The 72,089-nt window shown below is 36.9% G+C and overlaps 1 protein-coding gene, 1 long non-coding RNA gene and 2 other non-coding genes across 4 annotated transcripts; 2 read left to right on the top strand and 2 right to left on the bottom strand.

Moving 5' to 3' along the window:
- Positions 1-39,310: 39,310 nt before the first annotated feature.
- Positions 39,311-41,107, top strand: LOC133795398 (protein FAR1-RELATED SEQUENCE 5-like). Its single transcript, XM_062232847.1, has one exon. The coding sequence runs from the start codon at positions 39,311-39,313 to the stop codon at positions 41,105-41,107; it is 1,797 nt and encodes a 598-aa protein (XP_062088831.1).
- Positions 41,108-49,158: 8,051 nt separating this feature from the next.
- LOC133799090 (small nucleolar RNA R71) lies at positions 49,159-49,265 on the bottom strand. The gene has a single exon (XR_009876294.1). It is a non-coding gene; the product is annotated as a small nucleolar RNA R71 (small nucleolar RNA).
- Positions 49,266-53,154: 3,889 nt separating this feature from the next.
- On the bottom strand, positions 53,155-53,261 carry LOC133799001 (small nucleolar RNA R71). The gene has a single exon (XR_009876211.1). It is a non-coding gene; the product is annotated as a small nucleolar RNA R71 (small nucleolar RNA).
- A 2,833-nt stretch (positions 53,262-56,094) lies between these two features.
- Positions 56,095-57,830, top strand: LOC133793791 (uncharacterized). The gene is made up of 3 exons (XR_009874957.1): positions 56,095-56,241; positions 56,869-56,930; positions 57,649-57,830. It is a non-coding gene; the product is annotated as an uncharacterized LOC133793791 (long non-coding RNA).
- Positions 57,831-72,089: the final 14,259 nt, after the last annotated feature.

Here is a 72,089-nt window from a genome sequence, read left to right as displayed (position 1 = left end):
ATTAGAGGGGGAACTGTTTAGTGTTGAAAGGGTACCTTATGAGATAAGGTATGGTAGAACATGTTCATCACCTGTACATTGGAATGTGATGGGTGAGATGTTACATCTGGATCATGAAATGGTTCAGGGGACCATAGAGGTTATTAGAGGTTGGAGCAGGGATGCTCATTTCGTAGATTATATGGAAAGTGATACTAAATTGAAAAGCAGGAACCTGGAGTTTCAGGTAGGAAGTTGTATCTTCCTAAAGAATTACCATGGTAAGGGGTGATGAGTAAAGGCAAGTTAAGCCTAGATTGGTACGACAGTTTAAGTCCTGGATAGGACTGGTCAGATTATCTTTTGTTGGACCATAGTTTTGGTTCTGAGGGTTGTACATTGTTTTGTGCATTTCCATGCAATGGACATGGGTTGAAAGAACTCATGAGTTGAGTTATGAGACTCTAAGGAACAAAGTATACCTTGATTTAAGGTATGTTGCAGAAACAGTGGGGTCAAGGAAATGACCTAAGAAATTTATATCCGGTGAGTGGAACTCCAGTTTCGAGTTGTTGAGTAAATTTCGAGGACGAAATTTCTGTAAGGAGGGGATAGTTGTAATGCCCCAAATTTCCTAATAAGGTTTAGAACTTTGATTAGGAGGCCGGGAGGGCCATAATTGATTTATTATGATATTTAATGATCATATGCGTGTTAATGTGAATTATATTATTATATGATGATAAATGCATGCATATGGGTGTATTTATAATTATAAGGGCATTTTGGTAATTTGGCCTGTTGAGGGCATATTTGTAAATTGGGTGCATATTGTAATTTGTGAATGAGATTTAATTATTATGGAGATATATTCGAGCTATTCGGCATGAGACGATCTTAGATTATGAGCTAGCGATTTTATCATAACGGGGTCAATTCTGGGGTAATAGGAATGTTTATTTGGTGATAGATTGGGAATATTTGAGATCAGGGTGAAATTCTGGAAGTTTTGACTATAGTGTCCCCGGGGGTGTTTTCGGGACCCCAAGCACTAGGTTTTATTTGAGGTTACTTAAGCTTGAAGTAGCTTGACAGATAAGAACATACGTTATAAACTTCTCGTTCTCTCTCAAAACAGTCTGTTTTACCGTTTGAGCCTTTTTGAGGAAATCTTGAGTTCTAGGAGTCGGAATCAAGCGAGGGTCGAGGCGTAGCGATCCTAGGAAATATTAGAAGCTTCTTAACCGAAGGATTTGATGAGAAATAACCCAATCAAAGGTAATCTAAGTTTGAAGTTTGAAGTTTTTAAAGTTTCTAAGCTTAGAATTGGACTTTGTTAATTGTTGAGTTTTTGGTCGGTTTGAGCTTTGGGTTTTGAGGGTTTTGGAGTATTGGGAAGCTTGGGAACTTTGATTTGATGATTGGGGAATGTTTGGGTATGTTTTTGGAGGATTTGGAGTGCTTGAAACGCGTTTGGGAATGGCCCAGGGTTGGGGGCCGCGACCCTGTTCTTGTGCGCCGCGGCCCTGGTTCGAAGAAGCAGGTGTCTAGAAGTGAGCCTTGCTGGGCGCCGTGGCCCTTGATGGAGGGTGCCGCGGCCCTTGCCTCAGAGAACCCTGGGGGCCACGGCCCAAGGTGCTAGGGCCGCAGCTCTTGCCCTGTTTTCACCCCGTTTGCTCGTTTTGACCCCGGGAACTTAGCTATGGGCCTCGGGAGTGTCCCTACTACTTGGATTAGTTTGGATTGATCTCTTGGGGGCTAGATGTTGGTGTGAAACCTTTGATTATCATGTTATTGATGGTGTTTCATACTTGGTTATGATTAGGTGACCGCTAAGGGCTTAAAGGTTGATCGTTCTCAAGGATCGTTCTTATATTGGTACTAGCTCGAATCTGAGGTAAGAAAACTGCACCCTGTGTATATGTGACATGCATGGCTATTATGGATGCATGTTGGTTGGTTATTGAGCATGACATGCATGGCTATTATGATGCATTTTGATTGGCTATTGAGTATGACATGCATGGCTATGATTGATGCATGTTGGATGTTTAAATGTAAACATTGGTAGCATAATGAATGCTTGGCAAATCTTGCCCATATGCATATGACTGTTGTTGAGGCATGCTGGATAAATAAGTGTGATGCATGTAATGCACGAGAAACATGTGATAGGGCATGCCATGAACGATGAATATGAGATTGGTCAGAGCTTGAGTCTATGAGTTTGTGCATGATCATGACTGTGCTAGAAACTGTTTAGTAAGCATGTTGAATGCCCTATTCTTGGATAACTGGCATATGATACATATTGATAGCATTGCTTACTTGTGTATGGTACTGACTAACTAGTCAGATCGACAAAAGTGTTAGTATTAGCTGTGAAGCTGTGACTTACTTGTCAGGTTCGGCAGTAATACTGGACACAGGTCAGGAAGCGCTGACTTACTTGTCAGAACGGCCTTAGCGTGAATCACGCAAGCCAACAGAGATTAGATCTAATCGATTACTAGCATTGAATGACTCAAGGAACATTACTGCCTGACCGACCCTGAGGGTCGATGAATAAACATAGCTTGAAGGCTAGTGGCTTACCTATCAGCCACTCTCTTGCTAGAAAACAGAGCTTGAAGGCTAGTGGCTTACCTATCAGCCACTCTCTTGCTAGAAAACAGAGCTTGAAGGCTAGTGGCTTACCTAGTAGCCACTCTCCCGCTAGAAAAGAGAGCTTGGAGGCTAGTGGCTTATGTAACAGCCACTCTCCCGCTAGAATCATGTGATGTGCACCCATTGGTTTGAAAGCTTTATATTCAGTGTGATTATAATGATAATCATTTGATAATGTTTATGAAAAGTGTTATTTTTTCTTGCTGAGCTTCGGCTCACGGGTGCTATGTGGTGCAGGTAAAGGCAAGAGGAAGCTAAACCATCCTTGAGTTGGAGGGCTTAGGTGATGACGTGTACATATGCAGCTGCTCGTCCGTCACGGCCGAGGTTTAAAGTGGAACTAGGGTTGAACCCTGTTTTGCCGCTTAGAACGGCCTGTTGTAAATATTTTCTGTAATAAACTCTGAATTGTATTTTCGGGATCCCAATGTATATGTTAAACGTTCTAGTGAAACGTTATATCTTAACCAAAATGTTTAATCCCTAAACCGCTAATCATACTTAGATCACGATTTTGGCCAAATGACTCGATTAGCGAGTTTAGCACTATTTACAAGGCACACCGTAACGGTCCCAGGAGTTGGGGCGTTACAAGGAAAAGTGACTAAACAAAAAAAGATATAACCAGATCATTCACATTACATACCATATAAGTACTCTTGAGTTCATGGTTAAAGTAATATCCGACCTTGATAAGTAACGAGGTCGGAAGCGGATAATTCGAATAAACTATGCATGAATGCATTGAATTTCGAGCCTAAATCCAAACTCTGTTTGTATGAATTAAATAAACATAACCAGCTCATCAATATAAAAATATGCAAAATATTTCGAGCCAAGAAATGTAAAGCATATAAAAGAATGGTAAAAGAAATTGTATCAGCCCCGTGGGCATATATTAAAATAATTACAGAAATAAGGGGACGCAGCCCCGATAACTGATCTCCCCGAGGTCAGATTCAAGGAAGAGGAGTCTCCTTGGCCTTCTCAGCGTCAGTGGCACCGGACCCCCCAGGACGAATAGCATGACTATCCTCCTGAGCTCCCTCCGAAACAGTGTCCGGAGCAGCCTTTTCCTTCTCGAGCTGTTCAGCCTCTTCCTTCTCGAGCCGAGCATTCCATCGTTCAAAAAGCGGCACCTCGTGGGGACCTAAGAAGCTGGTGTCCAGATCTTCATTATAAGCCCACATCCGGTACATGGCTGAGTCGACCGCCTTTTCCTTCTTTTCTTTGTACTCGGCAAGAAGGCGAGTTTTAGCATCCTCTATGATGTCGAAGGTGGCGGCCTTGTCCTCTTCGAGCTTCTTATTGGTCTCCCGAAGCTGGGTGTTATCTTTCTTTTGCTCCTCGAGTTCAGCTCTCAGCTTTCCGAGCTCCTTGGCCATGTCCTCACGCTCCTTAACCACTGCCTCGAGCTTAGCATTCGCCGCCTTCAGATCGTCGTTAGCTCTAAGGTGGAGGTCCTTCGCCTCTTGAGCATGAGTCCTGCTCGAATGGATCTCGTTGTTCAGCTCGTAATTGAGCTGGGCAGTGAAGGCAAGAGCCTGAAATAAGGAAGAAACCACCATTAGCCTCAGGTCAGTATGAATGTAAGCAAAAGGAATATAGAAGAATACTTACCGCAGCAGTGTGCTCGATACTCTTCTCATAAAGAATAGTGCGGTCTCGGGTGCCGGTTAAGCACTGCCACTGGGGAGCTTTGAAACTGCCATAGCTCTGGCCGATCCGGGACATGACATCCGAGATCAGCGTAGATCCGTGAGGTCCAGCAGCATTGTCCACCACATATGAGTCCATATGGGTGGAGATTGTTAGCTTCTGAACTCGAGAAGCAGAAGGTCTTCTGGAAAGTTGAGCAGAAGACGTTTCGCCCACCACAGGAGGTTGGGACTCAACAATGGCAGGGGCACCAACCAGCGACGTCGGTGCAACCGCGGAGACGACGGCCTGCGAGGATGGCATTGTCGTGGAGGCGCTGGCCTGGACAGTCGGCGCAGCAACAGAGCTCGAAACCGGCGGGGCAAGGGGAGGTGTCTTCTTGGATCTCTTGGAGCCTTTGCCCGGCTGGCTGGTCTTCAGTGACCCCACCCTAGGGCGTTTGCTCCTCTTGGCGCCTGCATTGTCGATAAGGGTGTCAAGGTCGGAGTCCATCTCGCCTGCACAAGTCACAACACAGTGAGTCAGTAAAAGAGAAGTGTACATCAAGTTATTTCAGTATCACAGACATATAGAGTGATGATAGAAGAAACCTAACTGGAACTCTCCCCCGAGCTCGAGCTTGGGGACCATGAAATTCCCCCGTCTTCAGAGGAGGCGGGGGGAGTGCCTTTCCTATAAGTAGGTGATAACCTCAAGAGGTCCCTATAATCATTGGTGCCGTACTGCACAACTATCCCATTCCACACCTCGTCCCTGGTGTACATGGTGTCGTATTTCCCGAGCCCACTATCAAACCTATGGACACAGTCGTCTACCCAACTCCATATGTAGAAGTGGTATCTATCATGTGGGCACGAGACTAACCTATTGGGCCTGTGTTTTAGTAAAGTGGGGGACCACATTCGCGAAGTAGGAAGGGTTTTACCTTCATCTGAGTCCGAGCTCGAGGCTTCATCGTTGGCTTCATTCCCAGAACGCGGACTTCTCAAGCGAACTGGGAGTGATGTTTTCCTTTCTCTCCTCGGAGGAAGGGCGCCTGTGGGCAGTGGCACCTCCTCCCAGTGTTCATATTTTTTACTGGACCAGTCAGAGGTTGACTGGCCCTCTCCCAACAACCCGCAAGCTCGGAGCTTGTCCTCGTGTAATAGATACGAGAGAGACCTCCTGCCATAAGGAAGTTGGAGCAAGGCCTCTCTGTGCCTCATCATTGCTTCATTGGGGGTGGGACGCTTAAAATTAGCTGAAAAGCGAAACACATTTCGTCTAAATATGGATTTAAGAACTAAAGTCTCGAGCTCAAGAATAAAAGTAATGAGAATACTTACGAATCCGCCTGAACGAATAATGTCGAGACGGGGACAGACCATCTGTCCAGAAGAAGGCCCTCTTGAAATCAGGCGGTTGGTTGGGGAGATCCCCAAAAACCTTCGTCTCCTTGGGGTAGCTCGAGAGGTAATAAAAACCATCCCCTCCCCGAGCTCAGGAGGGGTTACTTTTTAAACGAAAGAGATATAAAATCTCTTGAGGTGAAGGTCCTTCCCACCCCAGCTCGTGGTACAAGGACCTCAGGGCAGACAGCACCCTGTACGAATTGGTGTTGAGTTGGAAGGGTGCCAACCCAACGAAATCAGTAAAGTCTTTGAAAAAAGACTTCAAGGGCAGCAAAGCTCCTGCCCTCATGTGCTCCTGGCTCCATGCCGCGTATCTCACTGTGGCGTCGCGGCCGCCAGGAGCGAAACAGCTCCGTTCATGGCTGGTTGGAACTCGACACTTAAAGGCGTCTGACGAGCTAAGGCCATGGAAGGTCAGGATTTCAGATATTTGGCTAGTTGTGGTAACCGTGCTCCAGTAGAGCTCGGCCTCGAACATCTCCTTCCTCGGCTGCGAGGATGAAGTTTCCCCCATTAATGAAAACTGGAGTTCCCCTGGATGATACACAACAGTGAATTTTAGCGCAGGGTCGAGGGGAATGGGCCTAGGTCCTGAATTGGGCTCCAAATAGAGGACCTCCCGAAGAACTCTTCTCTTATTTTCAATGACCTCGTCTATCTGGCGATGATAGTGAGCTCGAATGTCTTCTTGCTCGCGTGCAAGCTCATATTCTCTTATCCGACGTTGGTTCCGGGCGAAGAGCGATTCTGGGCTCGGAGATTTCGGCTCGTAAGGGATTGCCAGCAATGACCCCCACCGTCTTTCTAGATTCTGTGACATCTAATGAGAAAGAAAAAATGGTGAGGGCCATGCATGCAAAAATCACGAGCTCGATGGGTTGAGCTCATAAATTTAGGAACGAGACTAAATACTAAGACCCTTATTGAAGAGTCAGGGGCGTGCATTCCACGAAAGAGAAAAGGAGCGTGGATAATTTTTTGAAAATCCCGAAATTCAAGGGAAAGAAGAATGGCGGTTAACTAGGAAAGGCGTCTTTGAGTTTCGTGCATTTGTCAAGGCTCATGTTTTTATCCGAAAACTTAGTGTACAAGAAACGTTGCCTAAAAATTTCAAAACCCAGAAAATGGGAACCACACTCAAACGTCAAAACTGGGTATAAACCAGAGACGAAAATCCAGGATGAAAGTCGAAAAATCATGAAAACCTAACGGGTTAAAACTTCCTATCGTGGATGCAAACCAGTATATACAGATACACAGCAAGAACAGTTTAAATAAAAACTGGAAAAATGGAAAACAAAAATGGCATACTTACACAGTAATGGCGATTGCAGAGAGATTGTCGATTGAAGAAGAGGTTGCAGGAAAGAACTCACTGACTCGAACAGACCAGGATTCCTTTGTTTCTTTGGTCGAGAAAACATGCACAGAATAGGAACTTTGCAAAGAGGTCTCTGGGTTTGTTTATCTTCTTTTCTTGCTTATGGCGAATGAAGGTAAAAGTGAAGAAGAAGATGAAGAGTGGGGTCTTATATATATAGGTGGGAAAAAGGAATTAATCAAGAGCGTCGAATGAAATCCTCACTAGATCGAACGGATGGGGATCAATGAAAAGAAGGCACCGAAAAGTTGTCAGACGGACGATCGTGGGCGTGTTTCCAAGGTACTCAAGTACCTAAAGTGAGCAGTACCCAGCTGACGCGTGTCCATTTTCAAAGGTGTGACGGTATAGTTCTCAAGGAAAGTAGTTCAAAAGTTTCCTTCTCTTAGGATTCAAACAAATACTTTTGAGGGGGCAAAATGTTATACCCAGATTTCGAGCCATGTTAATTATGACCTCGAAAGTTGGATTCGCAAATAAGTGGACTCATAAGGTTGGAAGCAAGCTCCAGGATCATATGCCGAGCTTGCAGGATATGGACGATCTCGAGTATGGTGACCTCGAAGAGTTCATGATCTCGAAAGATAGCTCCAGGAACACATTCATCTTCGGAGACAACTTCGGATCAGGGTTCCCGAGCTCGACGCGCATACGATCTCGAACAGGTTGAGTGACCTCGGAAGATGTCTCCAGCTCGAAAGGTGACAGGAAACCTGGGAGACTAAAGCCTTGGAGATACGCAATAATCACTTTGAATATTTACAAGTATTATAAATATGAGATATAATCCTCATTTATTAATGTAAATCCCCTAGAATCGTGGGATATTATTTGATCAGTTATGTGTTTCCTGGTCTTCAGGGACGTTTCCTTTTATATCTGATTAAAGGCATTTAAAGCCATTTATTTAATTTACACAAAAAGAGTAACTACCCAAAATATGTGGGATAGTATTCTGCATCCTTCTCTATAAATAGATAAGCCATGCACCATTGTAAAGGACCGAAATTCTAAACCTTGAGAGAAAACTCTGAAGAATTCACGCTTAAGAATTTTCAGAGATAATCTTGAGATTAGTAACAGAGACTCGTGGACTAGGCAGATTTAACTGCTGAACCACGTAAAAATCGTGTGTTTGATTTGTTTTATTGTATTTGGCCATTGTCAATTGTTGTTTATGTGCTCTTCTTTCACTGTTTGACGAAAAACGGCGTCAACACATTGTACTTTCCACAACCTTCTACAAATATTTAGCTCTTTGTTTTCTCATGTCCTTGCGATATGCACCTAAAGTCTTTTCAAACAATTTATGGCCCCAAGGGTAGCTATAGAAAAAATCAAGATCTTCAACAACTAGCAACAAGTCCTTTTCGATTGCAGCGACAAGCTCATTTCCATATAGGACGCTGTCAACTAGAAAACATAGTCCGAGTTTCCAGGTGTCTTCTACATCTTTGCAAGCCTTATAGACCTCCTCCAACTTGCTTGACAAAATTCTGTTAGCACCTTCGAAGTACAGCTCTACTAATCTTCCACTTTTCAAAGTAAGCTTCTCATATTTCTTAGTGTCTGGTGCTTCGAAAGACAACCCAGTGATCATTGCAAACTCCATTGTCCTAAACCGGAGCCGCTCACAACCGATATGGAATTGTACCTCATGCACCTTGTTTGAGGGTATCTTTCTCATAAACAGCCCATGTATGAGTGTCCCTGAAAATTTGAATTGTGGCGCTGTGAAGAACTGCTTAAATACTGACTTGTTAGCCCTCTTAAGAAGATTATGTTCATTAAACTTGTCTTTCAACTTCTGCAGCGCCGGCGTTCCTCGGCAGGTGATCCGGCCCGGAAACTGGTCCTCCCCGGGAATTATGAGGTCTGACATCTACGAAATAACCAACAACCATATCAATTAGAAAATGTATCTATCGAATAATGTGACAAGGAAAGTTCTAGGGTTGAACATTGCAAAACATATATGGAAGAAACTTGAAGAAATTTATGCCTAGCCTACATTAACTAACAAACTTAATCTGTTAGAGATATTGTATGGTTTTAAGATGGTTCCATATTTATCTTTACATGAAAATTTAGATTCTTTTAACAAACTGAAGCAGTGATTCTACTTCGATCAGTACCAGCTACATGTGAAGATGTGAAATCATTCTTCAAGATGTGCTTGGAGCAATTAAATGAATTAGAAAAATAAGCAGAAACAACCAAGGAGGGAACCATTGGCTTAGGTAGAATTGCTTACTTTTTTCTTTTAGTCATATGTATTCGAAAACAGCTGCTGCCGTGTTCTCAGTCAAGGAGCCTGGTTTGCTACTCAGATTGCCCTAAATGGTTGAAGAATGTTTATTTTGTACATACTAAGAAGTAGAACTACTCTATCTGTGGACACTGAGTTAGAGAAAAGTTACTAATACTATGTTTGTAAGCTCTTTATGTACTGCCTATCAGAACAATCAAGAAAGCATTCTTTTCATAGATGTTTATCTCATACATTTTCATTGATATACAATAATCAGTTGTAAGTAGTTAATCTCCTGTGTACATGTGCAACTTTTGTGTAGCATGGAGTTGAGATTGTGCACCAAAGAATATTAAAATTGAGAACCAAAGAAAAAGAAATGAGTATAGTATATTAAAAGTAGGGCAAGCCAAGTCTTGGTGCAATAAATCTCATTGTATCACATGATCATATTAAGTAGAAGCTTGGTTGAAGAATTCTAGTAACTTTCTCAGACAGAATCCCTTTCAACATAGGCTGATACATTTGATGTGAATATGTGACTAGTTTATGACCATTAGTAAAAAGGAAAACAAAAGCTGATATTCATTTGAACCGCAAGAGGGATTTGATTTTGGAATAGGTAAAAGGTGCAGATTTTCTAATGTAAAATGATATCCAATACAAATAATGGAATAACAAAACATCCAAAATGAAGTCTCTATCTTGTCGTGGAGATTAGCCACCAAATCATGAGCATGATCACTAACAACTAAACAATCAATTTGAGTACAGTATTAATATTTGTTCTAATAACTTAATATATGCCTCTCCCTTTTCATTTTCTTCTTCTTATTCTGTTGGTTTCATTCAAGTATGGATCCATCTATTAGACAGTATTGAGGGAAGGGTTTTTAGGGGTTTTATTTTATTTTTCATGAGATTGAGAGAGTTTTTTTTTTACACTGGCAAAGCAAGAAGCAGCAGGAGATTGGGTGTGTGGCTAGGTCTAGATTCCATTCCATAGAGTTTGAGCCACTCTAATGCTCATTTGTAAATCTTTCATTGTTATTAATAAAGTTGTTCTTGAGAAATTTCATTATTGGATTTGGAAACTAAGATATAATTATTCTTACCTAAGAAAGATGTATCACATAACAAAACATCTTATGCAAAGAATAACATCTATTTACTTTTGGCAGATCATAAAGATGACAATACTAGTTGCAAATTGGAAAACATACAAACTGCTGATGGTGGACAATTGCACCACAATAGAGATGCTGCAAGTTAACAGGTGTTTCTAATACAAATAAATTTGTGGTAAAAGGAGTGGCAACTACCAATTCTAAAAGATCTAATGACGCTTTGAAAATGCATGACATGGAATCATCTGTGACTTCTCAATCAGAAACTCCTTCGACTGAAACACCTAAAGGAAAGAATGGTGTCATATTTAAGTACCTCCGAGGTCCTATAGTTGGAGATGTTTAATACCATTAGTCAGTTGCTTTAAGCTGTTACAAAGAAGCCAAAAATGCAGTGACTGAATTTTCATCTAGTTTGGGAGAAACTGCAACTGGTTGTTAAAAATATAGGGTGGGTATGCAATGAACTTGGGAGAGACAGACTTGAAATGAAAGATATCAACATACTGGCTCAACAACAAAATTAATAATAAAAAATTAAAAATAAAAAGCCTTGTCCTGACGTTATATGCTTTGACTTCTTTCATATTTTACTTATTTATGTTTTGTGCTTATACGTCCATGTCATTTTCAGATTTGATGAATGTTCTCCCTTGTTTTCTGGTTTTGACTTATTATAACTATATTCCAGATTGGATTTTGTCTATGCTATCTATAATCTATGATGGCATAAAGAAGAATAATCCATCTCACTTTCCACTTTTTTTCTCATGGTTTGGTATCTTAGTACTTAATATTCTCACTACAAATGTTTGGTAAGGAAACTATATGAATATAATATATACACACACATACACACACAGACATATATGAGTATATGACTTGGGTTTCATCTTTTTGCATGTTTCACCACTATCAGAATTATAAAATGTTTGTAGTTTGTGACTTTAATTATGTCATCTTTTTTAGATAACAGAACAACAAAATATTGCATTATAGTATATTAGTTTCATTTTGCCCTTTCCCTTTTACTCAATCTAATTTAAATAAGTTAGTTTAGTTATAATCTGCAACTAAAATAATAAATTACATTGCAAGATATTGAGCAAAATATTATGATATTTAGTTTTTTTAACCAAAATTAGGTACCTATGCAAATTAGAAGTGCCTTGTTGAATCAGGCAAAGTAGGGTTTATGCTCCTAGTTTTCATTATGGTAAAATCATTAATGTCTAAATACAAACGAACAAAGATATTGATGCTTAATTGGATTGATAGTGCAAATTTTTGCTACTAGGAGTGGCAGTATTGATGGAAAATGGCATATAAATGTGTTATTATAGCATGGCAAAGATGATAATAATTAACAAGTTTGTTGTCTTTATCAGCTGCATTCAATAACTGCATTAAAATATTTTGGTTGTGCAGGTTGATGAGCATAATAATGAGACATCTAAAAACATGTGGTTGTAATTCTCAACTTCACATCCATATAAGATTATGATCATTAAAAATCCTATTGATATTTTTCCACACACTTAGTTGCTGTCATGGGAATTCATGGAAGATAATATTCATTTTTCTTCAAATGGGGGAATGCAAATTAGACCAGAAACTAAGGAAGGGCAAATTCAGCTTCATTACTCAAATGTATCATATATCTGGCAATAGAATGAGCTGCATTGTCAATAAATCTTAGAGCAAAACTAAAGCCACTGTTAGAAGATGCTACACATTTCTAGCATAGTTAACTCTAAAACTACTTCCTAGACATTTTGAGAATACTTTATTTATTTTGCTACTCAAACGTTTGTTGATTGGAAAGAATGTGATATCTAGCTCAAATGAAAGACACAATGAGTAGAACTACTATACATTCCCATACACATAAATGTGTATACATAATACTAAACCAAGAGACAAATTTAAAGAAAAAAAATGAACATCAATGAGTACTTTCATCAAAACAAACACAAGCAATAATAAAAATACTATATAAGAAATGGAAAATTTTCATTTGATGTTTAATGAGGGATTTCATCAAACAGATGGAATGCAATATATTAAACAATCAAAATTAACATACCTCACTAAATAGGTGGTTCGAATAGGCATTAGAACAGTGTAGCACCGCCGAAATCTTTGCGAGGTGTCGAAGATTGCAATAAAATCAAAGACGCGGCGGAAGAAGATGAAAGGGATATGACTTGAGTTTGAGGAGAGCAAGGGGTGGAGAGGGGAAGAGAGCTTCAAAATGGGTTGGAGTTCGGCTATGTCTTGGGGGAAGAAGATTCTGTGGGATATAGCTTGAGTTTGAGGAGCAGCGGGAGTGAGAGAGTATGTTTGAGGAGAGAGGAGAACCAAATTGCAGAATGTGTGAGTGTTTGAATCGTACAACTAGAGGGGTATAATAGGGATATAGATTAAAATAGTGGGTATTATTCTAACACTTAAAAACTGTGGGTAAAAATAGAAGGAGTTACTTAAAATTGGGTACTGCATCTAATTTTCACAAAACATAACTGTATGGGATTGAAACTAAAAAGCCTCAATTCAAATTTTCATTTAAAAACACAGCCCAATTCCAAAACAATTGTGTCTCTTTTTTTAATTAACTGATTTTATGGCTAGCATAAATTTAAATTTTGATTTCAAAATTATTATAAATACAAAAGTTAATAATATAAAAAATTTAAAAACACAAAAAATCTAGTTTTAAGGTTTTTTAATAATTATATAATTTTTATAAATATATATTTACATAATTGGCCCCGGCCATAATTTAGTTTATTTTTAAACTTATGATATTATTTTTTTTTTTTAACAATTTTTCAGCCCAGGTATTTTAAGGACTCGAAAAGCGAGTCCTTAAAGAGTATTAATGAGTCACAAAGTAAGTCCTTAAAATGGTTAAATAAAACACTAATTTTTTAGCCCAGATTTTGTTAGGACGCGCTTATTTTTTTAGGACTTTCAATGAGTGTTCTAAAAACTCGATAAATATTTTTAAGAACTTGCATTTGTGTGTGTCCTAAAAAAGTCTCCCGTAAAGGGTATTTTGTAGTAGTGACTATAATTTATTACCACTGCCAGGTATATAATATTACAATGTTTTCTTTACTAGTAAAATGAACGTAACAGAGAATGTCGTCTGAATATTTAATTCCAATTTTCAAAAACTATGAAATTGTTGCAAATTGTGCAATTTACAATTTCGCCTAATCTCCAATGATCTAGAGTCGTCGAAAATTGTAGCAGATTGCATAAGATATGTTTCATATTTCAACCAATGTCGATGGATCTAGTTTTCCATCGAAATATTTGGCAGACAGCATAATATCTTACTTGAAAATTCGACCAATATCAACGTGACAAGATAGCACACGATTTTTTAAGCAGAGTGGTTTTCTATATTACTATGTAGCCCTTAGTAGCCGATTTTAGTATATAACAAGCACACTGAGTTTGCATTAAATTTAAACAAACTTAAATTTTACCAAACCAACTTTTCTGTCTTATTTATGGGAAAATTAAATTTTAATTATTGTAGGTTAAAAAAATGAAACCATGTAATAATATCATTAGAAGGTGAACAAATGAATAAAACTCAACGATTTAAAATTAATTTTCATTTAGGCAACCCCTATGGAATAATGTTTGAAATTATGCCTTTGTAGAGAGTCAATTAAAATTTTCATATACATTTGGATGCTACACTTTACCCCAATATATGCCCATAATTTACATGTGACTCATTGAAAACCAACAAAATTTCGACACATCAAAGTACTATCACCGGAAATTTATCATAGAGTTCCATGTAAATTATAGATATTAAAACATTCATTATACTAAATTTGGAACATATCAAGTAATCATAATTCTATTTCTTTGTGGAGAAGTCATTAGTTACAACAAACACAAACATTATGAAGATAGAACTCAACCCCAAGATTAAGAATAGTAGAAATATCTTATCAGTCTTTACTGTGTTGTTGTTTGTGTTAAGTTTGTCAGTTTCCAACCTCTCTATTTTCTCCAGCATAGCAGGTATAATTTCTTTTGACCTTGGGCACATCGGTGGATCTTTCCATCTAAGAAACCCGCAACATGGATATGGTGAAGTGTTGAGCTATGAATCAGTAGAACAACTCATTATAAAACGTACAAGCAGAAATGTGATCATTCTTATATGAGAAATCAAGAAAAGAAGTTGACCTTATTACATACATAGTTCGTGCATCCAAAGAATCTTCTTCCAGGATTTACTGGACTTCAGCAAACTTTCAAAGCTGCTGGTTTCCCGCATTTGCACACTAGATTATCGAACTCATCAATGGCCGTGTTGGAGTCAACAACGACAGTGTCAGTGTAATTTTGATCAGCACTATTACCAGTTCCAATATGACTACCGTTTGCCTTGGCGGCTTGTTGAACTCTCTTCATTTTCATGTTCATTGATTGAATCCTTTTCACTTGAGCTTTTAGTACATAACAAAATTTGATGGAGAGTTTTTCGCAGTTGTTTGTGGAGGCTTAGCAAAACTAGTTAAAATAGTCTAATCCACAACTATGCAGGCCATGCTTGTGATGTGGGACCTAGGCTGTGAATGAGTTGATGGATCCATAGATTTAGGCCATGCTTGTGACGTGGGTGGTAACTTTGTTTTAAGAAACACGTGTAAAAGAGAAGTGCTATTATCAGGGTTTTTTTTTCTAATATTTTTTTCCAATGATGTATGCTATTAGTTATGAAGTTAGTTACTTTTTTTTTTAAAAAAGGACTTGCCCATAATTGATATAAATATGTACATGCACATATGAATGAGATTAAAAAAATTAAATACAAACATAATAATTGAAGCAAAAAAATTTCGTCTTCATACTTCTACAATTATTTCAATTATAGGTAATTCCTTTTTTAAAAAAAAAAAGATGACTAGGTAATATAAATAAAGTAAATGACACTATTTTTTTAAATTAACTATTATAATACTTACTTATATATTAGTTGAGTAACAAACAAAACTACTTGTCAAGTTGTAAGCATGTGTCTGTTAAATTATTTGAAAAAAATTTAGTAGCACTTCTATGTGTAAAAAGTATTGTGGCCATGCATGTGAGGTGACTCCACCTATGAAATTGATTGATGTGACATTTGACAAGACAAGTCACAAGTGAAGTTTAATGCACAACTTTAACAGTGCAAAGACATTTGACAATAGCATCTACAATGCTATCACTCTCCCATGTTGCCAAAAAAAATTAAAATATTAATACTTTTGTATTCTCTTTCATCCACATAATCAAAAATATTTTTATTAAAATAAAAAACAATTTGGGCAACGTTGCCAACTTTTGGCACTCTCTCTTGCTAATAATCTGATCTTGGGACCCATTTTTTTTACTTGGGACCCACAAATGACTATGGAAACCCTTCTAGCTACATCATTGGGGTTATTATAAAGAAAAAGAAATGTTTTAGAGTTGTAAAAGAAAGAACAAAAAAGGGCTCCACGTGCTCTGATTCATTATGTGCATTCCAACAAAAACTTATTAATAAATACGAACACATTCCAACCAATTCCCAATTTTTTTTTTTGTATATTTATTCATATAAAACTTATGATTTTATTCATATATAATATACAAGTTATAATATAATTATACTTTAATTAAGATTACTTCCAAAAACAAATAGTAGTTAATCGAATATTTAAAACATAAACTGAGAAAATTAAAAAGAAAAGCAATTTAGAAAGGTAATAGGAAAATAGTGTTAGAATAACATTTTAAAATATGATAATTTTACCCTTTTTATGTAACACCACATATGAAAATATGATGTTATGGGTTGGATATCTGTATAAAGTGGTTGATTTAGTGAATAGTTATCATACATCATGGGGACCGTGCACTTTACATTCTTCTACAGTGCAAGATTAAGTACTATTCATTTAATTCATCTTATAGTAATTTCACATGTTCATGGACTTTTAGTGAGTTGTCTTGTCACTTATATACAAACAAAATATAATAATTGGACTAAATCTAAAAATTATAATTGTGTAGCATTTCCTTTTACATGTGGGGACAAGTAAAAGCAGTTTTACTCTTGTTTTTTTTTTAAAGAATTTAACGAGTGTGTAAGTGTGAGCTTGGTATATTGACTATTTATTATCTTTATTGTAGGATGTTGTTATGCTCCACATGTTGTCCATATAGAATATAAATTAAGAATGGGTTGATCGTATGTTATGGACATTGTTTCAGATATTTGACAGACCAATAAATCCTACGCATTTAGCTGATATTGAACCCAAAATTCCTACACATTTATTTTTTATATTATTAATTTTTTCATGTGTTTACTTTAAAAAAAAAAACATTACGACATACCACTTTAATAAACATCAAAAAACACAATTAGTCATTTATTATTCAAACTCATATTTAGTATACTAAAAAAAATGAAAGAACAAGAAGAGATAAGTATTATCTATGATTTCTTATACCAATTGTTTTTACACTTATTGACACTTTGATATCTTTACAACTTTAAGTTGATCTTAATAATTATTCTTGTAATTAATTAGTTATTAGTAATTATTTTTATAATTAGTTAAATATTTTTTAATTATCAAACTTATTTTTTCTTTTACATATCAAATATATGAGTGATGTTATTTTTAAAAAGTTTAATTTATCCATTTTTTAATTCAGAATAGTTAATTTTAAATTTATTAATAATTTGTAATAATATTATTTTCTTTTTGTTAAATTTAGTAGCTTTAAAATTGTAAATATTTTTTTAATCAAACTAATTAGTAATAGATTGATTTTTTTAGTTTTTATTTTTTTCACACATGTCGCTTCCCCATTGGCCTATCAGGGCGGTTTCCTACCCTAAAATGTAGGTGGTCCCAAAATCCTAGCGGAAAAGGTGCTTAAGACCACTTCTTAGAAATGTGGTCCATCGAATCTCTGAGAATCTCGTGAGGTCGTTATGGGGAATTCTAGGGCTCTTTGAAGAGTCACCGTAAACGTTTCTTCTCTGACCCAAACTCAGAGCCCCCTACCAGCTACGCTTCAAAAATTCACGGAGGGTTCCGAGGCCTTTCCTCAGAGGTTTGGAAGATTGTAAGTCGATAACCTGTCAACTAGGTAGTTCCCCCTCGAGAACTTCTCGGGAAGTATATCGGATGCTGACATGGGTAGTGTTGACGCAGTTCTTCGGCAACAGATAATTATATGAATAAAGAGACGGATTAGTGCTAAATGATGAACCGTAATATGGGAATAATATCAAAGGGAGGTTGTAACTCGTTTACTCTTTTTTTAGGTAGTTCGAAGGTTAAAATCCCTCTAGTCCACCAGTCAATATTATTGATATATCTCTGATATTCCGTACAGGGTATTTCTTTACAAATTAGAAGCCAACCCTTTGCAATGCCCAGGGTCTCCATATTTATAGGGAGAGGATACCTGAGTGTTGGCAAAGGGGGCCATCCCGTGACCTTCTTACCCATCATGTCACTTTTGTGACATTCATAATTAATTCCTAAAACCTGACAATGAAGTGTGGTCTAATCAATAGGTAATGGGGAAAATGGGCCGCATAGCCCAAACCAGTCGTGATGTGCCTGAACACGCACGTTTATGCTGCGTGTCTGAGAATTCAGGAATGGAGTAGACACGTGATGTCTGATATGCGCACGCTTACATTGCGTGGTTGACTTTATAAAGGGTCGGAGGTGTCAGCTCCAGGTCGTACCTCGAGCTTGATGTAGTCCCAGCTCGTGGTGTCCACACTGCTGACTCGATGCCTTTGAGTATTCTTACTAAAATTTTGGGTAGCTCGAGCTAAAGAGGTAGAGACTCGTAACAGCAGCTCCGGGTAGGTGGCTTCCACGTGGCTGATAGGGTTATGCCCTTTTCCAGCTCGCTAATAACTCGTGGATATTTAGGGCGTACAGGTAGTAGGGCGAAAAATGCATGGAACAAGCACTATTAGTGGCACTAGCCATAGTCAAATGTTCCAAATATTATACCTATTCACCTAATTAATTAATGGTTACAAATAGATTAGTTTGGAGGTTGCAATTTTTGGGTACAATTGATGTGTTTTCCTCATTATTAGGGCTCCTGAGTAACGAAGTGGGTGTTTACTCAAAAATGGCTTATGATGACGTGGCAATAATTTCTCACACGTGGTTGGCACGGGGCAGCGTCAAAGTGAAAAGGTGTTGTTGGACTATACACCAGCTCCTTATTGCTTCATCAGATCTCGCGATGAGATGCGACCAGCTTGGTCGCATACTTTGGTTTATTTCCTTTAAAGACATGTAATCTTGTAATAACTGCATTTATTATTTCCTCTTTGTTACCTTCATACGCTGATATTAAGGATAATTAAGGCTGAATGGTTCAGGTAACCCCCTTCAGCCTATAAATATGAATGAGAGGGCTCAAGGAAGGAACTTCTGAACCTTTTTTTTTAGTAATGATAGAAAGAGCGTAAGTGTGATTATCCACCATTTTGTTGTAATTCTCCTAAGGCTTTTGAAACTCAAGAACCGTAGTTCTTTGATCACATCATCGAGATTCAACATCAATAATAACACTAAGTGGACGTAGGTTGTTAGCTCGGAGGTTGCAAATAGTGACTATAAATTCTATTGTTCTCTTCATTACAAGGGATGTTGAGTGAGTAAATGAGATATTGGAGATGTTAGTACTATAAGTAATACTAGACACAGTCAAAATCTTTAAAATTGTGAGAAATTTGCTTGGAAGTTGCAAAATGTGAGTATAGCTGATGTGATTTCCAAATTAGTAGGCCTTTTGTAACATCCCAAATTTGTTAATCAGGCTTAGTGCCTTCAGTAGTGTTTCAGGGGGGCATAAACAGATATTATGTGCATGTTTATGATTATATGCATAATTACATGAATTATATTATGATATGACTGTTTATGCTTGTTTAGTGTATTAAATATATTTGTGGGCCCGGTTCTTATTAGAATGGTATTTAGAAGACAAAAACATGATTTTTACGTGGTTGGGGCGTTAATGAGCCTTAGTCCACGAGTCAGTTGTATTAGAGATTGGACAGTCTCTTACAATGGAGTTTTTCTCCATGTTTTGAAAGAGTAACTGTATACAAGTCCAAGAGATATCCTTTCCCCAGTGCTCTATTGCCTGAATTTATAGGCTCATAGGAACACTGGGTCTGGGCCGGGCATGACCCGAGCCCATCAAAGGCGTGGATACTCTTGGCTTCTCTGGCGGAAGCCCAATACAAAGGATAAAAATACATAGGTCGAAGAATCATTAAGGCCCAATGGGGCGGCCCATGGACTATATTTCGCCCGACAAAATGGTGCTTTTGGTCTGGGAACTTCGAGTTACTAGGGAGATTTAGCGGAGAAAGCCAGTCAGTGTACTGGAAGCGCAGGTCTGAACCAGCGGTGTGCAATCCCGAGGTGGCCTTTTTCGCAGGTGAAAAGTGGGACAACCCCCACGAGTCGTGGGGCGGCTTCAGGGTCATGGATGCCTTTTCTTGCCAATCTGGAGGACATGACCCGGGTTCATTTACCTTTGTCCTTCTTCGTTTACCATAGGCCCGGACCGGTTACCTGGCTCCGGGATTGTTTTGCGTATACCGTGACCGTATCTCCAACTGGCCATACGTCTCCCGGGCGACTGTCATGGATCATCTTCTTGGACACCATCCGGGTCCGGAACCACACTTGGATCGTCGTCCTTGGTTACTCCCGTACTAAGCAGGCCTGTGCTGGGCCCATATCCAATCACCCAGACCATGGGCTTGGACCATCGTCCCGGGCCCACGATAGGAAATAGGGATAACAGGGACATATCCAATTGTAATAATCTACAGTACTTATGTCATGTTCATTAATTAATAGTTTTAATTTTATTAAATTATTTAATTGCTCATAAAAATTGTGATGATTTTAGTTACATTTAATAATACTTCACATAATATTAAATAGTATTAAATAAATAATATATTAATAAAGACAAGTTATTTCGGTTAACTTTTGGTGGAATGGTTGGAGATGGAAAGTCAATATTACTTTTGTCTTTTAGCTATCACCCATCCCAATTGCATGCTTTCCAATTCGGTCAAATTTGACAACTTCAATACTCAACTACTCAACATAAATGTGTGATTATGACAATGGTGGATGTAGTTTTTTATGACACCTAATTTATTTATGCATTTATGACAACTTTTTAAAATTATTAAAATATATAAAAATAATTTTGATGGAATATTTTATTTTTTTCAAATTACAATATAAGAAGCAACAATAGTTGCCTCAACACAATAAAGCTCAAACTTCTTACAATAACCCATTACTAGAGAAAACTCAGAATTGATAGGATATGAACAGGTGCAACGGAAAGGAAATGGTCGGAGAGTCGAGCGCAGCTTCGACCGATGGAACGAATCAGCGAAGTGGTAGGGACGAGTATATGCACCCGATGGTCAGTACTCGTTGTGATGCTTGCACAAGATTGTATGGAAATATGGTTCTTCAGTCCACTCTTCATGAGCAGATTGAGCATGTTTCCGGACAAATAATGGAAAAATATGCAGCGGCAGAAAAGGAAATGGCAGATTTGAAGAGTGCTATATCCAAACAAGAGTTAAAACAACAGAGACTTGGGCGCAGCGTGAACACTCTGAACAACGTTCTACGAAAGTGATGGCAAAGGGGAGATATATATCATACTATGATTATGTTCTTTACAATATTTTTAGTTTTTAATTTCTGTGGTTTGTAGACTTTTGGTATTTTAAGTGTGAACTATTTCTATTATGTGCTATGGTGATTGCCTCTACCATTTTAAGTTCATTGTTTTTCTATTTTAAGTAATCATTCCAGTGCCAAATATATATTTATTACTTTACATGCAAAACTAATCATCCTAAAATCTTGAAAAATTCAATTCATATTAATGTTGAAGTATCTCCTCCCTATATGCTCCGAACACATCCTTACACTACATTAAATTGCAGTGTGTGCATAAGGTTTAATGTTATTATTATATATGGCATGACTTGACAAGACCATGGGGAGTTGTTGGGAGCATGGTAAGGACTTTGCCTATAAATACAAAAATCCTACATTTACTTTTCAACCACAATCATCCATCTAAACATTCAACCATTCTTATTAAATCTTTTGGTAGTTATTTCCTAACGTTCATCTATGGACACCAACAACCAATGCAACCAGAACTGCCCCGATGTTCCCCATTGCCATGGGTATGCTGATGTTGAAAGATGTGTTTGCGGGGCCGCGGAAGAAGTGGAGTTTGCTTATGAGCAACTGCAATTGAAGCATGAAGAAATTGAAGTTGCGGTGAATCAACTTAATGGCCAGTTGAACGAGATGCAACGTGTTTTTGACTTGTTAAAAGATCGTGTATATTCTCTAGAGAGGTTGGTGGATGATATGGGGGGAGATATTATCACCCTAAACCAACTAATTAGCCAACTTTAGTGGCTCATCTAGTAGTCTTTATTAATATTTTATTTCCGTTTGAGAAATGAACTACATATTTCAGAATATGTTTTTCAATCCCTTCTCTTTCTTTAGAATATTATTGTAATTTGTTAAGCAATGTTTTCTGTCTAATGGAATCTTTGTTCTCTATTAAATGTTTGTTATGTCGTAATTATATTAAAATATTACCCTAGATTAGCAATGAATGTGTCCTGTTGAAAAAAATTTAAACAAGTCATGAAAAAACAATCACCAAGACAAGATGATTTCATGGGTTTTGCAAAATAAATATATTAATATTATGTTTTATTGTTTTCGAAATGAAGTTAGAAAATCTATTTACTGTTAAAATGATTTACTAAAATTTGTGATTCTTTTACAATATTATAAACGTGGACCATAAATTATGTGTAATTTTTCACTCGTTTCCAACTTCTTCCAAACAACATTGTAAAAAAATAAATTATTTTAATTCTTGTTTGAACTTCACAGAAATGACTCATAGGTAATTCTTTTTTAACTTGTTATTATGATTTTGACAATTCACAACTCACATGGGTAAGTACTACAATGTGTAAGTACTTTTTATGGTTGGAATGCAACAAATAGTATATAATTAAATTGATCTTCATGAGATAGAAGATGACAAATAATATTACGTGCATGTGAGGATGACACCCTTGTACAACTTAAATAGTATAGAATGTTACTTATATTTATCATAGATGAGGACAAACACAAATATCAAGACAAACATATAATATCATAATAATAGTACAAAATATTGGGAATGATAGTCTTTGTTAATAGATAAGAAATAAATTTTCATATAAATAGTGGAACCGAATGACCATAGACTATTGCAATATTGCACGTGGGGGGAGTTCAAGAATTATCTTTCATTTTGCATGATCACTAGTTGGTGGATCGATTTTTATTTAAAATGATGGGAATGCTGTGAATAGTATTATAGGAAAAATAATTAAACAAGGTGTGAGATTATTGAAAAAAAATGCATTGATATTAATTTATCTATTTTTTTAATATTATGCTATTCCTTGTTTGACAGCATAAAATAAGTTAATTATTTATCAAATATACTAATTTTGATCATTGGGGAGGAGTGAACTTTATAGAACATGACATGGACAATAGTAGATGATAGTACCTTTGACTTAGAGAAAAAGACAAGGAAGAAAATTCAATTAAACAGTAGAGACGATTGACCATTTACTGTTTAAATAGTGCTAGCGATTGACCACTTACTATTAAAATAGTGCACTTGAATGACAACTGTACTTTTGTAATAGTGGACATGAATGACCTATCAATCACGTGTGAAAAGAGGAGAGAAATAAGCATGGGCAACAATTAAATAAATATCCAATATTTTTTTATAGATTACGAGAATGTTTTATATTATCAATGATAACACTTTTTAGATATAACAAAAAATGTTACAATATATGAAACAATAGCATTGGAACTCACTTAGTCGGTAAAAGTCCAAAATTGGATGTTGGCTTTTTCTACACAGGATGTTAAGTGTTTAACTCTAACTAATTTTATTTTCTGGTGTTATATTAATAATAGCCTATATTTTAGTGTAATATCCAAGTAGCTCAGTTACTTAATTGTTTGCTATTTAGTTATGACATGTTCATTAATAGTGTTAATTTTAAATAATACTTTTAGTTGTGGTATTATTTTAATTAACTTTATAAAAAAGTGAGATGATTGCATAGATTACCATAGAACTAGGTTATCAAAAAAATTGGTATTTGTCTGAAGTTTAGAAAATACTCTATTTAGTTATTTAAGTTCCTTGAGTTTAAAGATAGTTGTTAATATCTATTATAGATAAATTAAGGATAATTAAATTAAAATCTAGTTAATGGACTATATACATATATGTCGACTAAAATGGGAATTCGTTGATTGTTTTTCTTATGTTCAAAGGAGTTGGTGATATTTAGTATTTAAGTTAATTAATATTGATATATATATATATGTATATTTTCTTTGATATTCAGAATTCAATTTGAATTGAGTTATTTGGAGCTAGTCTAAATAGTTAGATGGTTGAGAGATTCTAGGTAGATTTGTTAAGATATTTAGAATTTTGAAATATGAATCAATGGTTTATATTATTTTGGTGAGAATGTGTTATGGGGAATCACGTGCATGTAGTAATAATAATAATAAGATAATTGTAAAAGAAGTTGTTGGCATAAATAATTATTGGTATTGAAAACAATATATATTATTTTACTATTATGAAGAGGAGATTTCGGCTGACTTTATTGAAGTAAAACAAAATAGTTAATAGATATTTTTATAGTTTCAAAATTGAATAAAAGTGGTTAGTGTTTAGGTATATATATATAGGCTTTATTAGAAGTGAGTCAAATATTAAGAAAGAGAAGCTGGAATATTAAATAAGGAGAAGAGAAAAGGGGGATAGTTAGTCGTAGACCTTTCCAATTTTCTTTGGAATCTCAAATTTAAGGTAAGGTTGTGTTACATTTTGATTGGTGGTTTAAATAATTTTCTTAGGAAGGTACTGATGAGATTTATTTATTTTAAGGCCCTAGCTTTGCGATCTCTCACGTACATTCTTAATCTTTGAGGTAAGGAAAATTAGATAGTTTAATATTATGATATTATTTATGTTTGTATGACCTAACATTTCAGGTACAATAAAGGGGTAAGTGTGTCTGGACCTAAGGTGTCCAATGATGTATGACGGACTATGTCTGGTAGGCTCGGTTGCCAAAAATTTATGACGGACCTATGTCCGGTGTATGACGGAATTTTGTTCGGGGCTTAATTGCCACCCTTGTATAAGCACTTATCTTTTTATTATATCTGATTTGTTATTTTTTTTTAGTTATGATTGTGATATATGACCTATAGTTATGTAACGACCCAACTATTCTAGACTTTGGACCATTAATGACTACTATACTAATCTTAAGAAAACGTACATATGAAATAACCATAACTTTATTTAAAAACTGTAAAGTAAATGTTAAATACATAAAAATTCCTTTAGGATATGGGATCCCATTGTTTTGAAAATAAAACATAACTTAAATAAATTGGTTACAAAATTAAGTGCAGAAAAATAATACATAGAAATCATAACTAAAAGACTTAAAAACTTCATCCTCGAATCGAACGCGCAATCCACCGATTCCATCCTGCCTCAATACACATCCTCAAACTGCCAAGAATCTTTCCGCCGCCATAACTATTTCCTGCACATATAAACATAAAGGAATGAGCCTAATGCCCAGCAAGGAAAAACTACTAACCACATAAACATACACATAAAATCATATCATAACATATGCTAAAAACATATTATAACATATACTATATAAGACTATACTAATAATGGCCATTATGACATGTGATAAACCATCTACGTCCCCTGTCTAATATTTGAGGTAGGTTAGATCACATGTAGTGTATGATAACCCATCTACGTCCCCTGTCTAATATTTGAGGTAGGGTAAATCATAACATAACATATAAAAACATAAACTTATCATAACATATTAAACATAACATAACGTACCATACAAACATACAAGATCTAGCCTATTTTCCTTACCAAAATATCGGGATATGAGAACAGTTTTGGGACTTTGGAACACTCCTAAAAACCATAAATGGAAGGGTGAGTATACTAAAGAGAATGGGATGAAAAGAATGGAAGAACTATACTATTAAGAATATACTTACCAAAAACCTTATGTTCAAGAACTTAGATTTCCTATCCAATAATAAAGAATAAAGTTAAGGGCTGAGTAGAAAACTATAAGAACTTGAAGAAAATAATACCAAATGAACTAGAGTTTTGGAATACCTTGAATGCTTTATGACCAATCTAAACCTTGAACCGAAATGTGTTATAAACCTTATTTCCCAAGTGTTTGGTAAGCTTAAAAATGATTAAGCTTATAATCCCCAACCCAAGTGTTTACACTCTCACAATAACCTAGCAACTTGCAGCCTCTGAACTTAGCTTGATGAATGAATGAAAAATGCTTGGTGCTAGGTCCTATTTATAGAGTTCTAGGAATAAAAATCTTCTAATTATAATCCAAATTTAAATTTAAATTTAAAATAGAATCCTAAGGAATAAAAATCTTCTAATTATAATCCAAATTTAAATTCAAATTTAAAATTGAATCCTAAGGAATAAAAATCTTCAAGTTATAATCCAAATTTAAATTCAAATTTAAAATAGAATCCTAAGGAATAAAAATCTTCTAACTTTCTAAATCCTGTAACTCTAAACTAACCTACAGTAAAATCAACATATCTGGAGCTGTAGGACTCCGATTTAGAATATCTTTATACCGTTAGAAATCTAATTAAATTATCTACAAATTTTTAGAAAGACTATTTTTTGAAATTCATAACATAACTGGGTCAAAAATAGGTCAGAAGTTACAGTACCCTAAAGTTACGAAAAATCTATTTAATTATCTAAATCACAAAAATCTAATAAAATATCTAAATCACAAATAAATAAAACTGTGAGTCTAAATATCTAAATAAATATCATGCTCCTAACAGATTCTGGTGAAGAATAAGTCTTATATTTCCCTTATTAAAATAATGACTCCTTAAGTGTCATAATCCTATTGGCTCTATCTAAACCTTATGTTATAATAATCATCATATTAATAACCAGCAATATTAATCAAACTTTGTGTTATAATTAAGATTCTTAAACTATAGGTTAAACTTATAAAATCCATAACTATTGCTAGGAGTTTCCAACTAAGTCCCGGCTTGAACCAAAATCCACAGTAATGAACATACTATAACTAATATTAGCTATTACTACTACTACTACTATCTAACTAGCTAAGTAAATTCTGAGACTCTACAAGTTATGATTATGAGTTATGACCTATGATGTATGATCTATGACCTATGATTTATGACTTACAGTATGACCTATGATTTATAGATTATGATTTAGAATTATGTCTTAAGATATGATATGATCTAGATGTTTGTGTTTGAATGACTATGGTGAATATATGTTATGTTTGATTATGTGACTAACCCTTGTTTGTATTTTCCTTACTGGGCGTAGAAGCTCACTCCTTATGATGTTCTTATTTCAGGAAATTAAAGATAGAAAGGTCGGTGGCGAGTGGGACCTAAGAACTTCGTGATGTATTCGTTGGGGACCATATAGTCGAGCAAGATCGAGCGGGCCAAATTATTTACTTATTAAAAATTTTATTTTAAAGTTTGTTTTATTTAAATTTTGCTCATTTTTATGTTAAAGACAAGTATTTTATTTTTTTATAAAACCATGGATCTATTTATTTATTTTTAAGCTTTTATTAAATAAAAGAGCAATATTTACGATTATGACCCAACGCTGTGTTCTCGATAATCTATGAGAAATTAGGGCGTTACATTTAGCAAAGATATACGTGAAATAGGATGAATTTATTATTAATTTTATTTTATTTTTATACTTGTAACGTGATTGATCGCAGATTTGGTTTCTGCAATTTGTGGTTATAGTTGACCACTTCATGTCAGATCTTTTATTTTTTTCTTGTTTTTCCACCTTTTTTTTTGGTATATTAAATTAACAATTGCTAATTTTGTTTCTAATTATTATATATGCATGTACTAAATCCCATGACTTTGTTTTTCCAACTTATGATTAATACCACACGTATATTTTAAAAACCTATTACAAGTTTATATTAAATTTGAGTAATTGAATGGATCACATTTAATAGATTTAAGCCTAACCGATCAAATTCAATTATTCATTGAATATTATATTTTTACAATTTGTGGTTATAGAAGACATTTTAATTGTTCAAACGCATGTATTGATTACTAAAACTTGATTTTTTTTTTAATATTTCGATTTTTGGGAATTTTTTATGTTACAATATATGAAACAAGGGCATTGGAACTCATTTAATAATTTGAATTAGTTTTAAAATTATTTGAATGACTATAATGTAAAACATAACTTCATTCAAACAAAAATAAAATAAACAATAATAGTCAGGTAATATTTTAATTGAGTTATTCAATAATCTTTTAATTTTTATATTTGTTTATTGTGTAATTGACTTCATTATTTATATTATATTTCTAATATAAAAATAAGTAATAATTTTAAATTTTTACTTTTGTGGAGAAAATAGATTTCTAATAGTTGGATTATTTTGAAAAAAAACTAGTTTGGATTATGTTTTATAAAAAAAGCAGGTCAATTAGGTTGGATTTTGTTTTATTAAACCAACAATCGGATTATATATAAAAAAAACTACATTTTTTATAAAAAATAAATTATTCGGATTTTTTGGTAATATTTAGCAAGATATGATATGACAAGGTAAATGTAACACAATCTTAGTAATAAATGGTAATAAAAAACAAGTAAGACTATTTTTGTAAATAGTGCACACGCATGACCGTTTACTATTGACATAGTGCACATGAATGACCACTATACTATTGGAATAGTGGACATGAATGACCGTTCAATTGGGGATATAATATTTTATTTAACACGAATGACCATTTACTATTGAAATAGTGCACTTGAATGACCACTTTACTATTGGAATAGTGGACATGAATGACCCTTTCAATTGTGGAGATAATATATTATTTAGGTTTTGACACTATGAAAAGTGCACAGGAAAAATCATGGCCAACCATTAAATAAATATCGAAATTTTTATTTTTATAGATCACGAGTATATATATATATCAATGACAACACTTTTTAGTTATAACAAAAAATGATACAATATATGAAAAAATGCCATTGGAACTCATTTAATAATTTGAGTTAGTTTTGATATTATTTGAATGACTATAATGTAAAACATAACTTCATTAAAACAAAAATAAAATAAATGATAATAGTCTGGTAATATTTTAATTGAGTTATTCAATCATCTTTTACTCTTTATATTTGTTTATTATGTAATTGACTTCATTATTTATATTACTTTTCTAATATAAAAATAAGTAATAATTTTAAATTTTTACTTTTGTCGAGAAAATTGATTTGTAATAGTTGGGTTATTTTGAAAAAAAAAACTAGTTTGGATTATGTTTTATAAAAAAAACCAGGTCAATTAAGTTGGATTTTGTTTTATTAAACCAACATTGGAATTATATATAAAAAAAACCTACATTTTTTATAAAAAATAAATTAATCGGATTGTTTTAGTAATAGTTAGGAAGATATGATATGAAAAGACAAGTAAGACTACTTTTGTAAATTGTGCATACGAATGACCATTTACTATTGAAATAGTGCACGTGAATGACCACTTTATTATTGAAATAGTGGACATGAATGACCCTTCAATTGTGAAGATAATATATTATTTAGGTTTTGGCACTCAAGTGCACAGGAATAACCATGCCCAATCATTAAATAAATATCCAAACTTTTTTTTTATAGATTACGAGTATATATATATATCAATGATAACACTTTTTAGTTATAACAAAAAATGTTACAATATATGAAACAATAGTAATCCTTTAATATTTTCAATTACTTATAATTTCATGTACATATTTTCATAAAGTAAAACAGACTTAATTCAAACAAAAATAAAATAAACAATAATATTCAGGTAATATTTTTATTGAGTTATTTAATAATCTTCCACTCTTTATATGTGCTTACTATCTAATTGGTTTGATTATTAAATTACTTATGTAATGAAGCATAAGTAATAATTTAAAATTTGTAGTTAGAATGGAACCAAATTTATTTATAATTACTTTTAATGTGTTGAAGCTATAGAATACAATGGTAACAATACAATAAAATGTATATTAAAAATTGGAAGGTTGAACACGATTTGGAAAATTTTCCACAATGTGATGTCATGTCAACTTATGGTCAGAAACTATTCATTGTTTTGACATGTTGACACTCACAAACAAACAAAATACTAAGTGGACGTATTCTATTATTGTTGTCTGTTTGGGTATAAGTTTTATTCATATTTCTTAAAGCACGCCTATTTATAAGGCATTTCGTTTAATTCTACTTGAAAGAATACAGTCCAAAAAATATAAACTTATTGGAAACATTCATAGACCCAACACACTAAAAAACAAAGTGTAACACAATGTCTTCCGGAGAATTCGGTACACCAAAAAGTGCTTCTCCCATGGTTTTCGGGACTCCTGGTTCGTCAAGGAAAAGGGTTCATCAATTTCGAGTCGACACAAGTTAGCTCATAAAGTTGTCAAGTGTAGGAGATGCCCCATTTTGGAAGATGAGTTGGAGGAGAAGATGCGACTAAGGCGAAAGGCTAACCGACAATGTGTTGAAGCTAGGGACCTTTTGTTTGAATTGAGTGAAATAATATTCAAACTTTTGAAGACTTCCAGCTTGGCAAGAGAGCAGACGAGGAGTGTTGATGAAGTTGTTGAGAAGATTGCAGACCTACTAAATAACCCATCATCCTTGGTGGAGAGTATTACTCCTGTAGACTGAATTCCTGCTTTGAAATCTTGCCACAAACTTGACAAGACCTTTTGAGAGTATGAAAAATTTATTAGTAACCTCCTCTCCATAACAATTCACCTGCAATATTTTGTATTGGTTCTCCTACCATGTGTTGTTATTAAGTTAGAACAATGTTCCAGTTACATGTAAACTTGTCTTACTATAAGTTGGACCAGTTATTCTAACAAATTGGTTAAGTTTTAATTAATTAGCAGCTTGCTTCATCATGAACGTCACATGACTTGTATGGGTTTCGCAGTTAAAATTATAACTTATTGAAAGTGAAGATAATTGGTGTATATTTTTAATTGCGCCTTTCATTGCTTGAGTTCTTAATTTGGGTCAATAAAAAAATTTCAACAACGAAAATATAATTTATATTAAAATACTAGTAAAAATAGACACAATTAATATTATTTTTTGTCCATATTATCAACATACCATAAATGTACCAACTTTAGGACAATTCTTGCTAAATAAGGGCTATATATTAGTTTTTACGCAACGAAAAGTAATGTAAAACCTACTTTTTGGCTAAATGTAGAACACTTACTTTTTGGTTTTTTAAATGAACCTCATTCATGAATAGTTATATATGTACTAATTCGACTAGTCTAGATTGGAGGAAAGCTTTGAATTAAATGGTAGGAAAAATGTACAAAATTAAATATGGCAGTGACATAAGTAGTTGGGAGATGTGACCACACACGAACATGTTGCACATTTGTTAAATGTTACAAGACCTATAGTATTTTACAAAAGGTCAATTTAGAATATATATAAGTAAAATGTTATGTACTAAATTAAAAATAGAATTGTGGGTTTTTTTTATATGTTTTAAGACCATGAAATAATTATTTATTAACTGATTTTTTTAGTGAAAATATAATGTTTTAGAGGAAATTAATTTGCATTATAAATTTATTAACAGTATACCTGAAGTTCAAATAGTAATGATATAGTTGAATGATAGAGTAGAAGACCCATGACCTCAATAATTGTGACATTGGGTCAAATTGTGAAAAGATTGACTTGTCCCATCGGGTTCGCATTACTATTTTATAAATACAATATTATAATATGATAAAAATATGTTGTATTATCTTTTTATTTTTTTAAATAAAACAATATTTCATCATCTGTCATTTACGCGCACCACGAAATCCCACTGCCCAAAAAAATTTATTTATTATTTATAACATCAACGGTCACATTTTCCCAAGAAGAAAACGCGTTTTACGTTGTGGAGGGAATATTTGAGAGGTTTAGAATTTTTTTTGGGAAATTTCAAAGACTATATAAAAAACAATACCGTCCTCATATTGTCTCAATTTGTTTGAAATTGTTAGCCAAGAAAATTGAAAAATGAGGAGCCCAAATAACCCCTCTACTAATGATGAAATGTCTGTCTTCATAGGTGGAAGGGGTTCAGAGAGTTATTCTGGGTCCGACAATGGCGAGGATGAGTTTGATGATCCAATACTCTCAAATCCTTGTTAAAAATGCGGCCCGTCAATTGAGGGGATCAACGAATCCAACAACATTCGGCACAAAATCATCAAATTGGGAAAACAAGTTGTAGAAAAATATAATGCTGCAGCAAACGAGATGACCACCTTATCAACCGCCATTCAGGAGATGGAGAGGAAGTTCGACGCACTCGCTCGTATTGTAGAGGCTATCAATAATACACTGGAAGGGTGATACTTGTACTCAGGTAGTTCCACTTATGTTCCTTCAATTAGATGTCTTTCTACTTTAGTTTTTAATGTTCAAGCACCTTCGATGTTATGTTTGTAATTTTATTTTTAATTGTTGTATTGTAAACTGTTGTTATGTTTTTTTTAATTTAACGTGTGACATTCAAAATGCATAATGGTTTTTATTGATGTCTGATATTTATGTTATTTTGTTGAACATTGAATTGAACGGAAATTAATCGATAAATGGGGCAGAATAAGTTTTTCTGTTCTAAACGTAGAAAGGAAATTAATACCCATTTTTGAGGGTAGTGTGTTAATCATTATCTAAATAGTTGTTTCAAACCTAAAACAAATATTAAACATTACCATAACCGCCTGAAGAATTTGACTATTAAACATAACCAAGACGAAAGTGGGTAGCAAAATGTTACATTTGAAGTGACCTTACAGAAAAAATAAAATCATTGAATTTTTTAATAGATTTCTTATACTCGAAGTGAAAATTCAAGGAGGGTAGTTATATAATTATTTGTCCTTTATAGGGTGGGGTCCGGCGTGTAAGTCTTATAGTGTGCATTTTGACCTTTTTTAATATATTTTTTTGTTGTGGGAGGGTACACGTGAATGAGTTGGGAATGGAACCTGATAACTTTTATAACTTAATATTGTATGTGTTTACTTAGAAATAAACTTGTTTGTAAATATGGACGAATTAACATATTTTTAAATTCACACACTTTAAATTCACCTCTCTAAGAGCACTTGTGCTCTACTCTATCCTTTAAAATACCTCCTCAAAACACATTTTTTTCTATTTTACCTCTAAATTTTACATTACACCATACATAAGATTCTCTATTTTTTTTCTCTATATCATTTATATATTATTAATTTTAAGATTTTATTAATTTTAATTATTTTCTATCACTTTCAATAATATCTCTATTTCTTACAATAATATTTATATATCTTTTAATACTTGCAATATTTATTTATGCATAATGTCAAATATAATAATATTTTATTTTCAATTAATCCAAATTTATAAAATAACCTAAAATATATTTTTCTTACAACATTTAAATATTTATTTTTTGTTGATTTCAAATATTTATCTAATTATTAATAATATTATTATATATCTTCATATTTACATTAATATTTATTTCAAATATTTATATAACTAAAGATATTGAAAGATTTGTTATACAAAAATATATTGTAGAGAGAAAATATATATATTAGAGTATATATATAAAAAAAGAAAAAAATAATTACAATTTAAATAAATTAATCATAACTAATTTTTGGTTGTGTTGCTAGTTTCAATTAATATAAAATAACTAAAGAAAGACATTTAAATAAATAAAAAATGGAAGTAGAGCTTGAAGGAGACAAGGAGAGAGAGAAAGTATGAGAAATTAATAAAAATATAATTTAGAGTATGAACAATATGTTATAAATGTAGTGTAGTACTGTAGCAAGGTTAAAACATTTATGTGATCGAGCTCTTTTTTTGACCGGTTCTCTATTGGGACTGCTCTAAATCAGTGTTGTATTATAAAGATGATTTGGACGGGTAGACTACTTGTCAAAATATAAAATGTGATTATTTACAAGTATGAGTGGTCAAGTTTCAATGTATGCATGTCGTGTAATCAAAATGAGTTCACATGTGTTGGTAATAATTACAATGAGTTGACATGTGTTTTGATTTATTTTAATTTTTTGGAAAAGCATACCTACTCCAAAACTTTTGTAATCTGCAATATCACATTTCCTTCCCAAATGAGGTAAGGCCTATAAATGGAGCATTCATTAGCCATTTTCAACTCATATTTTCCAAGAGTCTAGAGAAATCTCTTAAACAAACGAAGAAGACAATTGTTTTAATATTCAACCAATGGACCATAATTGCACTGAAAATTGTCCAAACCAGCCACACTACCATGCCCTACCCGCCCCTTCCCATAACTGCCCTCTATGTGGAGTATCCCAGCAAGTGGCTAAGCAATATGAGGAAGTTGTCATGGTCAATGATACAGTATCCGTCTTAGCAAGCACAGTCTCGGGCTGCGATTTAGATATGGAGGCCCAATACAAAGATGTTAAGTTAATTGTGAAGAAGCTAGAGAAAAGGCTCCGTGACATGGAGACAAATATCCACACTTTGGTGGAATTATTGTCACAACTATTTAGGGGATGAACTAGACAATCATTCCTTCATTATGTTTAGTTGTTTTTATAATATGTTTTAGACTTTTAAATTGTACATGTTTCAAGCTTTATTTATATTTTCTGAACTTTGTTTTTTTTTTGGGGTTATTTTTATGTTTTGTTTAGTGGAATTTGAAGATTGTGGGAAAAATAAAAGTTGTTCTACATGAACTTATTTCTTATATAGTTAAAAAGTTACAGTGTTACAAAAATATTGGAATATATTAAATAACTACCACAATTAATGTTCACTTAACAAATAAGAAAATCGTTCTTTCTAGGAGGGTAGAAAGGTAATAATTTTGTTTATCATATTTTTATAATCCAGTGATGTAGATTGTTGGAACAATGCAAGGGTAATTCACAATTATTTTAAAATATAATTGTGAGTTGGAACTTAAAATTACTTCATGCCTTTTGGGTGATTTCACTAATTATACATGTGTAGAAAAATAGTCCCATTAAAAAAGTGCACATACAGACAATATAACACGTATATCTGGTCAACAATGCTACAATGAAAGACATGATATTTTAATATTTTTTCTACCTATTTATAGAAATTATTCCAGCCGAAATGGTTTAGACCATCATTGCCAAAATAATACTTCATAAGTGCTAGTGGGAAGTGTGTTGAAGTAGTACCTCTCAAAACTCATAAACTTATTACCTTCATTCAACATGGCCTATAAAACAAAATTGAATGAATTTTGTCAAAAAAATCACATACCATCTCCCTTGTACGTATGCACAAATCATGGGTCCACTGACAAAGCCATGTTTGCTGCCTTCGTCACAGTCAATGATGAAGCATTTCGTGTTCTCGCAACATTTAACACGAAGAAGGAAGCTATGAATGACGTAGCAAGGATTGCATATGGATTCCTCTCTGTTGAGAAAGCCAACTTTCAGCCTTCAGGATTTAATGTGGTACTCACTTTTAAATATATAAAGGGTCAAATATATTTTTTCTTTAAACAATTATTACGTTTTTCATATTATTTACTTCTCAACCCTAATGTTTAAATCCCACTTTATTAAACTAAGGGTCATCATCAAGTTCCCATGGTAGTAGGTCTCCTTACACATCTTTTGAAAAAGACGTGTCGTGGAAAAATATCTTGCAAGAGCGTCTCCAAAAAATGAATTGGAGCTTGCCAAGATATTATACAAAAAAATCTGGCTCGGATCATTGTCCTACATTTATCTCACGTGTGGAGGTAGAAGGTAGAATATTTGAAGGAGTGGAAGAGTGCTCCAAAAAACTGGCTGAGAGAAGTGTCGCTAAGGCAGTGTGCAATGCCTTGACTTGATTTTTTACTATTCCATATATAATTAGTTTTTAAGTACACAAAACTTTATTAATGTTATTCGAACAAGTACAATTTTAAGTTTGTGGTACACCACTTTTAATAGTATGGTTATTATTAACTATATTTCAATATGTTTATAATGTTTCTACTATCCAGGTGGGTGACAATCTCTATTGTAACTATTAGATAATTTTTAAAATATTAAATGCTATTTCTAACGGTACTGTAGTAGTTACTATTTACATATTTTGTTTCTTAAGACCAACTCCAATGGGAGTTGCTATGCCTAAATATTTGTCAGAGGTGGTCAAAGATGGAGATTGAAAGCTGAGGTGGAGAGATTATTTCAAAAGAAATTTGGCAATGTTGCCTTCATATATATATATATATATATTTTTTTTTTCTTTTTTTTGATTGGTTAAGCTTTGATGTGACCATTTAAGCAATCTCCCCCCATTGGAGTTGGCCTAATGATATTTACTTCTTAACCTCATTTAGACTGTATGATAGTTCCATGAAGCAATCATATTAATGGACCTAAAAAAATTAAAATAATATTAAGAGTTTTGTATTGATTTTTTATTTTTTTTTGTGAAAAATTTCCACGTGTACATTGACACTTCTTAAAATACCTAAACGATGATTAAACAAATAATTTTTGGGGTTGTACTAGACACGATATGTGTACTTTTAAGGTGTACTAGTTGTGGGAAAGGCACATAAATTGTAACATTCCATAAAAGTTTGACTTCTCCCATTTACATTGGTAGTGGCCCATTTATGTCTGTCGCCTACCCTAAAGTTGGGTGACGAGGTGGGGCCAACGACCCAAGACCACTGCGTATGCGTATGGTGGGATCCACTGCCCTAGCACCTTCTCTTCTTCCTCTTCTGACTGCTTCTTGCTCTGTCCCGGGTCTCACTCACAATCACAATCCCAACCCCACTATAGAAAAATAAAATCATGGCCCCACCAAATCGGCTTAGCTCTTTCAAGGGCCAACACCTCCTTCCTTCTCATTGGGCCTTGCAACAGGTTACAAATAAGATTGCATAAACTTCTAAATTATAGTTAAACATTTATATAATTGTTAATTTCAACCATAATACCATCATAGGAAAAAAATAATTAGTGATTGATTATATAATTAAGCATAAATATTTAATAACTCTTTGGCAATAAATATATCATTTAATTTATTGAAAATGTGACTAAAAATTATTTTTTATAAATTAGAATATATCAAAATTTTAGCCGTTATAAAATAATTTTTAAATATTAGTAGTGAATAATAAGGACTACAATAGAAAATAATTATTTTTATTAAAACTTGTTATGAATGTATCTAAAAATAAAATGTTAATTCAAATTGTCATGTCAATGAATGAGGACAAAATCTTTTAGTTTGGTGGTTCTTATATTTGGTGGGCCCACATAATTCAATGTACAATGGACTGTCATGCCACCTAATTTACTATTGAAACTATTGGCAGAATAGTATGTGAAGAGTACTTCCCATGCCGTGGCCTTACATTTTTAGGGTCCACTTAATTTAATGTGGCATGGCATAGACACATTTTACTATTGAAAGTATGGGTCAAATAGTATGTGAATAATACTTGGTGACTAATAAAAATCAGACTACACGAAATGAACACCTATATAATGGATGGTTGGTATAGTGCATTTATTGGTTAGAGATTTATGCATAAACCACCAAGAAGACAACTTTTCCCCCTGAAATTAATTATGTCGTCCGGAGAATGTGCTACTCCAAACAGTGCATGCTCGATGCATTGCGAGAGCCCGAGATCGTCAAGGATGAAGGCTTCATCAATCTCGACTAAATACAAACATGTTTCTGTTAAGTGTGTTAATTGTTCTAATTGCACTACTCTTAAGGATAAGTTGTATGAAGAGAGGAGGCTAAGGAATAAGGCCTATAGACTTTCTAAGGAAGCAAGAGACCTCCTGCTTGATTTGTCAGATTTGATCTACAAATTAACAAAGACAACCAATCTTGCAAATGAGCACATGAAAGGTATTAAAACGACAGTCGATAATATGAACAATCAATTGAGTATGGCCGCATGTTTGAACTTGGACAATGTTGATTGATCCGACAACTATTACCAGACAATGAAGCCCACATCATCCCATTTTCACTATGTTAAGTATTTTTAATTTGTATTTGCTGGAGTCTTAACTCAGATAACCTTACTTGGTCTCTTAGGTTATTTAGTGTTTCAATATGTTGTGGTTGAATTAAAAATACCATGTAGTATGGATATTAAATGATTGTGTGTACTTGTACGAAAATGTCATTATGACAAACTTTGTGGTGATGTGGTTAGTTTCTAGATTTTAGTAAATGTTGACTATTTTACATTATAAAATATGTTGAATGGATTTATTGTTTTAACTATTGTAAGTCACAAGAAACCACTAGTCGACAACACAAAGTTTACAAATTAAATCAAGTAACAACCAAAATTAGAGGATAAACATACATGGCAAAATAAGGGTCAATTGTTTAATAAAATATTTTCATTAAAAACATATATTTCAGGTGGCCCAAAACATCAACTGGGCCTCGTTGAAAAAGGTGTACACTTTATTCAACATTAAATGTCCTAATAAATATGTCTACCTAATAACTTGCTTGGATAAAAACCTGTATCCCCCAACTTTAAAATTTAACCAACAACACATTTTGTATTCACAATTGAATAGAATATAACAAAATCTGGAGGATATGCCAAGTTCACCTTCAAAAGTTTCAGTGCACGAATCTCCTTGAACAAGGTGAGCATAATCTTTATTTTATTCTCCATGACCATTACTAAATTTATGTTGACACTATTTTAATTTGAGTATGTCTCCTATTTTATGTGGGAACCAAATAGGGGCTATAATTAAAGTAATAGAAACTAACCATATTTTTAAACAGCAATTTCATGACTCAAAGTTTGTACACATGCACATATGTAAGTTTCAAGGTTGTCATAAACAATCACTTAGTTTAGATGTCAAATTTTAATTTAGTTAAAAAAATCGTTTTATTATTAATTTAAATTCTTTTTTATTTTCAAAGGAAACTTGTCTTAAGTCTATTAATGCCCACATTCCCTCATCATTAGAAATTCTTCCAATATATTGACTAGCTCATTTTACTGGGCCTATTGTTTAATCTCCTCAATATCAATGGAAGGCCCAAATAAATCTTACACTTGAAAATGCATTGGCCTTTATTATTTACGTTCACATTTCCTTTAATTTGGGTATGTCTCCCATTTTCTATGGGAACCAAATAAGGAAAAATTATAATAATAGGAATTTTCTTCTATTTTGAAAATCCAGTTTCACATTTGTGCCATGTTTTTACACACCTTTGTAATATCAAGCTTTTCACCAATATCGACTGAGTTTACAGGTCAAATTGTATGTATAATGGGCTATGTAAAACATACAATAACTCTATTCATAATATATTGCCTAAAACTTGGATTTTCTTTCCCAGATTTAACTTAAATATGGACGAGGTAGGAAGTTTGCAAGAAACATCAAATTGGGAAAATATACTACAATCTTTGGGGATTGAGAAACTCGCAAATGATATTGAGACGGAGGATGTCCAGGGAAAGGTCTTGGAGTCCCTTGAAGAGTGGGAGGATTTTTATTACACATACTCTTTGTGGGTAGGCTTCAGTGTTCGCAAAGAAGATGTACGGAAAAAAAATGGGAACATCACCATGAGAAAATGGGTATGTTCAAAAGAAGGTTTCCGCAAACACATGGAAATTGATAAGGCTGGTGGGAGCAAACAAAAAACATCTATTACTAGGACTGGTTGCCAAGCTAGTTTTCAAGTCGTAATGATGGGCGATGAGAGTCTGTGGATTTGCAAGGAATTCCAACCTCTGCACAACCATGACAAGGCATCATTAGATGAGTTGCGATTTCTGAGATCAAACCGTTCCGTGTCAGAAACCCTAGTTTCTCAAGTGAGGTCAATGAACCAAGTTGGGATAAGAACTTCACACATCATCTCCCACTTGGCAATGCAGTCTGCTGGGTACGAAAGAATGCCTTGCCAGCTACGAGACGTTTACAACAAGGTCGCCCATGTCAAAAGAAAAGAGAAAAGATGTACAGATTCAGATGGTGCTTTGGGATATTTGGATTGTCTGTCAAAGAGGGATCCAAATTTCTTCATTCAATATCAATGTGACGTGGACAACAGATTGGGGAACCTATTCTGGGCGGACAGATATTCTCGACGGGATTTCGTCGCATTCGGTGAGGTTATTGGATTTGACACAACATATATGACAAACAAATATAATAAACCCCTGACAATTATTTTGGGCGTCAATCATCATTTCAAGACCTGCATATTTGGAATGGCACTGCTTAACTCCGAGGATGAGCAAACTTACTTTTGGTTGCTTGACAAATTTATTGAATGCCACAATCATGTAACACCAAAGGTTTTGGTGACAGATGGAGATGGAGCTATCAAAAATGCTGTCTTGAAGTACTTCCCAAATGCAACTCATCGGTTGTGTGCGTGGCACCTGTGTACCAACGCTTTAAAAATTTCAAAAGACCCCCGATTCTTACAAGGATTTCAAGATGTCATGTACAACTATTACACAATAGAGGAATTCATGCAAAAATGGGGGGAATTAATACACAATTTTGACCTCCATTCTAGCCAATGGTGCACCAACACTTATCACAGTCTTCGTTCATGGGCAGAGACATACCTAAGAGGGAAATTTGTCGCCGGAATGCGGACCAACCAAAGATGTGAGTCCATGAATTCAAGTATTAAAAAATTCCTACATGCAAGTTATAGTCTCCATGAATTCGTTACCTCGATTGACGTTGCTATGACAAATTTGAGGCACGTCGAGAGAGAAGATGATTACAATAGTCGACACAGTAGTCCTCCAATACCAGGTCCCAAAAATGCTCTTAAGACGTACCATGAGCAGTGTGCCAAATTATACACTAGAAATATGTACTATAAAGTGGCTGATAAAATCAAAGCGGAACATGCGTACTTTGTCAACAATTGTGAAGACAACGGTGAATCATTCTCCTACAGTTTGTCAAAGTTCCAACACGATGATAGAGTGTACAACGTTCATTACCACCCACAAGAGGAGACATTCACCTGTCACTGCTTGCTTTTTGAGACAGATGGCTATCCGTGTAGACATATTTGGGCCGTAATGAAATACCGTCATATGAAGATAGTACCACAGTCTCACCTGCTGAAACGGTGGAGTAAGAATGCAAAAGCAGACCTCCCCCTGAACTAAAGCAACACTCCACAGAAAAGCAACAGTTATTTGAAATGGCTAGGTAGGCATCCCTCGCTTTGGATACAAACTTTTTGAGCTATTACGCTTCCAAGTCTGAGCAATCTTACACCAAAACGAAACAAGAAGTGGCAACACTAACTGCAATGTTCAAGGATGCAGTTCCATTGGAATCAAACACCGGTGACAATGACTCGGGAAGATATCAAACCTATCAAGAAAATGAAAATATTACCAGGGACCCAACACCTTGTAGAACTAAAGGATCCGCCTATGCAAGAAACAATAGGGACAATGTTACGATATATATGTCGGATGGAGCCGTTAAAACTAAAAGGAAGTGTTCGAACTGTTATTCTGCAGACCACAATCGAAGAACATTCCCTCAGCTGGTCGGTCTACCGCTTCCTCACAGTCAACAACCCTCACCAAGTAAGAGAGCTTAGCATTCGGCTAAATTCGACGAATCTAGATGACCATCGAACTTTATGACAGAATGATAGTGCAAATTGATTAAGTGTCTATTTTTGTAGGCTTTCTGTCCTACTTAACAGTTAAAGTGTTTTGTAATGGTTTAGGTGGCTGAATTAGTATAACAATTGCATTAATGTAAGTGAATTCAAATTGTAGCTAAATAGTATATTTGTTTCAATGGTATAAAATTATTGATTATGGCAGTTCAATCATATTTGTAATGTTTTAGAAATGTAGATTAATGATAATCAAATGACCAATCCTAAATATACGTTCCTTTTTTAGTGACGCTTCACTCTAATTGATAAAATTAGATAACAAATTAACTGTAATCGTTTCTTTTCTTTCTCTTCATTATATACCATGCGTATCACTATTATTGAAATTTCATTAATTGTACATTAAAGAGTAAATTAGTAAAAATATTCATCTTCACAATTAAAATGAAGGATTACAAAATATGACATAATTACACTTACTTAATCATATCGTGTAGATTCGAGCCTACTATCTATACTTACGAGATTTTAATAGTAAGTAACTTTGTTAGCTTTTTTAATTGATTGCTTAAAGTATATATGCTTCTCACCAAATAGGCATAAAATCATTAAAACCATGTTTAAAGCATAATATTAATATGAATTAGGTAATTAATTAGGATAAAAAAAACAAAAAAAAATTCATCGTTAATGCAACTCACCAAACTTGTTTATTACTATTACAAATTTACCAATATTATTCTATTAAGTAAACTAATAATATTGTTATCTTTATCGTTAATTAGGATAAAAAAATAGTGTTAATTAGTTTTGATTTTAGCAGTCCTCATTGTTTTACTAACTTTTCACTACAACATTCAATACTACGTCTTCTAATATATTAATTGATCACTACTTTGTCTGCTGGTAACATAACAAAAGGGGAAGATATATTAAATAAAACATCTTCATTACAAAAATTTATCTTACGTGCCCCATTCATAACTTTGGGCCTAATAAAAAAAATCTCAATTTTAAAGTTTATTTCACTATAATAGACCCTTTTCGTTTGGGCCATGCTCATGGACTCGGACTGGCCCATCTACCTGTGTTAAACAGTATGTGTTGCGAAATCATAAACAATGTGCAAAATAGTAAGAACAATGTACTAAATGTACAGTCAATGTAAAAAAACAACAAATATGTTATGAAGCTACAAATTACCAAAAGTTCAAGAAGTACAATTACCAGAAAACCACCCCCAACGTGTAACTATTCACATAAAATAATATAAAACCGGTTATCTCCGGTGGCTTGCACAGTTGCATTAACTGTTCGATGGGACAAACTATACTATTTAGCCTCACTTTTTATCAGAAATAGTGTTACAATGTCAGTCGAATAGTAGTACAAATTGGGGCCCCCTTTGACTATTTTATGACTGAACCGTTCCGTGAACGGAATATACATATCTATAAAAAAAAACCCAAAAAAATATATTCTTACATATATATTATTTCTTATATCTTTTTTCCATTTTCCTCTCTTTTGGTTAAAAAAAAACCATATATATTTATATAATTATCTTTTTTTTTTTTAGCTAATTCTTACTCCATTTTTCTTTCTTAATTTATTTTCTATATTATTAGTTTAATACATATTTGAAAAAATAAAATAAGCTTGCTATTCTATCTTCACTTTAATTCTCTTTTCTTTATTTTATTTTTGTGTTGTTTATTTTGTTGCTTAATTTAGGCTTTTATTTTCTTTGCTTTAGTTTTCCTTAGAATTTAGGTTTTCCAAAAAAAAAAAAAAAAAAAAACATAAAATTGCATAAAATTGTTCATAAAACGCTTAGTATTGGGAACAATTGTGTAATATTACAAATGGTAGAAACTGATATTGTTCTGTCTAGAAAGATTGGTTGCTAAATAAGGTTTGTGATAGCGTTACCCTCCACACTTACCTGGGAACCTCGGGGAGTTCTGTCTAGGCAAGTGTGGGTCTAAAGCGGTACCTTGGCAACCTTCCCAATCAGCCTGGGAACATTTCGAGCATTTACCTTTGCACTATTACATTGTTGAACTTATTACTATAAGAAAACCAAGCTTATTCTATCAAAATAAGCAATTTTACTCTGCTTAAAGGTTGTTTGGTCGAAAAAGTTGACTTGTGATCCACCATACTTACTTAGTAATCTCGGGGAGTTCTAGGAAGGCGTTGGAGATCACTTGAAAACCTCCAAATCTACATGGGAACAAGTTTAACAAAAAATATATAAAAAAAAAGACATAAAATAAATATAATTCTGATTTCCGAGAGTGGATGAATCATCACGAAACTTCCAGTGACACTTCTTCCAATTCATCTGCCACTCCTACCGGAACTCCTTCCACTAATCCTGCTTCTCCACAAACTTTCACTGATAATAACCCATTCACGCGCTTTTCTCTCTCTCGGTGTTCTCATCGGTGCCATGGCAAGGGGATCAAAGGTTGGGGGGAAAAGCAAATCGAAGGGCAAGGCCAAGAAAAAAGGTCCTACATCCTCTGATAGAGTCATCAAAACATGATCTATGGATGCTATTCTAGGGATTAAAGAATTGGAGTTGTCAGAGGATGAACAAGGTGAAGAAGTTATGCGAGCTCATGGTGGTTCTACTCCAGCGTCGAGCAAAGGAATCTGTCAGAATGTGGATGGCTGGTTATCGACCTCTAAACAAGTCATGCAAGATGTTGGTATGGGTAAGGCTGTTCTGTCTCTGATTTTACAGACTAATCCTCTTAATGTCACTTCTTCTGGGGCCAAAGAGAAGAGTACTGCAGGAACATGTGTTATGAGTCAGGGGAGGACTTCAGGAGTTAAAATTGATGATGAGGACATAGCAGACGAGGTGAATTACTGGAAATCTTCCATAGTATGCTATGTGCTTGGTGCAAACCCACCAATTCGAATTCTGGAAGGCTTTGTGAGGAGATTATGGAAAGATCAAGTAGACAAAGTTGGGATTCTCTCATCAGGTATTTTTATCATCCGATTTTTATCTATGGAAATGAGGAATAGAATTTTGGATGGAGGATATTTGTTTTTTGGGAGGAAACCTCTGATAATGAAACCTTGGAACCCAGTCAATGATTTTTCTAAAGAAGATATTGATTCAATTCCGACTTGGGTTCAATTGGGTGGTCTAGATCTCAAATATTGGGGTGAGAGGTCACTTTTCAAGATAGTGGGTCAAATTGGGAAAGCAATCCAAGTTGATGCTATTACCAAGAACAGAGATCGGTTAACTTATCCTAGGATTCTTATTGAAGTGACCATGAAACAAGAATTTCCAGCTCGAATCAGTTTCTGGAATGAATTGGACCAGGAAGTGGATATTTTTGTGGAGTATGAATGGAAACCCACTATATGCACGAATTGCTCTGGTCTAGGACATGAAGCTCATATTTGTAGGAAGAATAAGGCAGTCAAGCAGGAATGGGTTCCAAAACAGAGGGTCTTCGAACCAAATGCAAATAAAGCTACTGTGGATGAAGATGGATTTCAGGCAGTTACCAAAGGAGCTAAGATACAGGAATTTATAGTTAATCAAATGACTGTGAATAACAAGTTTGGTCTGCTGGATGAGGATTCTGAGATTGAACTGTCACAAGGGAGTAAAACAGGAAGAGAGGGGGGAGGACCCTCTACACATAATGGATAGAATACTTACATGGAATATACGGGGGATTAACAGCCAACAAAAACATAGGGAGATTAGGCAGATGATTCTTTCAAAGAAGGTTGGCTTGGTTAGTCTGCTCGAAACAAAAGTGAAAAATAAGAATATGGGTTCTATATATACCAGTTTATTTTCTGGGTGGTGTTTCACGAACAATAATTCTTGGGTTGATAAGGGTAGGATAATAATTGCTTGGAACCCAAGAGTTTTCTCCTTGGATATCAAGCTATGTACTGCACAACTAATTCATTGTGTTGTACAGGTTCCAAATAAAACAGGCAGATTTTTGGTCACCTTTGTATATGGCTATAATGTTGAGTCTTTCAGGGAGCAGCTATGGAAGGATTTACAAGAATTGGCTGGTGGTATCACTGAACCTTGGATGGTGATAGGTGATTTCAATGAAATTCTTTCACTACAAGATAGAATTGGCAAAAAGACTACCACTAAGTTGTCAAGTAATTTTCTACAGTGTTTGCAATTCTGTCAGTTGGAAGACCTGAAATTTTCAGGGTGCTATTATACTTGGAATAATAAACAGAGAGCTAAGGAGAGGGTGTATTCAAAGATTGATAGAGCTGTAGTGAACTCACAATGGATTGACCAATTTCCTAACTCAGAGGCTGTGTTCTTACCAGAAGGAGTTTTTGACCATAGTCCGATTTTGGTTAATTTTTCTTTCGAGATTCAGGGGGAGAAGAAGCCTTTTAGGTATTTTCGAATGTGGAAAGAGGCACCTGGTTATGAAGAAAAAATACAAACTAATTGGAATTTTTCAGTTGTGGGCTCTCCAATGTTTCAGGTAGTCTCTAAACTAAAAAGATTGAAGCAGGTTCTTTTGACTATAAAAAGAGAAGGCTTCTCGGACATTCAGCAGGCAGAGTTTAAGGCGGGGTTAACTTTGAAGGATGTTCAGGAACAATTGCAGAAGGACCCGTTAAATGATAGGTTGATTACTCAAGAATAGCTAGCTAGAGAACAATTTCTGTTTTGTCATAAAGCTTATCTGAGTTTCTTAGCTCAGAAAGCTAAAGTGGCTTGGATGGTTAATGGTGATGAAAATACACACGTCTTTCATGCTTCTCTTAAGGCTAGGAGAATTCAGAATAGGATACTGTCTATTAAGACTGAGGCAGGGGTTTGGGTAGACTCTCCTACTGATATTAAAAAAGCCTTCTTGGATTATTACCAAAGTTTGTTGGGGACAACTATGGTACACAGGAAAACAGTTTCTCGGTCAATTATGAAGCTTGGACCAGTTTTAAATACAGCTCAGATTCAGAATATCACAAGAGGTTATTCAACTCAGGAGGTTAAGGTTGTTATGTTTGGCATCCCAGGATTGAAAGCACCAGGCCCAGATGGATTTAGCAGTTACTTTTATCAAGACAATTGGACTTTGGTGGGTCCGGAGGTTACTACAGCAGTGTTGTCATTCCTGAATTCGGGTAAGCTTCTTAAGGAGATTAATAACACAACCATTACACTCATTCCCAAAAATATATGCCCTGATATAGTGTGTGACTTTAGACCCATCTTTTGTTGTAATGTCATATATAAAGTTGCCTCTAAGATGATATGCTCAAGAATTCGGCAAGTGTTACCAGAAATAATTGCAGAAAATCAAGGGGGATTTGTACATGGAAGATATATAGCTCATAATATCATGATATGTCAAGACTTAGTTCGATATTATGGGAGGCAAAGTTGTAGGCCAAGTTGCATGATCAAATTGGATTTGAGGAAAGCATATGATACTATAGAATGGGATTTTATTGAAGAAATGCTCACTGAATTTCAGTTTCCTCAGGAATTTATACAACTTATCATGGTATGTGTTCGCTCTCCTAGATTTTCACTGATGATTAATGGCTCACTAAATGGTTTTTTTTTAGGCCAAAAGAGGACTAAGGCAAGGTGATCCGTTATCTCCCCTATTATTTGTGCTTGGTATGGAGTATCTGTCTAGGATTATGCTTAAAGTTAGTTCTTCTCCAGGTTATAAATTCCATGATAGATGCACAAGTTTGAAATTGAACCATCTTTGCTTTGCTGATGATATTCTATTATTCAGTCATGGAGACTTTGTATCTATCCTATGGATGCTTAGGGGACTCAAACTTTTCTCGAAGACTTCGGGACTCTTTCCAAATGAAGCTAAATCTGCAATATATTGCAGTGGTATGTCTGGTTCAGAGATTGATAGAGTGGTGCAGGCTTCCAGTTTCAGTCAAGCTTCCTTACCTTTCAGATACCTGGGCATCCCCATCTGTTCTAAGCGCATAACAAATGCTGAATGTGGGATTATACTAGAAAAGATGGTAGCTAGAATTCAACAGTGGAGTTCTAGGAACCTATCTTATAGTGTTAGAGCTATTCTGATAAATTCAGTCTTGCTGTCAATACACTCTTATTGGGCTCAAATTATGGTGTTGCCAAAAAAGTTATTGAAGGATATTGAAGCCATTTGCAGGGCCTTTCTTTGGAAGGGAGTGGCTGATTCTCATAGTCCAGGAGCAGTTGCCTGGTCTACCGTATGCACACCAAAATCAGCAGGAGGATTAGGCTTCAGGAGAATATTGGAATGGAATTTTGCTACTTTGGGAAAGTATGTATGGGCAATAGCATCTAAGAAGGATAATCTATGGGTACGGTGGATTCATAGTATCTATTTGCAAAGCATGGACTGGTGGACTTACCCAGTGCAACAAAATTGCAGCTGGTATTGGAGGAAAATTGTAGAAATTAAGGAATTGTTCAGAGCAAAAATGGACAGGTCATCATTTATAGCAATGAAGTATAGTGTTCAAACGAGACACTCAATATTATATGAACAACAAACCAAGGTTCAATGGAGTAAATATGTCTAGGAGAGGTGTAGTATTCCGAAGCACAGATACATACTTTGGCTAGCTATGCATCAGAAACTGAGAACCAGAGAGTATCTCAGTAGGTTTTGGCATGAAATGGACAAGCTATGTTTGCTGTGTGGGGATCACAATGAAGAGATTTCTCATCTTTTTTTTCAATGTACTTACAGCAAACAGTGTCTAGTGAAGATGAAGGAATGGCTAGGCTGCCGAGCACAAACAGAGAATTTTTACAAGTTACTGCAATGGATTTCCAAGGCGAAATACTTCAGCAAACTCAGGAGAAGGTTCTGCATTGCAGCTGTCTCTCCATTAGTATACCATCTATGGAGATTCCGAAATGATGCCTTGTGGTCATGCAAGATTTGGCATGTAAATCATACTTTAGAGAGAATCAAAACAGAGTTGAAATTGAAACTTACTGTATTAATGTACAAGGGGAAACAAGATAGCGATAATGACTGGATTCAAAAGTTGTAAAGTTAGATACATGGATATAAGTTAGGTATATGGAGTGGAAGTCATATAGGGGTAGATAACTCCAACAGAAATCCAACAGTGTACATGATTGATTTTGAGCAATATAATCATTCTTATTCACCAAAAAAAAAAAACCCATTCACAATGGCTCGCAATGATGAAATCCAACCAAGAACTATCAATGACTACCTCCATCCTACTCGCACCTCCACTCCTTCATGCAGTATCTTCCCTCCTAATATGCCCACATTAGTCTTTAAACCTGTCATGATTCAACTCTTGCCCACATTTCATGGAATGGAAAACGAAAGCCCATACGTGCATATCAGAGAATTCGAGGAGGTAGTAGCCACTTTCTATAACTGAGCCGAAAATGTCGATGTTGTGCGACTAAAGTTTTTCCCTTTCTCCTTGAAAGACAAAGCCAAAAGTTGGTTATACTCTTTGAGACCTAGGTCGATTGGAACATGGGAGGAGATGACCAAATCTTTATTTCTGAAACACTTCCCCAGCCATAAGACCAACAGTCTAAAACGACGGATTTCCACATTTTCCCAAAAGGACAATGAAACGTTCTATCAAGTCTGGGAAAGATTCAAAGATTTGTTGAATCAGTGCTTGCACCATGGAAATGAGAACTAGCGTTTGGTCAGTTACTTCTATGAAGGCCTCACGAGTTGTGAGCATCAGTTTGTAGAAATGTTATGCATTGGTCAATTCCTCAAAAAAGAGTCAGACGATGCTCTTGAATATCTTGAAGAAACCGCAAAAAAGTCTCACACCTGGACTGGTCCAAGTGCTACTGACAGCACCAACCGACACAAGCCATCTGGGATCTATCAACTTCGAGAAGAGGATAGTGTTAAGGCCCAACTCAAAGCTTTGAAAAAGCAGATTGAGGTCTTAATGACGAAAAATGGCCAAAAATCGCACATGATCGCTCAAGCGGAACCGCAAGAACCTTGCTTTGTTTGTGGAGGGACGGAGCACTTAGCTAAGGACTGCTTAGCTTTGAATGAAATGAGGGGGGTTTATGAGGAGCAATGCAACGCCTTAGGGGCATATAACAAGTCATTCTCCCATACGTACAACCCTGGTTGGAGAAATGATTAGAGGTGAAAAGTGCACCTTTATTGATTTTAAATGCCAAAATAAATTAAGTTTTGATTATTATTTTCATTTAATTAATATGATATATTTTATGGATGAAAATATTTGATCATGATTTAATTTATTGTTATTTTGTAGGAATTAATTGGTATTTTGGCATAAGGAAAAAGAAAGAATAAAGAAAGAGTTAAATCTGAAAAACAAAAGGGAATGTGGCATTTTTGAAGTGAAGGAGCCCATTTTTTTTGGCCCAAGCCCAGCAGCAAGCTCTCTCTTCTCTTTGCCCAGCCGCCACGTGTCACCGCCACAGCTCGCCACGCCAACAGCTACCCAGCCTGCCAGCAACTCGTCTCGCGCCACCTGTTCGCATCATCTCCTCCAAGGCAGCGTACCAGCCCGTTTCTAGCAGCTTGCCTCACCAATTGATCCCTGCCAAAGACCCCAGCATATATCTTAAGCACTCCAGGCCCAAATGCAAATGCATCTCCATGCATCTCCAGGCCCAGCCTTCATTCTTTGCTTCCTTCTGCTGAGACCCAATTTGAGTCCAATCCAAATGCACACCCAAAGCATCAAGCCCACCAGACCCAACTCTCTCCTCTCCTAGCTAGTGCCTACGTGGCACTCCCTCATTGGCTGGAAATGGGTCAAAACCCTCTTGTGTCACCAGCCATGTTTTGTGGGTATTGAGCTTTGTAAATTGCTATTTTGAGCTTTAAAGATCATGTTTTTGTGGTATTTTAGAAAAAGAGCATTTTGACTATACACAAAAATAGCTAGGGTAATATTAATAATAAGATTTGATTTTTCAAAATCATATTTTATTATTAATATTTAAGATTTATTTTGTAAACTCCATTTTGTTGTTTAATTTCTTTTTAGTCCTTTTCTCCATCTATAAATAGGGACACTTTCTTCACATTTGGTATGTAATTTTTAGAGTAGAGAAACTATAGCAAAATTTCTACTCACTTTCTTCTCATATTTTCTTCTTAGAATTTTGTGAGAATCATGAGCATAATGGCCTAATCTTCCTAGGAAGGTTAGGGATGATTCCATATGCAAGTAATGTTATTTTGCTACTTTGATTTACTATGTTTTTAATGTAATATATTTGAGTTATTTATGTTCTTTCATCTCTATCTTTATTTTGTTATCTTTATTTACTTATGCTAATAGTATATAGGATTAGTCATGCTCTTTCTATGTGCTTCTAATTAGTAAAAGTAATATTGAAACATAATTTTATGTCTAATCTTCTATTGCATTATTGCCCTTGGGTATTTTGTCATTTTTAGATTTTTCATAAGATTAACTTTGTGTTTTTAAAGTAAAGAACTTTATAACTCAAATGGACTTTTGTTAGAAAAGAATATGAACTTTAATGTTAGATTTTCCAAGTAAATGTTGGGATGTGAACTATTTACTTGTGTATTTTTGTAAATCAAGTAACCAAGTAACTAAGCAAGCATATGGAGGATTCTTGAAACCTTTCCATTTCTCAAACTCTTGATTACATCTTACATTTATCTCACCAATCTCACTTTATCATTTCATCAAAAAAATACAATACCAAAATCTCAAATCTCTTTCCATTTACAATTTTATTTATTTCTTGTTACTAACTTTTTGTGTTATTTTCTACTAATCTTTTGATTTTAGGTTACCTCCTTGTGGATTGATCGCCCGATTATACTACAACCACCGCTTAGAGGTTGTCACATTTTGGGCGTTAAACAAATTTTGGCGCCGTTGCCGGGGAGGTAATTTTCAAAGGTTTAGTGAAATTTTTACAAAAATATTAGTAACTTTATTTGTGTTTTTGTTGGAATAAATATTGTGTTAGTATTTTTTTTATTTACTATTTTTTTATTAATTAGATTATTATTATAACAAAAATAAAAAGAAAAAAAATAAAAAAAAAATTCTTTATTTATATATATATATTTTTCTTCTCTTCTACACTTTTTTTTTCGGTAACCAAAAAAAAAAAATTATATTCATATATATATATACATATCTATAAAAAAAACTAAAAAAAAAAAAAGCAAAAACTAAAAAAAAATATATATTTATTCTTATTTCTATTTCTTTTTTTTTTCTTTTCCATTTGCCTCTCTTTTTGTTTAAAAAAAACTATATATATATATTTATATAATTATTTTTTTTAGCTAATTCTTACTCCATTTTTCTTTCTTAATTTCTATTCTATTTTTTTTAATTTAATACATATTTGAAAAAAAAATTGATTAAGCTTGCTATTTTCTCTTCACTTTAATTTTCGTTTCTTTATTTTATTTTGTTTTGTGTTTTTTTTTTATTATTTTGTTACTTAGTTTAGGTTTTTCTTTTCCTTTGCCTTAGTTTTCCTTAGAATTTAGGTTTTACAAAAAAATAAAATAAAATAAAATTGCCTAAAATTGTTCATAAAACTCTTAGTATTGGGAACAATTGTGTAATATTACAAATGGTAGAAACCGATATAGTTCTGTCTAGAAAGATTGGTTGTTAAATAAGGTTTGTGATAGCGTTACCCTCCACACTTACCTAGGAACCTCGGGGAGTTCTGTCTAGGCAAGTGTGGCTCTAAAGCGGTACCTTGGCAACCTTCCCAATCGGCCTGGGAACATTTCGAGCATCTACCTTTGCACTATTACATTGTTGAACTTATTACTATAAGAAAACCAAGCTTGTTCTGTCAAAATAAACAATCTCATTCTGCTTAAAGGTTGTTTGGTCGAAAAGGTTGACTTGTGATCCACCATACTTACTCAGTAACCTCGGGGAGTTCTAGTAAGGCGTTGGAGATCACCCGAAAACCTCCAAATCTACCTAGGAACAAGTTTAACAAAAATAAAAAATAAAAAAAAAAAGGAGACATAAAATAAATCTAATTCTGATTTCCGGGAGTGGATGAATCATCATGAAACTTCCAGTGACACTTCTTCCAATTCATCTGCCACTCCTACTGGAACTCCTTCCACCAATCCTGCTTCTCCACAAACTTTCGTTGATAATAACTCATTCGCAATGGCTCGCAATGATGAAATCCAACCAAGAACTCTCAATGACTACCTCCATCCTACTCGCACTTCCACTCCTTCATGCATTATCTTCCCTCCTAATATGCCCGCATTAGACTTTAAACTTGGTATGGTTCAACTCTTGCCTACATTTCATGGAATGGAAAACGAAAGCCCATATGTGCATATCAGAGAATTCGAGGAGGTTGTAGCCACGTTCTATAACCGAGCCGAAAATGCCGATGCTGTGCGACTGAAGTTCTTCCCTTTCTCCTTGAAGGACAAAGCCAAAAGCTGGTTGTACTCTTTGAGACCTAGGTCGATTGGAACATGGGAGGAGATGACCAAATCTTTATTTCTGAAACACTTCCCCAGCCATAAGACCAACAGTCTAAAACGACAGATTTCCACATTTTCCCAAAAAGACAATGAAACGTTCTATCAAGTCTGGGAAAGATTCAAAGACATGTTAAATCAGTGCCCGCACCATGGCTATGAGAACTGGCGCTTGGTCAGTTACTTCTATGAAGGCCTCACGAGTCGTGAGCGCCAATTTGTAGAAATGCTATGCAATGGTGAATTCCTCGAAAAAGAGCCAGATGATGCTCTTGAATATATCGAAGAAATTGCGAAAAAGTCTCACACCTGGACTAGTCCAAGTGCTACTGACAGCACCAACCGACACAAACCATCTGGGATCTATCAACTTCGAGAAGAGAATAGTATTAAGACCCAACTCGAAGCTTTGAAAAAGCAGTTTGAGGTCTTAATGACGAAAAATGGGCAAAAGTCGCACATGATCGCTCAAGCGGAACTGCAAGAACCTTGCTTTATTTGTGGAGGGACGGAGCACTTAGCTAAGGACTGCTTAGCTTTAAATGAAATGAGGGGGGTTTATGAGGAGCAATGCAATGCCTTAGGGGCATATAACAAGCCATTCTCCCATACGTACAACCCTGGTTAGAGAAACCTCCCAAATTTCAGTTGGAGAGATTCCAACCAAGCTCAATCATCTGGAGGCCAATGGAGAAATGAGCAACAAGTTCAACCATCAAAGGCGTATTCTGCACCTTAATACAATGCTCATCCACAACAAAATTCTCTCGAGAATACTCTTCATGCATTCATGGAGGAACAATCCAAACTGAATCGTCAAATGATGGAAGAAATCAAGGAAATGAAATGTCAATTCTCAAAATTGACTGAATCCTTGGCTATTCCGAAAAAAGGCAAACTCCCTTCCCAACCGAAATTCAATGTTCAAGGCCAACACATGGCCCAATCTTCAAATTCAAATGATCAAAACGTCAAGGAAGTGAATGCCATCACGACGAGAAGCGGTAAAACTTTGCCAGACCCACCCATTAAATCCAACTCTCCCAGTATTCCAAAAGTCATTTCCGAAAATCCACCACTCAATGCCACTCCAAAGATACCATTTCCCCAGGCTTTGAAACCTGTTGGGAAACTTCCTGATAACCGAGCTGAACTCCTTGAGCACTTGACACAAGTGAAGATTAATCTTCCTCTGCTTCACATCATTAAGCAAGTGCCCGCTTATGCTAAAATCATCAAGGATCTTTGCACTGCAAAAAGGAAGCACCATGTTAAGAAGACTGCCTTCTTGACCGAGCAAGTGAGTGTGGTGATTGAACAAAAGGCACCGCCAAATTACAAAGATCTCGGTTGTCCCACCATTTCTTGCCAAATTGGGACCCATGAAGTCATCCAAGCCTTACTTGATCTTGGCGCGAGTGTCAATCTCATGCCTTATTCTGTATACTCGTAACTCGGTCTTGGAGAAATGAAGCCAACATCTGTTGTACTACAACTTGCTGATCGTTTCACCAAAAAGCCTAGGGGTATCGTTGAGGATGTATTGGTTCAAATTGAAAAATTCTATTACCCCGTGGATTTTCTTATTCTTGATACCCAATCTGTGGTGAACATGGAGTCTAAAATTCCTATTATCCTCGGAAGACCATTCCTTGCTACTGCAAATGCTTTGATCAATTGTCGGAATGGTTTAATGAAGATATCGTTTGGAAACATGACTCTTGAAGTCAATATCTTCCACATTGGGAAACAACCCTGAGAAGATGATGAATGCTATTAAACATTCATGATTGACTTTTTAATTCCCGAGGAGGTTCAATTGCGCAACAACTTTGATAATCTTGATGAACTCCTCCTTCTGTCCGACAACGAAAGTCCGAGCTCTATTGAGTCTACTCTTGCAATATCAGATCGCATAGACTCACGCAATAGAAGGACTCAGTTTTGGCAACCTCGCAAGAGGGCACAGCCGAAAACTTCAGCCGAAGAGGTTCCAATTGTTCAATTGACCCAACTTCCCGAGGGTTTGAAACATGCCTTCTTGGGAGACGGTGAAACCTTTCCAATTATCATCTCGTCCAACCTTCAAAATTCTCAAGAATTGCAGTTACTCGAGCTACTGCGAACGCATAAATCTGCGATAGGTTGGACGCTTGCTGATATCAAAGGTATTAGCCCTTTAATTTGCTTCCATCGAATCAATCTGGAGGATGAAGCTATCCCCCGAAGAGACCCTCAGCGGCGACTGAACCCCACTGTAACTGTAGCACCCACATTATTTTGATATAATATAGCCAATAATCACATGATTGCATTGCATTGAATTACATATTATACAATATGTATAATTTGAGCATATGCATATTCTTATAAGTGTTTTCATGTATAAGTATACAAGTTGTGTATGTGATGTCTATATGTATGCTCAATATTATTAACCTTGTGGCATTTGAGTTGCCTTTTATGGGTGTTTGATGTGCTCAAGATATAAGAAAGTATGAAAAATATGGACAAGGCATGGAATTAAGTGAGGAAAGTGAGATATAGAAGGCAAAAGATGTTAAGTGGTGAAAAATAGTACAATGTCGATTACTAGTATTTCGGGGTAAAATTGAGTATTAGTGGATTTACCAAATATAATTGAGGTATGATTAAGGATTCATTGATGAATTAAAAATGGTTTTAGAACCATTAGATCAATTCTTGATGGGAGGTATACATAATCAGTGGTATTGATGCAAAGTGAAAACGAGCTTAGCATAAGTGCGCAACGCTCGATCGGGTAAGCATAACTATTGGGTATGAACTCATATGGACCTAAGGTTTGGTATGAGTATTTTACACATAAGGATAATAGGCCTAGAAGATGATTAAGTCGAAATTATTGAAGTGATAAGGTTTTCATAAGTCAAAAGGTGAAATGATGAGGTGCAAGGTGTCAAATTTTGATACAATAAGGCCAAATCATTGAAAATAAAGAATTTTCATCAACCTTATCACTTTGCACGACCAAGACTCTGAAAAACAGAGAGAAAAGAAAACCAAAAACCATTTCTTGGCTGGTTTGAAGAAATTCTAAGGAGATCCAAGTGAAATCAAAGCCAAAAAGTGGATTAAGCTTTGTTCTAGCCTTTTTATGGTAAGTTCTTGTACTTGGAAGTTAAACTATGTTTTTGAATTTTGTTGAGAGCTTATCTATGGTGTTTTATCTCTTGTTAAGATATTTCTTGGTGGTTTCCAAGTGGTTTGAGGTTTAGAAAAGCTAGAAGAGATTGTTTTCGCCGAAAAGTTGCTCCGTAAGTGAAATTTTGTGTTTTATGAGGTTTTCGAGGTTCTTGGAGTACATACTGATTTTTTTGGTTATTTGATTGAGTTTATAAGATAGTATATATGTTTATAAATGTTTAAATAGATGTGGAGACTCATTTAATTTGGGTGATCTTCTAGGAAATTAGAATTTTATCAAAATCGGTATGTGATAACTTTATGATGAATTATGTTGGTATTTGGGATATATGGTTATGGCAGGTTATTTGATGTTGATTATTGGTTGATTTTGATATTTGAGGATAGCTAAAATTAAGGGGAAACTCTGTCAAAATTTCTCCAAATGTCTAAGATAAATCTAACGCTCGATCTAGGTTGTTTAAGGTATTTTAGGCATGATTTGGATATGAAATTTGATATGATGTTTTATGGGTATTTTTAAATGAGAGTTCAATGTATTACTGCCATCATTATGATGAGAAATCCATGCCATTTTCAGGATAATCACATCAACACCTAAGACACCACTTGTTACACGGTGAATTATATTTTGGACAGAAGGTAAGTAAAGTACTCAACTGCAACACAAGAATTACATGTTATGTGAAAGTGTGCATTATATGAATATTTGGTGAGTAAGTGGTATTAACATACATTGGCACTTCATCATAAATCTGTATGCATGGCATAATAGTGATATGGTAAATTATTATATGATATAGGACCATGCATGATATTATGATGATTAATTATATGATGCCTTTGCAAGTTTTGTACAACATAAAAGAAAGTTGTAATAAGAAGTTTAAGTTTAGTGCCACTGTTTTGAAAAGGCAAATGAAAGTGTTAATAAGTGTAAACGGAGGCCTAAAGTAGGCTTATAGTGGCTGCCCAATAATTTGGGCTAGGTTTTAGTGAACCAATTATATTATTTGCCATGTTTCCGTTTTTATTTCTCCTCCATATGAGCTATTGTTATATGTATTGACACCATAGTGTGTGGCCGCCTTAACTCTTGAGCCCGACGGGGCAACGATGGAATAAGGTTTTTAATGTGCCCTACTATGGTGATGGCTAGCCGGAGGAGAACCCATGGGATTTTATATGATATGTGTAACAAGCCCTGCAGGCATTGGCATAATCAAACAGTGTGCACAATTTTAAGGGGCCCAAAATTTAAAAAGAAGTTGTGTATGTCCTTTGACATTGAGTAATTATTAGCATTGCATGCATTACTTTGCTTACTGAGCTTTAGGCTCACAGTTGTCTTGTGTTGCAGGTAGAGAAAGAAATGAGTGAATGACATAAGGAGAACTGAAGCATGGTCCTGGCCCTGAATTGTACATATGAACATATCGACCTTTTTGTGGGTTATTTCAGTTATCAGTGTGATGTTTGTAATAAAGTGTGAAGTTATGTTTTGAAAACATATTTGGTTATTTAATACTTATGTATAATAAGTTTGAGACACACTTTATGTTTAAAGTAAATAATGTGGAATAAGTTTTTTTTTTTTTTTTTAAATATCCAGACTTCCGCTGAAAGTAATTATGATATAGTTTTAAAACGTAACACCTCAAATATGGTTTTAACTGAAAATAAGTGAGGGTGTTACAGTAACGACCCGAATTTGCTAATCGGGCTTAGGGCCTTGATTAGTGTGCCTAGAGGGCAATAAATGATTTAATATACTTAAATGTGGATTTATGTGAATATATATGATAATGATGCATGTTTAGTTGAGTTAAATGTGCATGTGGGCCCCGTCTGGATATTAGGGGTATAAATGTGATAAATGTTATATACATGTGTTATGTCTGTGCAGCACGATCCGAGACAGTCTTGGGGAGCGGATAGCCTGAAAGTCACAACAGGGTTGAGATTCGGATTCGGGGTGAGTCGAGGGATAATTTGGGTACTAGGTGTGTTATGGGGTTATCGGGACATGAAAATAAATATTTGGAGATATATTTGAGGATAGAATGTCTAGGAGGGAATATTGGGGAAATTTACCATTTTTCCCTCGGGGACGTTTTGGTACCCCGAGCCTTAAGGTAACTACATAAACATAAGTTGAATAAGACAAACTTTAGAGATATACATAACACTTAAGGAACTGACTCATTCTTTCTCTCTAAGCAAGTGGATATCTCCTCTTTGGAGGCCTAGGGAGAACTTGGAGGAATTAGCTAGAAGCTAGAAGGATTTCAGCTGAGAAATCTTGGGAGCTAGGAGCTTGGGGATTAAGGATCAACTTCAGAGATTGAATTCAACAAGGTAAGCTCTAATTATGGGGATTATGTTGAGAATTGTTGCTGGTTTGTTAGAGTATGCATGTTAGTTAAGCTTGATCTGTGTTTGGCTATTTTAGGTGGGTTTTGGAGCAGATTTTGATGTGTTTTGATGTTGATATTGAGCTGGAATATATGTGTTAATTATATGGGTTTGATAGATGAGCTTTGGGTGAGTTAGCTTGAGGAAAATGCAGGGAAGAAGGTGAAAATTCTAGGTTTGGAGGTGAGGGCCGCGACCCGTGTGTGCGCGCGACCGAGTGTGGCCGAGGAGTTCATGCGCACCGCGACCCATGTGTGTTGCAGGGGTGTGCTAGCCACGGCTCTTGAGAGTGGGGCCACGACTCTTAGTGCCAGATTGTGTTTTAAGGGTGTTTAGGCTTGGGAACTCAATGGCTAAGGCTCGAGATGGATTTTATCACCCGGATTGATAGAATTCAAGGTCCCGGAGGTTAGGGTTATGGCTCGAAGTTATTTATTGGATTAGAACTTGATGGATGGATATTGTTAATGTGTTGAGACTAGGGTTTCGGCGAGGCTGAAGTTAGAGGACTGTGCTCGGGGAATCGGTGCTCGGAAAGCTCAGGACTCAGGTAAGAAAACCCTTGTTCCCATAGAGCTTGTATGTAGGGTTGAGCCCAATGTGTCTGAATAGAACTGGTATGCAGGGCTGAGCCCAATGTGTTTAAACTGCTGGGCGTAGCCCTTTGATTGAATTAGCTAGAATTCTGTATTTGCTTGTTATGCTATGAATGTTATTATGTGAATGATCGGCAAGAGCCGGGAACGGTGTAGGCCGAGGACGGCAGAGGCCAGGAACGGCGAAGGGCACGTTGAGTGCAAGGCCGAGAACGCCTAGGGGCCGGGAGCAGCGTTGAGCACGTGGTGTGCAAGTTGCTAGGGCGAGTCCCTAAAAGGATACCTGGGATATCCTCACGGCATGGTCCGCGAACCCAGGGCTTGGTAAACGCCTGGGACGGCTAGGCCGTATGTGTTTATCCCATTGGTGGCCTGTTTATATGTTTGATATATGTGTGTTGCATATGTTATCTGTTTGTGGGTTTTCTTGCTGGGCTTCGGCTCACAGATGCTCTGTGGTGCAGGTAAGGGTAAAGAGAAGGCCAACCAACCATGAGTGTAGCGGGCGTGAGGCGGCGTGTACATGTTTGGCCAGCCTGGCTGCCACAGCTAGAGGAATTTGGGAGATGCTTGTAAATAAACCTAGATTTTGTCATTTAGTCGACTTGGTTCAGTTTATATATTGTAAATATTTCCAAACTGTATTTTCGGATCCCAAGTGTAAAACTTTTAAGATTTTCTATGGAAATTATTATTTCTAAAGTTTTTCCTTTGTCTATGACTTAATTACACTATTAACTCTAAAACCTCGATTAGCGAGTTAGACGCACGTTTTTAAACTCACTAGTAACGACTCTAAGGAAGTAGAGCGTTACAACTAGGTATCAGAGCGAGCCAAGGTTATTGGTTTTGGAGTTTGACCGAACATGTACACACGCTGTCAGTGACAGGCTCAACTCAGGGTTGGTTGGTAAGATTAGCTAATATGTCTGAATATGTGTTTGAATGCCCTGTTTGCCTGCTTATTTTATATAGAGCATGATGAATGAGTTAACATATGCATGATGCTAGGGAAGGGCCCGTTGTGTGTTATATGTTATATGGGTTATGATTTGTGGATGACTGATGTGCTTGGGAGGTGGTTTTGGATGTTGTTATCATGCCTGATGAGCGGCATCGTTGGTTGCAGGCATATTTGTTGAGATGCCTCAACAATCAGCTAGACTCCGCGGCAGTAGGGCCGAGGGTGACAACCAGGGTCAGGACCCTCCACCTGCCCCACAGAATTGGCAAGAGATGTTTGCTGAGATGGAAGCGAGATTGTAGCGAACAGAGGAAGAGTTGCGACAGTTGAGGCAGTAGGCTCCGCCTCAGGTTACTGGGCTGCTAGTACAGCAGGTTGCAGCGCCAGTGCCAGTGCAGTTTGCTATGGAGAATAAGTGGGAACCTTTGTATGAGAGGTTCAGGAAGCAGCATCCTCCCACCTTCGAGGGTGGATCAGACCCACTGCGGGTAGAGCAGTGGATGAATATGATTGCCTCAATTTTGGATTTTATGAGAGTTCAGGGGAATGAGAGGGTAGCCTGTGCTAGGTACATGTTTAGAGAGGATGCTCGCATCTAGTGGGACGTGGTGGTTCAGAGAAGGGATGTATCAGTTATGACCTGGGAAGAATTTAGAAACTTGTTTAATGAGAAGTACTACAGTGTGGCTGTACGAGCTGCAAAGGTTGATGAGTTTATCAACCTGACCCAGAATCGATCGACAGCGACAGAGTATGCAATAAAGTTTGACAGATTGGCGAAGTTTGCGCTAGATTTAGTGCCGATTGACGCGACAAGAAGGAATAGATTTGTGCGGGGGTTGAATGTTATGATCGCCCACGATGTGAATATTACCTTGGATCCAGAGACCACTACTTATGGTCAAGTTGTGGATAAGGCCCTTACCGCTGAGAGGGCCGAAGATCAGATTTGGAAGGATAGTGTTGTTAGGCACAATGCCAGGAGGATAGTGCCTCCTTTTGTAGGGTTCAGTCGTGGTGGTGGTTCTAGTGAGCAGAAGAGGAAGGCCCCAGATTCCTTTGTTCCTTCCAGTTCAGATAGGAGGGCACGGGGTACTTCCACCGGACGTCAGGGTGGCAGTGACAACTAGAGGAGTTTTCCAATGTGTCTGCGGTGCAGGCGTCGACACCAGGGTGAGTGCAGGATCAGGGCATGTTTTGTTTGTGGGAGTGCTAGTCATCTGGAGAGGGATTGCCCTCAAGTTAAGATGGAGGAGCAGAATCATAGTGACAGTCTTGCTCCTGCCAGGGTATTCACATTGACTCGAACTGAGGCGGAGGCTAGCCCCTCAGTTGTGACAGGTCAAATCTCTAATGCTGGTTCTTTGTATACTGCATTGTTTGATTCAGGGGCTACCCATTCATTTGTATCTGCTAGAGTGATAGATCAGCTTTGTAGACCTAGTGGTGTGTATGCTAGGGGATTTCAGACTTTGTTGCCAACATGGGAATTGGTAGTCTCTAGGAAGTGGATTAGAGCATTGCCTATAGAGGTAGATGGTAGGGAACTGTCTGTTGATTTGATTGAGTTAGAGATGGAGATTTTGATATGATTTTGGGAATGGATTGGTTATCAAAGTATGGGGTAATGATTGACTGCAAGTGCAGAATGGTGACTTTTGAACCAGAAGGGGAGGTACCCTTTGTGTTTGTAGGGTCAGTTAGTGGACCGCGTGTACCAATGATTTCAGCCCTAAGGGCTAGGGACCTGATGCAGGAAGGTTGCATAGGATTCCTGGCAAGCGTTGTGGATACTTCTAGGGTGGTGTCGGTTGGACCGGGTGAGACCAGATTGGTGTGTGAGTTTCTGGATTTGTTTCCAGCGGATTTGCCAGGGTTGCCGCCGCAAAGGGAGATTGACTTTGTTATAGTGTTGGTACTAGGAGCAGAGCCACTATCTAGGACACCTTATAGAATGGCTCCAGCGGAGTTAAAGGAGTTGAAGATTCAGTTGCAGGAGCTACTTGATTTGGGGTTCATCAGACCAAGTTTCTCGCCATGGGGTGCACCAGTGTTGTTCGTTAAGAAAAAGGATGGATCCCTTAGGATGTGTATTGATTATAGGGAGCTGAACAAGTTAACCATTAAGAACAAGTTAATCATTAAGAACAAGTATCCACTGCCTAGGATCGACGATTTATTTGATCAGCTACAGGGAAGAACAGTGTTTTCCAAGATAGATCTCCGATCGCGTTATCATCAGTTAAGGATTAAAGAGGAGGACATACCAAAGACCGCTTTCCGAACGAGGTATGAACATTATGAATTCCTGGTTATGTCCTTTGGATTAACCAATGCCCCAGCAGCTTTTATGGACATGGTGAATAGGGTTTTCAAGGATTATCTGGACAAGTTTGTGATCGTATTCATCGACGACATCCTGGTGTACTCCCAATCGGAGGCAGAGCACGAGCAGCATCTGCGGTTGGTTCTACAGCGGTTGAGGGAGCATAAGTTATATGCTAAGTTCAATAAGTGTGAGTTCTGGTTACCACAAGTTACATTTCTGGGCCATATCATCAGTAAGGAGGGGATTCTGGTTGACCCAAGTAAGATTGAGGCGGTCAGAGATTGGCCTAGACCGAGCAATGTTCCTGAAGTGAGAAGATTTCTGGGTTTAGCAGGGTATTATCGGCGGTTTGTTGAGGGGTTCTCCAGAATAGCTACGCCATTGACAGAACTGACAAAGAAGAAGACAAGGTATGTCTGGACGGATAGATGTGAGAATTGTTTTAAGGAACTGAAGCAGCGACTAATCACTGTGCCAGTGCTAAGCTTGCGGACAGAGAATGAAAAGTTTGTGGACTACTTTGATGCATCTAGGCAGGGTTTGGGGTGCATGTTGATGCAAGCTGGTAAGGTGATAGCCTATGCATCGAGACAGTTAAAGGAATATGAGCAGAGATATCCTACACATGATCTGGAGTTGGCGGCAGTGGTGTTTGCACTTAAGATTTGGAGGCATTATTTGTATGGTGAGAAGTGCGAGATATACACTAACCATAAGAGCCTAAAGTATTTCTTTACTCAGAAGAACCTGAATATGCGCCAGAGACGGTGGCTGGAGTTGGTTAAGGATTATGATTGTGATATCCTATACCATCATGGGAAGGCTAGTGTAGTGGCTAATGCATTGAGTCGGAAGGGCCCAAGACAATTGTTCAGTTCGAGTCAGATATCTGATAAGTTAGCTGAGGAGATGACCAGAGCAGGTATAGAGTTGGTGGTTGGTCAGTTGGCCAACATCACTTTTCAGTCTACACTCCTTGAGAGGATCAAGGAAGCGCAAGGGAAAGATTCTCAGTTGAGAGGTCATAGGGAGAGTGCCTTAGTCGGAGCACTGCAAAAAGGAAGCACCATGTCAAGAAGACTGCTTTCTTGACCGAGCAAGTGAGTGAGATGATTGAACAAAAGGCACCGCCAAAATACAAAGATCCCGGTTGTCCCACAATTTCTTACCAAATTGGGACCCATGAAGTCAGCCAAGCCTTACTAGATCTTGGCGCGAGTGTAAACCTCATGCCTTACTCTGTATACTCGCAACTCGGTCTTGGAGAAATGAAGCCAACATCTGTTGTGCTACAGCTTGCTGATCGTTCCACCAAAAAGCCTAGGGGTATTGTTGAGGATGTATTGGTTCAAATTGAAAAATTCTATTACCCCATGGATTTTCTTATTCTTGATACCCAATCTGTGGTAAACATGGAGTCTAAAATTCCTATTATCCTCGGAAGACCATTCCTTGCCACTGAAAATACTTTGATCAATTGTCGGAATGGTCTAATGAAGATATCGTTTGGAAACATGACTCTTGAAGTCAATATCTTCCACATCGGGAAACAACCCCGAGAAGATGATGAATGTTATCAAACATTCATGATTGACACTATAATTCCCGAGGAGGTTCAATTGCGAAGCAAATTTGATAATCTTAATGAACTCCTCCTTCTGTTTGACAACGAAATTCCCAGTTCTATTGAGTCTACTCTTGCAATATCAGATCGCATAGACTCACGCAATAGAAGGACTCAGTTTTGGCAACCTCGCTTTGAAGAGCTACCTCGTGAGAGGTCACAGCCAAAGACTTTACCCGAAGAGGTGTTGGGGTTTTATGCCCTAATTAAAACCCAAATTCTTTGTAATCTCATTTTATTATCAATAAAAGAATAGAAATTATTTTTTGACTTGGTCAATCACTTTGCTCACATGTTTTATTTTCATGATTATTTATTTAATATAAACTTCTATTAAATCCCGAGCATATAGCTAATCTTATTTATAGTGACGTAATCACAGTGGAATATAAATATGATTATATGTTCAAAATAAGTTAGTCCTAAGATTAGTCAGTGCACCAGATTTACACTGACTTGCCAATCTACGATATGATCTACTTACACATTACAGTGTTATGTTCTTTCCAGAACATTAGCAAAGTAGATAAGATCGGATGTATTTGTTACATCGGACAGGACCGATATTGACAGTTGATAAGATAAGTAAACATACCGTTTTTATCTATTCTAGTCATATCATATAGTTGACCATAGGTCAATTCAATCTCAATTCTGAGTGGTTAGTATTCTAACTGATTGTATTATTTGAGTTCTTTGACTTGTTCGTTACCAGCTTACCCTACGGACTAGCCCATACTTACATCTTGGGAACTCGGTAGTATAATTGAGTGGGAGTGTTAATCATAGATATGAACATCTATAGCTTCTGATGAAGAAGTGAAACGATGGTTTCCTTTTAGTTTGGTTCAAGGTGTTAAATGATAGAGATCTCATTTCAGTAATTAAATTAGTTTACTGAAATATCATTTACAAGGAACTAAGTGTTTTAAGGATAAAATACAATGAGGGGTAAAACGGTATTTTAGTCCTATCTCATTGTAGACCGTCTATAGAGGATTGAGTGACAATTATGGTTGTAACAATGGATAATTAATAGCGTATCTATATTTGTTATAGAGCGTTCTATGAATTCAAGAGTGCAATTCCAAGTCTATAGTGGAGTCATGAGGAATTAATAAGTTAGTAAATTTATTTGTTAGATTTATGATAACTTATTGGAGCTTGGTTTCATAGGCCCATGGTCCCCATTGTACCTTGGATAAAATCATCTAGATAGTCTCAATTAATTGATTTAATCATCAATTAGAATTATCAAAGTTGACCAGGTCAATTTTGGATAGTTTCACAGAGTTGTGTAATTTTGAGAAGAAAAGAGAAATTATGGCAGATTTATTAATTAAGATAAATTGGTATCTAAATTAATAAATAAATTTAAATCAATGTTCAAATTATAAATAATTAATTTGATAAAGGATTTAAATAATTATTTAATTAATTAAATCAATAGAAAATAATACAGGCCTTGATTTTAAGTCCAATGAGCTTATAATCAAATGGGAAATTTCACGGGCCTATAGCCCATAATAATTTCGACCTAGGGCTTCAAAATGGCTGTTATTTTATTGATTTTTTAATTAAATTAAATGGCCTAATTGAGTCTATAAAAGGAGTGCTTATAAAAATAAAAAAAAAATAAAAAAAAGGTGTTATCCAATAAATTAGCATTTGTGACGTGGCGAATAATCTCTTGACACGTGCCTGACACCTGGAGCGTCTGCTAGAGTATCGACCATGAGACACACCAGAAGCAGGACATACCTGTTTTTACCACGACCAGACTGGTCGGTGGTTCCGCTGGCAAAGCAACATTTATGGAAAGATCTTATGTATCCCGAATTTATTTCATGCAATCTTCTGAATATCCCATGATTCAAGGGATAATATCTGTAACAATATTGGGCAACCCCCCATGGGCCTATAAAAAGCAAGAGATGGCTCATGGGAAGGGACCTTTTGGCAGCTAAAAAACCATAGGAACATAGAAATTATCTGTGAAAACGAGGATTGTTTATGAGGAGTGTTGAAACTCATTGAGCCCAAGCTCTCTGATCGCACTTTTGTTCCCATATCAATATCATTCTAAGTGGACGTAGGTCATTACCAGACTCTGGGGCCGAACCACTATAAATTACTGTGTTTTCTTTACTTTTGTCATTACGTTATTATCTATACATATTCGCCTATATCATTCATATTTTGACTCCGTGTCAGTTGGCTAAAACGAGGGTCAACATTCTGGTGCTTTCATTGAGAGGGCGACTCATCATTGTTGATAAAACTAATGGCGAAAGCAGGGAAGAAAGCTGCTCAGACTGCCGCTGCACCGTCGAACCCGCCACCTCCTCCTCCCCCAGCAAGCATGGCGGAAGATGAACTGCAACTAGATTTTGAAGAGGAGGAAATGGACGATGCGACTTTGAGGAGCACCTTGGGCACGTTGCAGGAAGAGCTGGCAAGTCTGAGAGCCAATCAAGAGACTGCCGCAGAAGCTATGGCGAGGCAACAGCAGGAACTTGATCGTCAGAGGGCGGAGTTGAGCGAGAGACAGGCGGAGGTGGATCGCCGCCAGACTGAGGCCATGGCAGCCCTTGAAGCGGCCTTGCTGTTGGCCAGAAATCAGGCCGCGCCTGCCTCGCAGCCTAATCAACCTGAAACTGGGCCACCCCAGGGAGGTCCCAATCCTAGCCCACCAGTCCATCCTTCAAGTCCGCAAAGGCCTGAACAGCCCCAGATGCCCCATGACGACGTCCCACTGGACCCCGAGGCAGATCCACCATCCCACGCTGCTCGAGGTAATCCCCCGTAGCAAAGGCAGAATAGGGCCGAGCGACAGCCTCGTAGTCCTAGACGCCGCGAGAATGATGGGCCACACCAAGCGAACAGGGGTCACTACCCTCCTGGTAACAGGAGAGACTCGGAGTTAGGCTCTGCGGTCCGTGGACCCCAGCAGCATGATAATGCACGGGGACATCGCGACCAGCGCAGGCCACCCCCTAACGCTCGAGGTGTTTCTGCCAGAGACGGGAATAGAGGGAACGACCAGTCTTACCATAGCCAGTCAAAGTTCAAAGATGGCCACGGCTACAACGAGGCTGACTCAGGCAAGAACAATGCTGATGGGAGGAACGGAAATAAAGGTAGGAGCAGGAGCCAAATACCTCAAGATGATCAGCCAAATAGACAAGATGCTGGGGGGCAACCCCGGCAAAATAATGTCTTCAACCGGCTCGGAGGTAGCGAGCAACGGAGAAGAGAGGAAGATCTAAGAGACATACTCAATGATCGTCGAGAGAAGCACGGTGAGAACATCCCCCCAGCAGCGGAGAATGTAGCTATTCCTACTACCTTGCAAGCCCAGATAGACGCACTAAATCAGGTTGTGCAACAATTGGTCGGAGGAAGAACCTCTTATATTGACCACGATAGAAGAAAGGGCACTCCATTTATCCAAAGAATAGCCAACGCAGAGACTCCCGGCAAGTTCAAGATGCCCACGCTCCCGAACTTTGATGGATATGGAGATCCCGTCTCGCATGTGAATAAGTTTGAAATCCAGATGGACATTCAGAAGGTATCCAAAGACGCTCGGTGCAGGATCTTTCCTGCAACACTTTCTGAAGCCGCGCAGGAATGGTTCTTTAAGTTCCCACCTGCAAGCATAGTTTCCTGGGAAATGTTCGTAAGGGAGTTCTACGGACAGTTCTACGCAGGTCGTGTCCACCCGACCGAAGCAAATCAACTGGTTGAGATCCGCCAGCAAGATGGAGAATCGCTAAAAGATTACATCCAGCGCTTTATGCGAGCGGCAGCCGGAGCAAAGACAGTCGGGGACGAAGGAAAGATGATGGCTATAACTGCGGGAGTGAGACGCCGCTCGCCCCTGTGGAAAAGTCTTCGTAAGGATGGGGTCAGAACCACCCAGGAATTCTTAGACCGAGCTGATCGATATATCAAACTCGAAGAAGCCATTGCCGATGATGGAAAATCCTCGAACAAGGGCAAGAAGGCTGCCGAACCCGCCAAAACCGCCAATGGCACTAAACCAAATGGCAACGGCAACGGCAATGGAAACGGCAACGGTAATGGCAAGAATGGTGGGAAACGGCAACACAATGAGCCTTCCACCTCCGACAATAAGCGAGCTAAGAGTAATCGTTATGAACCTAGGTTCACTAACTACACTGCCCTCGTTGAGTCTCGAGGAGAGGTATACCAGGCAACAAGCTCTAGCGTGCCCTACAAGAAGCCTGGGCCCATTCGAAAAGACATTTCGAAAAGAGACACTACCAAATTCTGTCGTTATCATAACGACTATGGACATGACACTAATGAATGCAACCAGCTAAAAGATGAAATCGAGTTCCTCATTAGACAAGGACACTTGAGAAGGTACGTACGGGCCTCGGGAACTTCCCAACGAGAAGCTCCAGGTGGCAACGAGCAGACGTCCACACGCCAACGCTCGCCACCATTACAGCCTGCCCCCGTAGCCGGAACACTTTTAACCATCTGTGGAGGCCCACACCTCGCTGGAAATAGCGGAAAGACTAGAGAACGTTATGCTCGGACTCTGCGCCACGACCAGGACATCGAGATGATGACTGTGGAGGACCGAGCACCGAAAAAGGCCCGCTCAGAGGAGTGCAGGATAACCATTTCTGAAGGCGACGCCCAACACGTCCGGTTCCCACATTCCGATCCGCTGGTCGTAGATATCCAAATGGCCAATATGATGGTAAAAAGAACACTGGTCGATACAGGAAGTTCAGTAAACATCCTCTATAAATCAACGCTGGAACGCATGAAGCTGTCCGTGAAGGACTTGGAGCCCTGCAATCAAACCATATACGACTTCTCTGGAGAAGGACTCGTTCCAGCCGGAATGATCAAACTCCCAGTGACAACGGGTACAGCGCCCGCTTCAAGGACATTACTCGCCACTTTTGTAGTGGTCGATTTTCCTTCAGCGTATAACGCCGTTATTGGAAGACCCATACTGGTTGAACTGAGGGCCGTCATCTCCATGTGGCACCTAGCCATGAAATTCCCAACGGACGCAGGGGTAGGATGCGTTTTGGGAAACCAAAGGGAAGCCAGGGAGTGCTATAACGCCTCGATCACAAAGGCAAAAAGTGGAACATCTAGGAGCGCTACCCCAGAACGATTGCAGATGACGGAAGACAGCAAAACCCAATCAGGTGGAAAAGTCACCAAATAGGGTGTTGCCCAAAGTGAGGATATAGATTTGGATCCTCGCTTTGGGGATTTTGAAGAAAATGTTGGGCCCGTCGAGGACCTGGAGGAGGTCCATCTCGATGAAAGAGACCCGACTCGAATCGTAAAGATTGGGAAGAATTTAGAACCTACTGCGAAACAAGCGCTGGTGGAATTCTTTCAAGGGAACCAGGGGGTTTTCGCCTGGTCACATAAAGACATGGTCGGAATAGATCCTGCGGTGATCAGCCATGTCCTGAACATAGACAAAGTCTTTCCACCGGTGCAACAAAAAAGAAGGCTGCTCGATAAAGACAGGTCAAGAGCCTTGAAAGAAGAAGTCGAAAAACTTAAAGAAAATGGGTTCATCAGGGTGGCGTTTTATCCATCATGGGTCTCCAATCCGATGTTGGTCCCCAAGCCTAACGGCAAATGGCGGACCTGTGTGGATTTTACAAACCTCAATAAAGCCTGCCCAAAAGACTGCTTCCCACTCCCGAGGATCGACCAGCTAGTCGATGCAACTGCTGGGCATGAGACCCTTTCGTTCATGGATGCGTATTCAGGCTATAATCAGATCAACATGCATCCCCCTGATGAGGATCATACCAGCTTTCGGACCGATACGGGCTTATATTGTTACAAAGTAATGCCCTTTGGACTGAAGAACGCAGGTGCAACTTACCAGCGATTGGTCAACCACATGTTCAAGGGGCTGATCGGGGTAAGCATGGAAGTATACGTGGATGACATGCTGGTAAAGTCCAAGAAGGCTGAAGGACATGTGAAGGATTTGCAAGGGTGCTTTGATGTGTTAAATAAGTACCATATGAAGTTGAATCCCCTCAAATGTTCCTTCGGAGTCGGGTCAGGAAAGTTTTTGGGATTTATAGTGAATTCAAGGGGAATCGAGGCCAACCCCGACAAAATAAAAGCCCTGATCGATATGAAGTCGCCAGAAAAGATCAAGGATGTCCAAAGCCTGACCGGAAGGATAGCTGCCCTTAGTAGATTCATCTCAAAATCAACTGACAAGTGCGTTCCATTCTTCAATCTACTTAGGGGAAATAAAAAGTTTGAATGGACGGAAGACTGCGAGCAAGCATTCCAGACAGTAAAGGCTCACATGTCGCAACCTCCTGTCCTATCAAAACCAATGGAAGGAGAGACTTTGTACATTTATCTGGCAATTACCGAAGTTGCTGCTAGTGCGGTACTGATACGGGAAGAAGAAGGCGTGCAGAAAGCTGTTTACTACGTCAGCAAAAGGCTGATCGGTGCAGAATTAAAATACCCACCGATCGAAAAATTAGCGTATTGCCTAATTCTAGCTTCCCGAAAGTTGCGACCGTACTTCCAAGCCCATCCTATCACGGTTTTGACTGACCAGCCCCTTCGGCAGGTCCTCCAAAAACCTGAGGCGGCTGGACGACTGTTAAAATGGGCGGTCGAATTAGGACAGTTCGACGTGACTTATTCACCGCGAGCAGCAATAAAAGGGCAAGCCTTAGCCGATTTTATTGCGGAGTTCACCGAACTCCCCAGCAATGAGATGTGCGAGAAACCTGAGGCGCCCATGCCTCAAGACAAGACTCCTTCGTGGAAACTATTCACAGATGGATCATCTAATGAATCTCACGCTGGAGCAGGAGTGATATTGATAACGCCCGATGGGCATCGATTTCACTGCGCAATCAGGTTTGATTTCGCAGCGTCAAACAATGAAGCGGAATACGAAGCACTCCTCGCTGGACTGAAAATGGCCAGGGAGATGAACATAAAAGCGCTCGATATTTTCAGCGACTCTCAGCTGGTCGTAAACCAAGTCCTGGGAGAATATCAAGCACGAGGGTTAAAAATGATGGCCTACCTTAATAAAGCAAAAGATTTGCTAGCACAGTTTACAAAATACACCCTCCAGCAAATTCCGCGAGACCAAAATTCGAATGCAGACGCCTTGGCCAAACTTGCAAGTGCCAAAGACGCTGACACCTTGAACATAGTCCCAGTAGAGAGAATAAGTGAACCAAGCATTGATGCAGCCGAAGCCAGCATGGAAATTCGAGTAGAAGATACATGGATGGCACCTTACCTGGAGTATCTGACAAATGGGACATTGCCAGTAGATAGAAACAAAGCCAGAACTCTGCAAAGACAAGCTGCTAGGTACATACTGCTCGACGGTGTTATGTACCGAAGAGGATATTCAATGCCACTGCTCAGGTGCATTACATCAGAAAAAGCTAAGGAACTCATGAAAGAGGTGCATGAAGGCTTCTGCGGAGATCACGCTGGGGGGCAGAGTTTGGCAAAAAAAATTCTTCGACAAGGCTATTTTTGGCCAACGATGAACGAGGATTCAATGGAGTACGTACGAAGGTGTGATAAATGTCAGAGGTTCTCCAAAATCCCACGAGCAGCTCCAAACGAGCTAAAGCAGATGCAAAGCCCGTGGCCTTTCGCAATATGGGGAATAGATTTAATTGGATCACTACCGACAGGAAAAGGAGGAGTGAAGTACGCAGTTGTGGCAGTCGACTACTTTACAAAATGGGTCGAAGCTGAACCACTCGCAACCATAACGACCAAGAAAGTTCTCGACTTTGTCATCAAGAACATTGTGTGCCGGTATGGATTGCCCAGAAAGATAGTTTCA

The sequence above is a fragment of the Humulus lupulus genome, chromosome 8 (genome assembly GCF_963169125.1).
Source record: "Humulus lupulus chromosome 8, drHumLupu1.1, whole genome shotgun sequence".
Lineage (NCBI taxonomy): Eukaryota > Viridiplantae > Streptophyta > Magnoliopsida > Rosales > Cannabaceae > Humulus > Humulus lupulus.
Note: the sequence above shows the minus strand (reverse complement) of the source record. Positions and strands in the feature narration are given on the sequence as shown.

Excerpts from the sequence above, each read along its gene's own strand:
- LOC133795398 (XM_062232847.1), top strand. The coding sequence starts at position 39,311 with ATGGACGAGGTAGGAAGTTTGCAAGAAACATCAAATTGGGAAAATATA.